At 42.6% G+C, this 72,089-nt stretch overlaps 1 protein-coding gene across 1 annotated transcript; it reads left to right on the top strand.

Annotated features, from left to right (window-relative positions):
- The first annotated feature begins 26,869 nt into the window (after positions 1-26,869).
- Positions 26,870-50,754, top strand: GRPR (gastrin releasing peptide receptor). Its single transcript, XM_032207515.1, has 3 exons — positions 26,870-27,288; positions 46,788-47,139; positions 50,362-50,754. The coding sequence occupies exons 1-3, from the start codon at positions 26,870-26,872 to the stop codon at positions 50,752-50,754; spliced, it is 1,164 nt and encodes a 387-aa protein (XP_032063406.1).
- The last annotated feature ends 21,335 nt before the right edge of the window (positions 50,755-72,089 follow it).

The following is a 72,089-nucleotide window of genomic DNA, read 5'->3' as shown; positions in this document are numbered from 1 at the left end:
ATGGGTCGCGTACACCTGACTTCATCTGGATCTTTGGATGTTTGTCAGAGGTCTGGATCCTCATAAATCACTTCCCGTACGGCTAATTCCCTCAGTTACTGGATTCCCTTCTCCATAGTGGTCCACTTGCCTGGCAGACATAAAAGTTCTTCCTTGAAGGGATACCTTTCCCTCACAGCTGAGAGGAGACGCCTCCAGAAGCTGTGAGATTGTGCTCCATCTGCAATTGCTTTGTCAATGCCTGCATCTCTAGCAAGGGATCCCAGTCGCTTGGCTTCCCTGCCATCTAATTCCACACAATTGGCTCCAGTGTCCCAGCATCGGAGCAGCCAGGTGACAAGCTGCTCACCTATACAGCGACCAAAATCTTTTCGCACATCTCGTAACTCACGCTCGTTTAGGCTTCGGGTAGTTACTGTTGATTTTTCGGCATCCTCATCTTCCTCCTCCTGAACCCTTGATGGCCCAGCGTCGTCGTCGTCTCCGTCGTCTCTATACCTAGATTTGGCAGAAGATTCTCTGCGTTCTAAACGACCTGAATCTCTATACCATTTTTTCACCTTCTCTACAGGGGCAGCTTGCACTGCTACTGCTCGTTTCTCTGACCTTGTTACAGGGTCTGCCACAGAGGTTGGAATACCCTCCGCAGGGTCAACTTGCACTGCTACAGCTCGTTTCTCTGACCCAGCTACAGGAACTGGAGTGGCTGCAGGAGCTGAAGCAGCTGCAGGAACCGGAGCTGGAGCAGCTGCAGGAGCTGGAACTGGTGCGGCTGCAGGAGCTTGAACTGGAGCAGCTGCAGGAACTGGAGCTGGAGTGGCTGCAGGAACTGGGACTGGGGCGGCTTCAGGAGCTGGGACTGGGGCAGCTTCAGGAGCTGGGACTGGAGCGGCTGCAGGAACTGGGACTGGAGCGGCTGCAGGAGCTGGGACTGGAGCAGCTTCAGGAGCTGGGACTGGAGCGGCTGCAGGAGCTGGGACTGGAGCGGCTGCAGGAGCTGGGACTGGAGCAGCTTCAGGAGCTGGGACTGGAGCGGCTGCAGGAACTGGGACTGGAGTGGCTGCAGGAGCTGGGATTGGAGCATCTGCAGAAGCTGGGACTGGAGCGGCTGCAGAGTCCACCGTAGGGGTCACAGTGGCCGTTGGATCTGTCACGGGACTTGGAGTGGCCGCAGGGTCTGTCACTAAGTTGATAGCAGTATCCATGGCAGCTCGATAGGCATGAGCCAGGCCCCAGCATGTTACAATGATTTGTGTTACTTTGGAACTGCCAGAATCATGACACCTTTTTCTCAAGCATTCTGCCAGTTTTTGAGGATTTTGCACTTGTTCAGGGGTGAATTTCCAAAACACTGGGGGTGCCAACTGGTCTAGATGCCTGCCCATATCCTCCCATACTCCCCGCCACCCACAACTATACTGCCTCCGGGCAGATCTCCAGATGAGCTTCCTAAGTAGTTGTTTAACTTTAAGCAGAACCTGAAGTGCATTCAGGAGGCAGAACAACAGGACTATGCTGGTCTGAGTATCCCAAGGATATTCAATATCTTGGAGAGCTATTGTAATAAACTCGGAGGATAAGAGGGTGGTGAAGGAGGAAGGGAGAGTGATCAAGGAGGGTACAGGGGTGGTGAAGGAGAAAGGGAGAGTGGTCAAGTAAGAAAAATTATCTTCCCCTTTCCCCTCCACAGATTGACTCCCTAATGAAAAAAGGCAACAGATACAATTGCTAATAGTTTCCAAAATACAGTTTCCAAAGTATAGAATCGAAGATGTTACTGAGTAGAAATACCAGGTTAGAGTCATGGCCAGATATTTCATCATCTCATAAGCCACTGATACAACACACAGTACCATAATGGTCTGAAACCAGGGCCCGGAGAGGATAAACAACATGACAGAGAGCACATACGGAAAATAACGTGCTATAATACTCAATTTGGAAAACAGGCGCAGCACAGTTGAGATTAAAGCAATCAGCATTATGACAAATGACTATTAAGCAGGTCTAATACTTATACCAATTTTAGTTTAACACACTCTGGTCAGATCTGCCGTTATCTCAACCTTTCGAGCCCCACGTTGGGCGCCAAAAAGACTGTCGTGGTTTAACCCTGCTGGCAGCTAAACACCACGCAGCCGTTCGCTCACCCTCCCCCCTCCCTCTCTGGGACGGGGGAGAGAAATGGAAAGTGAAGCCCGTGAGTTGAGATAAAGACAGTTTAATAAGACAGGAAAATAATAATAATAATAATAATAATAATACAATGATGATAATAGTACTACTACTAATAATATGTACAAACAAGTGATGCACAATGCAATTGCTCACCACCCGCTGACCGATGCCCAGCTTAACCCCGAGCAGTCCGGCCCCCTCCCCCCGGCTAGCCACCCCTATATATTGTTTAGCATGACATCAGATGGTATGGAATACCCCTTTGGCTAGTTCGGGTCACCTGTCCTGGGTCTGTCCCCTCCCAGCTCTTACTGCACCCCCCAGCCTGCCTGTTGGCAGGACAGAGCAAAAGTCTGAGGTGTCCTTGGCTTGGTATAAGCACTGCTCTGCAACAATTAAAACATCGGGGTGTTATCAGCACTCTTCTCATCCTAAGCCAAAACACAGCATTCCACCAGCTACTAGGAAGAAAATTAATTCTGTTCTAACTGAAACCAGGACAATGGTGCATGTAAAATCAATACCAGATAACTTAATTGTTGACTAATATCAGTTCACATGTTCCCAAGAAAAAATATACTAAAAAGCCTGCTGCGATCTTCATCATAAGAGTTTGGTTAACAAAAAAAAAAATAATAATAATAAAAGGAAAGGAAAGATTCCTTCCCCAAATCCCCTAGCTGATCTACAGGCTTTATAGCTTGTCCTCTGAAAACAGTATTCTGCAAAATTGAGGGAAGAAGAATTACACATCTGATAGAAAAGACACTTGTGTAAATCATAATTTGAACTCCCTTCATAAATATCTTAGCTTTCTAAAGATAGAAAAAAGATTTACCTCCACATGTAATCTAACTCCTAATCTCTGTCTGGTATTATAATCTCCACACTTGCCATCTGAACAAATTAAATTATTTAAATTATTTAAACTCAATAGGAACTACAAGACCATCACGTACAGGGAGCAGTATTTTGCATCATGAGTACTCTTATGGTTCTTACCTATGCAATAAGGTATTGGCCAGCCTCACTAAAGATGGTGCAGCCTGGTCCCAGGTGCAACGGTAGCCAGAGTAGAAAGAGCAATTGTCAACGTGTTATTGTGCCAGCATGAAAGGTCTTAGTGTTCCCAATCTAACCCGCTTTCGTCCTGAACATGCTTGTGTCACACACCTACTGTGGGATACACAGGCTATTTCAGAGTATCCATGGCTCAGTTATAAATCTTCATAAACAAGAACAACTGCCAGCATGGGCACAGGTGAGTTTGCCATTTCCAAGGTGAAATAATCATCTATTAAGAAGCATATTTCTTGTTTCACATGTTAACACAAATACAGTCTCATGTCATTCAGATCTACACCCTTTAAAACCTGCCCAGAGATAACATGACTGCACCTGGCATGTAAACAAGAACAGAATCTCTCAAGGAGCTGAAGTGAAGCCACTGAAACACACAGAGGAGAGATGGCATTGAGCATAAAACCCTGCAAAGAGACGGATGATGCAATATAACAACATGGAAACCTTGACAGAACAAGAATTGTGTTAATAGCTTAAAGTGTTTTGTTTTGTTTTGTTTGGTTTGGTTTGGTTTGGCTTGGTTTTTAAGGGGAATAAACTTTATTTCCAGAGTGGTTAAGAGTTTTATTTATGACTTTATAATTTTCTTCACATAATAGCGCTTCACGTATTTTTTTCTTGGAATCCCTCAGACAATAAGCACTGCTGTTCTGCACAAACATTTCTGCCAAAGATAGCATGCCAAAGATTGATAGTCATCTTGCACAGGGATGAGTTAGGTTTCAACCATCCTAATCCATCGTATTGTCTGCTTCTGTCTTCAGCAAAAGAAAAGTAAGTTGCCACGTACTTCACAGGGATTTGCTCCAATGGCCATGAAATTGCTGAATGATGACACTGATACAGACTTGCTTATCTGGTTGAGGCTGATATTTCTATGAAGTCTTAATAAATATCAACAATTCCAGAATTAAACCGTTCTCCTCCCTCCTTCATCTGATAAGAACTGCATTTTTAAGGGAAGATACTTAACTTTCAGTGCAAAACCTGTTATCAATCAGACATCTACCTCTATTTATAGCCTTTGACGCCTGACCTTAAAAGGAAGCATCAACCCATTTTAGGCCCCCAAAAATAAATTAGATAAGGGACATAAATCATACCCTGCACCTTTTCCCATAGTACAGGGGTGGAGTTTGTGGCCTTAATCTAAAAATCCAAACACCTTTTCACTATTTCTAATGAAAAATGAACTTGGGTGAGGTGAGAAGAGGAATGATTTTCTGAATCCTGATACCTAACACAGAAAAGGTGGTAGTACTTCATCCCTGACAGGTATCTGCAGAGAGTTTGCCAGCATGCCAATTCCTCTTGATTAGGGCCATTTGGGCCAACTCCAGTGAAAATGTCAATGGCTTTATTGAACCAACTACAGGAACGGTAAGACCAGAGAAATTATTATTGATGGGCTGGATGGAGCAATGACTGCTGCTCTAGGGAAAGGTGCTGAGCCAAAAGTGTTAACAGAGAGCGCAAGGCTCAGGAATGGGAAGAAAATGAAAAGTCAATGTAAGAAACATAAGGACATCCAAATGCCTCACTGTGTGGGTGCCCTGGTCCCTGGTCCTCAGAATGAAGTGGGAGCACATTTCCCACAAACAGGTGTTCCCTTGCCCATCTTCCCACTTGCTCAGTGACATGGATGTGCCATGGATGAAACAAAAATACAGAAACATCTCTATTTTCTGTAATCACACAGTGCTTTTCACTCACAACTGCTATCTTGCCTGTGCTGAAGTCAGTGTACATTTTCCTGTTGATTTCAGTAGGCCTGGGTTCTCACCAGCTATGTTTCTTCCAAACCTTGGTGATCATTGTTAATCATTTCCTGGAGGAGGCAGTGGAGAGATGCATATTTCAGAGGTGAAGAGATTAAAGATGAGTGTGAGAAAAATCTCAAATAATTTTCTTCAGACAGGATCTTCTGTGAAGCTATTTTATTTGCGATTGCAATGGTGGGCATCCTGTCAATTAGGAGTGCATTATAGTAAACAAATCCTAACCTTTTATTCCCTATTACCTGACACTTGATCACCTCCCCTGTTTCCTCATTGGCTGAGTACTACAGGTTCACAAGCTAGTTGATGCTCCTCTGTACCATATATGTACATTTTTTTTTACCCTTTAATTTCTCCCTTTTCCCTTTATTTCCCCTTTCTTATGTTTTGAGAAATTGTGATCATTGTTTTACTGTTCCAACACTGCTCATCCTGTTTTTCTCAAGCTTCCACTTTATTTTGGAACAGTGAGGTCTTCTACTGTCCACTTACCTACTTAGCATTTCTCCTTCTCATGACTACACAACTACCTTGGAATACAGAAAAGTAATTCTCCACTGCGAAAACACAACTTAGTTTCTCACATGAGAAAGTCTCCTGGAAGTACTGCACCACCATCACTGCTGAGTTTGGTGACATTTAGGGGTCCTGCAACTCCTGGTGGGACCAGCATCCCTTCTCAGAGTTCAGTTGGACTGATCTGGCCCCTTAAGAACAGGTGTGTACTGAAACACAGAGCAAATTTCATACACCTCTAAATAAAAGTCTTTGAACTCCACAGACAAGTTGTGAGATGTGATTTCTCAGAGTGGAAGACTTTTCCTCATAGCTTTGCATTGCAGATTTGATTATCCTCATATTACACTGGATTAAACACTGTTAATATCCATGCTGAATGAAAGAACAGCTTGGGCAGTGAGTTGAGGCTCCTGCTGTATTAGGTCAGATAAAAAAAAAAAAAAAGTGTTTCAAATTGCATTTACACACACAGACATCATTGTCAAAACAGATATTGTCATCTACCAGCTCCCTCACAGAGATTTCATAAGAATATTTTCTAGCTTTTCTGGTTCTTTACTATAAAATTAGAGTTACTTGGATAGGAAATGCATGTTATCTTTCAGTGTACAAGGAACTCACTACCTTTTAGTGTCCAGTTTAGGCAAGGTTTTCATGGTAGAGGGCTCTGATTAGACGTTGAGAGACTGCACGCATCACTCAGTCTTCTGACATTAACACAAATCCTCCATTTGTCTACTCTAAGTTTGAAAAAGTGCCACAAAGACCGTGCTGATTTTTCAGATGTAACTGAAGCTTTATGGATGAGTTAGGTGGGGTGTGTTTGAAAACTGCTTTGGATACCACCGTGGACATGGTCTCACTTTAACTGCATCATGTTTAACTCACTTGAAATGATCTGTTTGCATTAGGCATTGCAGAGAGCAGCCTGAACTAGTAATGCTGTAAAATGTCTTCTCAGTACTAGGGACTTTTCATCTAAAGAATTGAATAGTTTTTAGTTTTGGAAGGCAAAGTATTTTATTTTTTCTATTCTTTCTTTCCATAGCATTGCTCACATTAATGTGATATCTATGTTTTGGCAAACCCTGAAGATCAGACTGGATCAGATTAAAAGTTTAACCTCACAGAAGGTGAGTGAAGGATGCTTTTGTTCTCTGTGACTTCCTGAGTTCCTAGCAAGGATTTGTAGTGAAACAGCATCACTGGTGTTGTACAGATATTGACAGTTCAAGTTCCTCTGGAAACTTTTTCTCTGTGTCAACCACCCTAGCAGAGCTGTTATTTTTCTGAGAGTGGCTATTCTCCTTTGTGATTCTGAATTATTTTTCATGACATTTTCTTTAGAAAATAAATGTCTACTGAAGTTCTTATCTTTTCTGTATGATTTATTATGTGGAATCTGAAGATACAGATGTTCTCCACATAGTCCAAAAAATGTACATAGTGCGTAAGATTTTAACTTCTTTGCCTGAAAAGCAGGAAATAAATTAGCTCCCAATGCATATCACCATATCACAAGCACTTTGGATATGTGCCAGTCAAGGTTTTCTGATGTTGATTTAATTTTAACAAAAGACACATGCAGCCATTTGGGACAATCAGCATTTACAGATGCTAATATTCTCATGAGTGTGCAATGCTGTTTTGCTTTTCTGGAGTTATCTGCACTGCTAAATGTTCCTGGTCTGGGAAGTGATTTCTGACTGGCAGGGCTCACAGGGTCTCACACCTGCTGTTCAAGCCAGCCCTGTACAGATCAGCTGGTGCATCCACACTGTCCTCCTCTAGATCCCAACATATGACCCATGTACTTTGTCATGTGTTTTCTCAGTCCAGTGTCTGAAGGTCTTTACTGCAGCCCACCTGAGTTGTATTTTTACAGTGGTACACCAAGAATATGCATGGCATGTTTTGGGATAAAAACACTGGAGAATACCTAAGGGTATCAGACTCACAGAAATAGTATTGGATGACCTTTTGGGGTTAAAGGAGGGGAACATGATGAAGCCTTACTCAAACTGATTGTTGAGAGTAGTCCTTGGTGTTGTTTGTGAGGAAACTAGTTGGTTCAGCCTTAGGATTATGCTTTATGCAGTGTGGACCATCAGTGGGCCAAGATGTGAGAATGAATTTGGAAGCTCGGACTTTTGGCTATATATACATACTTCATATCTTTATTGTTCAGTCCGCTCACCTGTGACTTTTTCAGATGTGTATGCAGTGGTACAACATCTGTTTATGATGGAAAACCTCCTTGCCCTTTCATCCACTTTCACTGCAAGGGTCAGGAATAATCTGGGAGGGAATTCAGTTAGTAGGCAGACTGCCAATGATTATACTTTGGAATGTATGTGTTATATTTGACATTTGAGTAAAAAAATGCATATTCCCTACCACCTGGGAGGCCTATGTTGTGTTAGGATGTATTAACATTGTAGCTTCTGCCCTATTACTGCTGAAAGGTGAAGCTCTTCTAAAAGTGGCATGCAGCTACTGAGCAGATCAGTTTAATTCAGCTGGAAGCAATCTGTGAACACAAATTTACTGACAGCTATTAACAGCTCTTTTGCATTTTCTAGCACTGCATATTGTATCCAAATCAACAACACAGGCAAACTAGAAGTATACTAATATGTGGATTGTGTGGTGGATGAAAATCACTCCCAATGTAAATAAATACCCTGTTTGCACGTGTCTAAGTAAAGAGATCAAAGCACCATGTCACAGCTACTGCTCCTGTTAAATGACTGTATAGCATTGTCTCTTGGTAGCAGATCCTCAAAGCATTTGCTAGAAGCTTTTGTCCCTTCTTTTATTCTAAGTTTCACTGAAATTCCAGGGTGATACATATACTTAGTAGTTGAATTCCTGTCTCTTCTGGCATTGTGGTCTGGCAGATAACAGGATTATTTCCATTAAATGAAGAAAAAGCAATAGCTATGCTTGTTGCTGTGTTGTGTCGGAAGCCACTTATTTGGGATTTCTATGAATAGGATGCTTGCTGAAGACCAATTGCTATGCTGAGGAAATAACTCCAAGTCATTTATTCCCCACCCACTTATCTGTTTGCCCAGTAAACTATTAATTTGTTTATTCGGTTAAATAAGATGGGATACTAACTTGTCAAAATTTAGAAAAGAGTGTTCACAGAATCACAGAATCACAGAATTTCTAGGTTGGAAGAGACCTCAAGGTCATCGAGTCCAACCTCCAACCTAACGCTAACAGCCCTCCACTAAACCATATCCCTAAGCTCTACATCTAAACGTCTTTTGAAGACTTCCAGGGATGGTGACTCCACCACTTCCCTGGGCAGCCTGTTCCAGTGCCTCACAACCCTTTCAGTGAAGAAGTTCTTCCTAACATCTAGCCTAAAACTCCCCTGGCTCAACTTAAACCCATTCCCCCTCGTCCTGTCACCAGGCACGTGGGAGAACAGGCCAACCCCCACCTCGCTACAGCCTCCCTTGAGGTACCTATAAAGAGCGATAAGGTCGCCCCTGAGCCTCCTCTTCTCCAGGCTGAACAAGCCCAGCTCCCTCAGCCGCTCCTCGTAGGACTTGTTCTCCAGGCCCCTCACCAGCTTCGTCGCCCTTCTCTGCACCCGCTCAAGCACCTCGATGTCCTTCTTGTAGCGAGGGGCCCAAAACTGAACACAGTACTCGAGGTGCGGCCTCACCAGAGCCGAGTACAGGGGGACGATCACCTCCCTAGCCCTGCTGGTCACGCTGTTCCTGATACAAGCCAGGATGCCGTTGGCTTTCTTGGCCACCTGAGCACACTGCTGGCTCATATTCAGCCGACTGTCCACCATCACTCCCAGGTCCTTCTCTGCCTGGCAGCTTTCCAACCATTCCTCTCCCAGTCTGTAGCTCTGCTTGGGGTTATTGCGCCCCAGGTGTAGGACCCGGCACTTGGCCTTGTTGAACTTCATGCAGTTGACCTCAGCCCATCGGTGCAGCCTATCCAGATCCTCCTGCAGAGCTTTCCTACCCTCAAGCAGATCGACACACGCACCTAACTTGGTGTCATCTGCGAACTTACTGAGGGTGCACTCGATGCCCTCGTCCAGATCATTGATGAAGATATTAAAGAGGACCGGCCCCAGCACCGAGCCCTGGGGGACGCCACTAGTGACTGGCCTCCAGCTGGACTTGGCTCCATTCACCACGACTCTTTGGGCCCGGCTATCCAGCCAGTTTCTAACCCAACGAAGCGTGCGCCAGTCCAAGCCAAGAGCAGCCAGTTTCTTGAGGAGAATGCTGTGGGAGACGGTGTCAAAAGCCTTGCTGAAGTCAAGGTAGACCACATCCACAGCCTTTCCCTCATCCACCCAGCGCGTCACTCTGTCATAGAAGGAGATCAGGTTCGTCAGGCATGACCTGCCTTTCATAAAGCCATGCTGACTGGGCCTGATCGCCTGCTTCCCCTTCAAGTGCTGCATGATGACTCTCAGGAGGATCTGCTCCATGAGCTTCCCTGGCACTGAGGTCAAACTGACAGGCCTGTAGTTTCCTGGGTCTGCCCTCCGGCCCTTCTTGTAGATGGGCGTCACGTTTGCTAGCCGCCAGTCGATTGGGACCTCCCCCGATAGCCAGGACTGTTGATAAATGATGGACAGTGGCTTGGCCAGCTCCTCTGCGAGTTCCCTCAGTACCCTTGGGTGGACCCCATCCGGCCCCATCGACTTGTGCACATCTAAGTGCCGTAGCAGGTCACCAACCAGTTCTTCATGGATAATGAGGGCCACTTCCTGCTCCCCATCCCCTTCCACCAGCTCAGGGTACTGAGTATCCAGAGAACATCCGGTGTTGAGAGCTGTCAATACATACCTGCATGCAGATACTGTTTTAAGACGACGTTGAGCTGATTTTAGCTGAGGGTATATGCATCTTTCTCAAATATCTATCCATTTGGTACGGACAATGAGGCATTACAGCCACTGTTATAGCTGTAAACTCCAGGGATCTCCCGTCTCTCTTATTTCATGTAGATAACATCCAGTGTCAGAAGCAGTGGCCAAAGAAGAGCTACATTTTAGTGGAATGAAGTAACTGAACTGAGGCCTTTGCAAATCATATCCTCTGGCACAGTGTCTACAAATCTTTTGTAATCTGATTTCCCAATGAAGTTTAGGAACGTGTTTATGAATGGATTCTCCCTAAATGGAGTAGAGGTTGCACACTGTGCCTTTTTTATTCAACAAGTGTAGGGAGCTTTCTTCTGATTCAGGGCCAGATTTTCCAAGTGCACACATATTTCTGCATGTCAGTCTTGACTCTCTCTGCAGCTGCTATAAATGCATAATATGATTTGTTGTGCATTGTTATGTACATTTTTATGGTAAATCAGGACTGTAATCTGCAGAGTTCAGGGAAGTTATGCCATTAAAAAAACAGGATGAGATCAGAATTGGCTCTTTGTCTCATTGAAAGCAAAGCTGCGCTCCAAAGACAAAACATGACAAATTTCACACTTTCAGGTTCTTTTCTGATGCAGTATCTATTCTGGGGAACAAAAGCTCACCCTTGCAATTCTATTTCAAAGTCTTCACCTTCCATCTGCTTTCTTTGTAGCTAATCTAATTGCTTGTTGCAAATGATTCATTTTCCCATTTTCTCCTGTTATTAGTTCATCATAGTTTAGATGCTCAGAAATACCACAAGACTGCTCTGAATATCTTTCAACCCACGTACTTGCTGAAGTTTTTTATACAAAGCACTCCTCTGAATACACTTTCTTGGCCAATTAGCCCTGCTGTCCTGTAACAGAATCCATCCTTCAGCAGACACCACAGAACCTGAAGCAAGGATGTGATCCCATGTGGTGGGGCTGCAGCAGTGGTCCTGGGGTGAGGAGATCCCTCCCAGACCCAATCACCAGCTGCTTGCTCCCAACCCAACCCCACAAGGGTGCACACTGCCTCGCTGCCAGACTTTGTTTTCCTCATCCACCTTTCTCTTCCTTCTCAACACAACGATGGAAGAAGCGTACTCTGTGGGAAGATGCTGCCAGTGGAGAGGAGAGGGGAATTATTTAAGCCAGTGTTTTCCCCAAAACCCTGCATCAAGGACATACTGAATTGTGTCCTATTTCAGGGAGAGCATGCACAGACAGGTAAGATAAGATCATTTCAGCCACCACCAGTTGGCCACTCGTTGCCATGCTGTGACTACTGCACACTTTATTAAATTGACAGACTGATTCAGTAAAGGTGTGGAAGGCTTTGAATAATTTTCCAAATGGTTGTAACACCCAAATATTTGTTTCTTTTCTTTTTTTTTTCTTTTTTTTTTTTTAAACCTCTGCTTTCTGAAGTCCTTAAATTCCAGAAAATCCCCAAACCCATTGTAATTATTTTCTGTTACATTGTGATCTTTATTCATTTATGGAGCCCACTGAAACCAGAAGATCTTTAGCTGCAAATTTCTTTGACAGTTTTGCTGTCAGATGTACTCTTCTAAATTGCTATGGTTTGTGAAACTCATCAAATGCTTCCTTCAACTGTTCATAAAATGATAAAATGGTAGTTTGTTGCAGCATACGTTTAAATAAGTTATTCCAAAGCAATTCAAGAGTCTGTGCATTTTTTTTTTTATTAGTTGGTTTAGCTTTTTTTCTCAAGGGACAATATCTTAGCTTTATTTATTTGAGTCTGGATCTTATTTTCCTTCAAGAGCAGAACGATGACTGTGTAGTCTACAGCAGCGACAGAGAAAGCAGAATGTGCACAGCATGCTACAGGGGCTTTTTGTTTTTCATAAGGATGACAAACTGAAAATACAAAACCAAATTTCTCATCAAGAAACTCTAAATCAAGTTTTAAATTTTGGGTTGGTTCAGACTAGAACCTTCAATTTTCCTGAACAGATCACAAATGTCTCTTTCAGAAGCAACTATAAAAAAAATATATTAAATTACATTCCATATTAGTCTTCTGTTACATGCAGCCATAATTTCTGTTCCTATTTTCTTTTATGGAGTTAGATGTATTTTCCAGGGTGGAAATGCGTTTTTTCTTCTGCATCTATTCGCATCATGAAGGATACCATAAGATTTGGATTAAAGAAGAGAATTATGATGGTTGGCTCCCTGTATTATGCTTTAACACAGTAATGTCACAAAATGGGAAAAGCAATTATTTATTCATCTGAATTGAAAAATAAATAAATAAATCCAATTTGTTGAAAAAATTAAAATACAATGTTTTTGATAAATCCAAATAACAAATCTTCAGAATTTTGATTGCATAGTCCTTATTTGGGTTGAAAAAAGGACTGAGCTATCCCAATTTTTTATGGGAATTTGGTATTTCATTCAGCGGAGTTGAATGTGAGACTAAAAACATGGCTGCTATCACAGAAATCCATATTTGTCTTACATTTCAATCCCTTTTCATTGCCTTTCTGTCTAGCTAATTAGAATATCTGATAACAGTGATAACTGATACTGATTTTCAATTTTTTTTTTCTAGTATTCTGACTTTTTAAGCATATGGCACCTCTGGCAGTCAATGCAAACTCCACTTGATGAGCAGATCTCTGAGCTCTTTCAGGTGTCGCAAAGTGGTGATTACGTCAAGGATCATCTCTCTCCTCTGAGCCCAAAAATGAATATTGTCAGAACATAACCTTTATCTTAGGTTAGATTCTGATGATATTGGGGTATTCTTGACAGTGATGCATTGGTTAGCACATTGGCAGAGTACAGGGCTCATATCCTGCCTGTCTTCATAGACAAAATATGAGTTTCCATCAGAGAATGTAAGCCTTGGGTATGTCAATGTTAATTATCACAAGAATGTCAAGAGCATCCAAACATCATTATTTAAAATTTAATTCAGGTTTTATCAGCTTTTCAATCTATAGCTAATGAATAAGAAGACAGCTGTAGGTGATAGGCTTCACAAAGCATTTAGATACTTAACTCCCAGTGATCACAGTGGGATTTATATTCTTAAATGTTTTTGAGGATCGGGGCCAATTCTGCTTATATGTCTTTATGATCAGCCTTCAGATGATTTCTGGAGGTTTGGACAATAATCTCCAGGGTTTTGATCACACACAGCTCTGCATGGGGCAATGTAAATATTTACATTAGAAAACACTAAAAACTAAAGATTGCTAGCCAGTGCTTCATTAGCGGCCAATTTTCTGCTGTATTGCAAATAAGTATGTCCCAGAAACCTCAAACACTGTCATGTGATAACTGTTGGCAAGCGCAGATTAAGGCATTCCATGCCATGCGGAGCAGTTCCCACTCCTTAATGCAATTAGTGCTATCATTTGTAAGAGGCAGGAAACCCAGACAGGAAAATGAATGACTCATTCCCTACTTATTCCTTCATCGTTGCTTCCTTGTTGTTTGCCTGTAGGTCTGTGTGCATTGAGCTAATGTTTTCAGAGTATTAATCACAGTGATTTCAAGGTTGCTTTTCTTACTGGAAACAGGTTGGTTAGATCCCATCAAATATGGGTATAATTACTCAAAGTCATTTATTCCCATGAGTATTATATTGTCTTTCTTGTCATTTATTGTCCAGCCACACGACCCAAACACCATATTTTCTGTTAGTCTTAGCAATCAGTTTGCCTTGTTACTGCTTTGAAGAACTCAAGACCATCAACAGACTTTGGCTCCTTACATATCACTCCCTTTTCTGGAATATTTCTGAATATTTTGGGCCACGAAGAGAGCAGGAAAGCTTTCCAGAGTGCTCTGGATATCTTTCTTCTTGGAGAAGAGTGACTCATTTCTACACTTGTTTTCCTATTTTGTAGGTGTTATTGAACTATAACTTCCTGAAAGCTTTCACAGAGTCCAAGCTCACATGTACCATCTCTTTACCCTTAGATACAGCTTCCTTGCCTGTTAACTTAAACATTATTAGGTTCATGAATTATGACTTCCCCTTATGAATGCTAATGTTGAGCTTTTCCCAAGGCCTTACATTTCTCCACATCGCTACTGATTATTTTTTTGTATACTGACATCTAAAATGACATCATCAAAAGCAAAGTGTCTGTCCTGTGGCACCCCACTTCTCTCTGCACGTTCTGGATATCAGTATGACAACTGCATCATCTTTCTATATCAGGTTTACATGGCAAGGTTTTGGTAGCAGGGGGCTTCAGGGGTAGTTTCTGTGAGAAGAGCCCAGCAGCTGACCCATGTAAGAAAAGGGCCAGTTTCAGGTGGCTCCAAAGGGACCTGACACTGCCCTGACCTGAGCCAATGAGTGAAGTTTGCACCTCTGGGAGAGCAGATTTAAAAAAGGGGAAAAATAAACTGCTGCACAACAGCAGCTGGGAGAGTAAGGAGAGAGAAGCAGCCCTGCAGCCCCCAGGTCAGAGCAGCAGGAGGGCAGGAGGTGCTCCAGGCAGGCAGCAGCAGTTCCCCTGCAGCCTGTGCAGGGAGAGGCCCCTGGTGGAGCAGGCTGTCCCCCTGCAGCCCATGGGTCCCACATGGAGCAGATCTCCACGCTGCAGCCCCCCCATGGGTGGAGGAGCCCCCGGTGGAGCAGGTGGATGTGGCCTGGAGGAGGCTGCGGCCCATGGAGAGCCCCCGCAGGAGCAGGCCCCAGGCCGGAGCTGCAGCCCGTAGAGAGGAGCCCACGCAGGAGCAGGGGGTCTGGGGGGAGTTGCCGCCCACCTGTGGGGACCCGTGCTGGAGCAGTTTGCTCCTGGGGGATGGACCCCGTGGGACAGAGCCGTGTGGGAGCAGTGCTTAAAGAGCTGCTGCCTGTGGGCAGCCCCCGCAGGCTCAGTTTGTGTAGGACAGCATCCCGTGGGAGGGACCCCACGGGGAGCAGGGGCAGGAGTGGCAGAGATGAAGTGTCAGGGACTGACCGCAGCCCCCATTCCTTTTCCCCTGCACTGCTTGGAGGAAAGGAAGTAGAAGTGGATGGATGAGGGAGTGGAAGGTGTTTTTAGTTTTTCTTTGTTTTTCACTTCTCTAGATAGTTATTAATTGTTAATAAATGTCTTTAATCTCCCTAATCTGAGTCTGTTTTGCAGATTATAGTTGCTGAGTGATCTCCCTGTCCTTATCTCAACCCTTGATCCCTTTTCATCATATTTTCTCCCTCTTTCCTTTGAGGAGGGGGAATGAGAGAGTGGTTGTGATGGAGCTCAGCTGCCCAGCTGAGCAAAACCACCACACTTTCTTTCTGCTACCCCTTGTCAGGTTCAACATGGCGTATTCTACAGCACTAAAAATGCCATTACATAAAAAGAGTAAAGCCATTTCTTTGCACAAAAGCATGTGCTGCCATATTTGTAGGAGGTGTTTTAAGAGACTAGACTACGCTGGTAGGTGGTTTTGCTTCCCAGAAAACAAACAAACAAATAAAAAGCATTCTGCCTTTGTTCCTCAGGCACACTAACCTGTGCTTTCATATTTTAAGTTAGCTCAAGTTGAACAGTAACGATGGAGACTGTCAAACAGATGCTTTGTTGATATTCAAAGACATTAAGATGGATCCTGCAAATGGGTGGTGAGGAAAGGGAGCACAGACCACCAAATTAAACCCAGAGTTTAATTGAGACAAGAGGAGAAGGTCTGCCCTGCATCTGCCTCTTCCTCTCATTGCTGTAGGATTATCCCCCAAATAAGGGCAGCCATCAGCACAGCTCAGTGCAGCAGAGCACTTTGCTGGCAGATCATTTTTCCATTGCTTTTCATCCCCCAACAGAGTAGTGATTTCCCTTCAGTCATTTCTTTGTCCCTGGTGTGTTTTTGTTGTTGTTGTTGTTGTTGTTGTTGTTTGTTTGTTGGTTTGTTTTTCCCCTTGGTATGCTTCCCAAACACCTTCTAACACTGCCCAACCTTCTAACCTGGGTTTATTTGTGACCTTGTTGAAGACTTTCTGTGTCCTCTATGGTTTCTATCTGCTCCTTTCCAGATTCTGTCTCCTGCAGACACAATGATTGCAGGGAAGAGCTCTCTCTAATTACCCACTTGTGTGGTTTCTTGCTACCCAGGATCAGAAGACAGATATTAGGGTTGCTGCCTTATATCTGGAGGAAGTTAGCCCTGTGACTAACACCCAGCCCAGCTCTCCAGGTCCTTTTGCTTTGCAGAGAATACATATACCACTGGGAGTCATGCCATGAAGCAGAGAGAGCCACGTCCACGTGCTACCACCCTCTCACAAAGGGACGTGCCGGTGTACGTGCAGAAGACAGAAAACCACTCTACTGGGCTCTGGAGAAACAGCAGGAGCATGCCTGCCCCTCCACTTTGCAGTACTGCTCGTCCAGCACCGTGAAGTACCCATTTACCTGTGCCCCACTCCATCTCTAGAGTGAGCTGATTCATCATTTAGCTTAATGCAAAGCAAATAAGCAAGCCAGAGCACTTCTCAGCAAAATATGCATCTCACCCATGTCCTCTAGTGGCCATATTCTCAGACAAAACTCCTACTCTCAGCGTTTCTGTAAGGCTGTATGGGTTTGAGGTTTTTGTTTTGTTTTGTTTGTAGTGGTGGTGTTTCCCTTCTTTGTTTGTTTGTTTGTTTTTGTTTTCCTCTTCTCTATGGGAAGCTGCTGTGCCACACACCACGAAGTGGAGGTCTGACCCCAGAGGTACAAGGTGGATCCTGAGATTCATACAGGGCTCAACCCAGAGCATCTGGGGTGTCTGCTCCCTGCTGTCACAACTGCAGCTGTCCTCTGTTTTAACTTAGGAGGCAAATTAGAGCCTTTATCTGAAATCTCCTCTCCTTCTCATGAGAGAGAAGGTAATAGAAAGCAAATCAGATAGTAGATGTCGAGAAAAACAATTTGTTCAGAGTTATTGTTATCGAATGCCTCTGTGTTATGTGATTTGTTTTCTGAAACATCCCTCAGGTACAGTATGAAGATGGTAAATGGTAATATTACATTGCTGTGTGTCTCCAGTGCATTTCTTCATGATTTTTGCCAGCTAACTTTGAAATCCCTTTTTAAGAAAGAAAAAAAAATAAAGAAAAAAAAAAAAGTTTAAACAACCTTGTTGACAACAAATTTTACTTTACTTTTTTTTTTTTTCTCTCTTAAAATAAGTAATTGACACTGTGGTGTTTCATTTGTTCCCATCTTCCAGAGTATTACCTTTATTATTAATAATAACAATATTGCCATCTTTTTCTGTCTTTCTGTTAGCTGGGGAATTGTTCTCTCCCATGGCAACTAAAATTAATTTTTTTTAAAAAAGTGCATCTCCAGCACATCTTTCATTATAAAATGGAAAGAGTAGTATGCATTCAGCAATAATTTATTGCACCAGCTGCTTGTCAGTAACAGCACTGGAAGAGAAAATGGTAAAAATCCAAGAGCCCACAAGGGAGCACTAGGATGGGGCAGGGAAGGGGGTGAAACTTGGGTGAACTCATCAGCCCAGGGTAGGAGCTACAAGGGCTTGCAGTTCCTGAACACTGCTTCTGCATGCCAGGGGCCAGGAGAGACAAATGCCTGCAAGGTGATACAACTGGGGCAGATGTTCACAGTTCAGGTTTCACACAGATGTTAATGGCCTTTAGCATTCCTGTCCAGTCTTGCCAGTGTTAATATTTAAATAAATGCTCAGGCTGACTCTAACCAGATTTTGCCTTCCAAGTAAAGTCTATTAAGTCAGCACTGACATAACTTCCACCTGCCCCAGTGGAGTTCACGGCTCTCTAAAAAGAGAAGTTTTTCATCAGGTCCTGAAAAAATGTGCCTCTAAGGTGGGTTTGCAGCCCTGAAGTTGGTGTTACAGCCCTGGAGTTACCTGTTTTGCAGCACGCATTCTCTCCTGTGCTCTGCTCTACTTGGCTGTCCCTCCAGGGAGATGCCTCCACATCCCTGTTAAGTGCCTGCAGACTCAGCTGCTGGCTCTGCTGGTGACCAAGAGCAGGAGATCACAGAATCACAGAATCACAGAATTTTTAGGTTGGAAGAGACCTCAAGATCATCGAGTCCAACCTCTACCTAACACTAGCAGTGCCCACTAAACCATATCCCTAAGCTCTACATCTAAAGATCTTTTGAAGACTTCCAGGGATGGTGACTCCACCACTTCCCTGGGCAGCCTGTTCCAATGCCTAACAACCCTTTCAGTAAAGAAGTTCTTCCTAACATCTAACCTAAAACTCCCCTGGCTCAACTTAAGCCCATTCCCCCTCGTCCTGTCACCAGGCACGTGGGAGAACAGACCAACCCCCACCTTGCTACAGCCTCCTTTAAGGTATCTCTAGAGAGCAATAAGGTCGCCCCCGAGCCTCCTCTTCTCCAGGTTGAACAAGCCCAGCTCCCTCAGCCGCTCCTCATAGGACTTGTTCTCCAGGCCCCTCACCAGCTTCGTCGCCCTTCTCTGCACCTGCTCAAGCACCTCCATGTCCTTCTTGTAGCGAGGGGCCCAAAACTGAACACACTACTCGAGGTGCAGCCTCACCAGAGCCGAGTACAGGGGGACGATCACCTCCCTAGCCCTGCTGGTCACACTGTTCCTGATACAAGCCAGGATGCCGTTGGCCTTCTTGGCCACCTGAGCACACTGCTGGCTCATATTCAGCCGACTATCCACCATCACTCCCAGGTCCTTCTCTGCCTGGCAGCTCTCCAACCACTCATCTCCCAGCCTGTAGCTCTGCTTGGGGTTATTGCGCCCCAGGTGTAGGACCCGGCACTTGGCCTTGTTGAACTTCATGCAGTTGACCTCAGCCCATCGGTGCAGCCTATCCAGATCCTCCTGCAGAGCTTTCCTACCCTCAAGCAGATCGACACACGCACCTAACTTGGTGTCATCTGCAAACTTACTGAGGGTGCACTCGATGCCCTCGTCCAGATCATTGATGAAGATATTAAAGAGGACCGGCCCCAGCACCGAGCCCTGGGGGACGCCACTAGTGACTGGCCTCCAACTGGACTTGGCTCCATTCACCACGACTCTTTGGGCCCGGCTATCCAGCCAGTTTCTAACCCAATGAAGCGTGCGCCAGTCCAAGCCAAGAGCAGCCAGTTTCTTGAGGAAAATGCTATGGGAGACGGTGTCAAAAGATGTTTGCTTTCACCTTCCAGGAACTCCTGACCAAAGTGTCTGTCATGGAAATGCCCTCCAGAAATAAGAAGGGTACAGAGGACAAACATGGGGTATGTACCCTTTCTAAAGCTGCTGTCCTCATCCTTTCTAGGCCAAAAGTCTCTAACTCTTTCTTTTTTAGCCTGATGTAGCTTAAGTTGTATGCTATCCTTGGCCAATTAGCTATTTAGGATAATACGCTTCAACATACACTTAACCCAAAATCTTGGCCTTCCCTGATTTATTCAACTAACCTCTCTTCTCCTCCCTACTTTTACCCTTCTGAAGCATTTCTGATGGCTTTTTTTCATCTTGCTCAGATGTCTGTGGGGTTTCAGGGTACTCTTCCCTTGGTACTCTTCTTTTCCACTCTGAGCAGTCCATAACCACAAACTCATCTCTTCTCTTCCTGCAGGTGACTCTCAAATCTCTCCAACTTTGTCTTGGCTCCATCTGTCAGGACAGGAATCTTCCCCTGTGATGTTTCTTTGGTAGTGATCAGTTGCCAGCAGAAGCTCAGCATGCTTAGCAGAGATCTTTTTTTCTCTGCACCAAGGTCACTCTGCTGCCATCTTTCCTGATTGCTTATCAGTCAAGCCAGCTTTCTATCTGTTTGTTTCTCTGCATCTATCTCTTTTGAAGGGGGGAGGAGAGAGACTGTATATAGGATGAAGCTTTTTCTATCTCTTTTACAGCTAGGGTTTTGTATTGGGTTTACGTGCCAAGGTTTTGGTAGTGGTGGGCTTCATGTTTGGCCTCTGTGAGCAGAGGCCAACAGCTGCCCCTTGTCAGACCAGAGCAAGCTCCAAAAAGGACCCACTGCTGGTCAGAGCTGAGCCAGGGAGCAATGCTGGGAGGGCCTCTGGGAGAGCAGATTTAAGAAAATGGAAAAAAATTGCTGTGTGACAGCAGCTGGGAGAGTAAGCAGAGAGAAGCAGCCCTGCAGGCTCCCAGGTGAGTGCAGCAGGAGGGCAGGAGGTGCTCCAGGCAGACAGCAGCAGTTCCCCTGCGGCCTGTGGAGAGGCCCCTGGTGGAGCAGGTTGTCCCCCTGCAGCCCATGGGTCCCACATGGAGCAGATCTCCATGCTGTAGCCCATAGAGAGGAGCCCACGCAGGAGCAGGGGGTCTGGGGGGAGCTGCCGCCCACCCGTGGGGGACCTGTGCTGGAGCAGTTTGCTCCTGGGGGATGGACCCCGTGGCACAGAGCCATGTGGGAGCAGTGCTTGAAGAGCTGCTGCCTGTTGGCAGCCCCCACAGGCTCAGCTGGGGAAGGACGGCATCCCGTGGGAGGGACCCCATTGGGAGCAGGGGCAGGGAGGGACCTTGAAGGGGCAGCGGAGATGAAGTGTTAGGGACTGACCACAGCCCCCATTGCCCATTCCCCTGCACCTCTGGGGGGGGAGGGGGGAAAGAGAATAGACAATAAATTATATTATCTCTTTATTCTGAGTCTGTTTTGCCCATGACAGTAATTGCTGAGTGATTCCCTTGTCCTTATCTCAACCATGAGCCCTTTTTTATTGAGTTTTCTCCCCCTTTTCTTTTGAGAAGGGGGACTGAGAGAGTGGTTGTAATAGAGCTTAGCTAGTCATCTGTCTGAAACCACCACGGGTGTTCAATATCTCATATCTTCCCAGCTACAGCATTGTTTTCACTGATCTTAAAAAATGCGGTTGTGCTCTTCCAATATATGCAGAGGGCTGATGCCAAGGTCATTTCCCTTTCTCTTCACTCACATGACACTCTTCATGCACCTTTTCCTGTAGGTCCATCCTCAAGAGCATCTCATACATGTATTCTCCAGTCCCTCCTCATCCTACATTTGCAAAGCATGGTCTAGCTCCTTCCTCTTGCTGGTCCAACACACAGCCTCTGTCTCGCTTACCGCATTAGATGCCATGACGTTTTTGCTTTATCAAGCCTGGCAGGAGATTCCTGTAAATAAGTCTCCATGCTCTCTCCTTCAAATCCTTCCTTGTCTGTGTGCACATATCCTAGGTGCTATCCAGTTCAGACATCCCCTCCAGCCGTGTCTGTTTTTGATGACTTTGTGTCATGATGAGATGCTGGGAGTGAGTACAGGATTTATGAAGTTCAATAACAAACTGAAGGAGTTCTCTAATTTAGGATGAGTAAGCTGTTTTCAAAGGCACCGTAGGAGTGCCTCACATTCTGGGATTTGCATCTTCTGCTTGATCAAGGAGCAAACCTGACAATGCTTCATTTCCCTATTTACACATGCAAGAAATCAGCATGTAGTATACACTCAAGAGACTTCTGTACCATGGGTTATATTCAGTTTCCTATGACCTCCAGTTATGCAGGTATGAGCCCAGATCATTGTTCGAAAAATATACATTTCAATGTAATTATCTGGCTGTAAAGCTCTACTGTAAAACAGATCTCTGGAATGGACTTAGTTAGAAAATTAACCTTTTGTAAACTGTTACTGTTAACTTCAGTGACTAAAACAGAGAGGTGAACTGAGACATGGAGCATGATGTGAATGGGTCAGGGTAACAGCAGTAAAAATGAAGACCTTACTTGAACAGGTCATAGGAAGGATATTCTCCACCACTTTGTTCCCTCTAAGAGATAGTTTGCTGAAGGGAAATATTTTGGTAAATCAATGGATGAGCTCAGCAAGGAACAATCTCTTGTCACTGCTCCTAGCCCCAGTGATCCAGTTCTCAAGGATCACATAGAGCCCTAAGTCCAGAGACATCCTTTCTGACACTTCACTGTGGAAGGCAGTTTATCCTTCTTCTCCAAGGAGATGCTCAAGAGGCTGCTACAAAGGAAAGTATTACTAGTAGCAAAGTAATGAACATGACACCCTGAGCAAAGAGCCATGCTCTCCAGGGGATGACCCTCATCACCTCCTCCTCTGTGGTTTGGAGCATGTTGCTGGCTTGAGCCAGCCACAGGGTCTGTGGGGTGGCCACAGCATCATCCTTTGGCATCCATCACCAGAGCATCTCCTGTGGGACCTCACAGCATCTGAAGTCTGTGAGATTTCTTAGCTGTTTGGAAGGTGTCCCACATCTTAATTTCTCTGGGGGAATTTCCACTCATCTTAAAACCTTGAGACTAGTTTAGTGCTGTGCTTGTTGCACTAGATTTTCAAAAAAAAAAAAAAAAAAAAAAAAAAAAAAAAAAAAAAAAAGAAGCCAATTTAGATATGAAGAGTAAATGATCGGCATCTTTCAAAAGATCTCAGTACACTGGGTATTTGAGCTCTTTGATAATCTGCCTGTGGCTGTCACTGTGGCAGCTGCAGCTTGCTGAGTTCCTTTGAAAAACTGGTCCCCATGTACTTCTCTCAATGTGGATTGCATTTGTTTAAAAATTTGGCTCCATTTCTGGGTGGTGAGTTCATGAACAGTGTAGAAGCCTAAAATTCATTACTTTTCAAATAGGTTTAACTGCTTTTGAAAATTTTACTCAAAGACTTTTTTTACAAATTTTGTGCACAGTTAAGGAGAAAGAAGTTTGTCTCTTTGCAGCTATCATTTAGAGGCTGGATAAAGGTTGAGACCTCACAAAATCATTTATTGAAAGTATCTGTGGAATCTCTCATTGTCCAGCAGAAAAACATTACAATGCAGGACCAGGCTTGGGAGACCTGCATTATTCTATTCACAACTCTGCCAACAGCCTGTTAAGTAACATCGTGCCAGTCACTTTTTGTCTGCATGCGCCTGAAGGTTACCCACAGTGAAATATGGGTAATGATGTTTACCTTGCTTTGGAGAGAGGTCTGGGAGCTTGAAATGAACACTACAGCAGAGGTGCCTATGCTCATTTGAAGGCCCAAACGTTTTGTCTGCTCAGGGAAGATAAAGCTAGACAGCATTCATTTTATGATGAAAAAAAGTTTAATAATTAACAAAACTTCTCATATGCAAATTATGACAAGACAAAGTATCTCTAGGAAACACGTTCAACATTTCTAAGTTACATATGGGGAAGTAGGCTGGGCAAGAGTGAATAGAGCCTGTGTTGGTAGCATGAATAGAGCATGTTGGTAGCAGTCATGTAACCCAAAGCAGTCTATTAAGTCTGGCATAAACAATGAATGCTTTTGTAATCTAAACTAAGTTTCAGGCTTCACATAACTCGTTTTTTGTTTGTTTGTTTGTTGGTGGTGTTTGTTTGTTTTTCTATATGTATTTTCAATTTCTCATTCTCTATGATCAAAAGAGGCTGTCCTAAAACCTGAAGCCTGGTTTTATTAAACCCCCCAAACTAGAAATCTTTTACCTTAGACTCGAAATGTGTCCTGGAATGAAATAGCTACCCTGAAATGACAAAGGTGAAGTGGATCCTCTCAGAGAACATGAAAACCTCTTCCATCACATGTGAAAACACCTGGGACATGCTGCTCTGCCTACACTCATCTGAAAAGAACAGAAGAGTGACACAAATCAAAGTCTGGTGGAAGATAACAAGTGGTTCCAGCAGTGTTTTCCCTTTCCTGTCTTTGTTCACCCCACAAAGTTCACTATGTAACAGTATGAAAAATGTCAGCACATAGTAATTTAAACTGTGATGAATCATGACTTAGTGGCTCTACTAGTGGGTTTTTGGCAAATGAATCATATTGTTGTCCATCTGGAAGACTAAAGGCTCATGGTGAGAGCTGGAGCTGTTATGGCTCTCAGTTGTGGGTTTACAAATCCCAGAGATTCACAGAATTACAGAATGGTTTGGGTTGGAAGGGACATTAAAGTTCATTTAATTCCAGCTTCCCTGCCCTGGACAGGGACACCTCCCAGCAGACCAGGTTGCCCAAAGCCCCATCCAGCCTGGCCTTGAACACCTCCAGGGATGGGGCAGCCACAGCTTCTCTGGGCAGCCTGTGTCAGTGCCTCACCACCCTCTGAGTAAAGAATTTCTTCCTTATAGCTAATCTAAATCTACCCTCTTTTAGTTTAGAGCCACTATTACTTTTCCCATCACTATGCTTCCTGACAAGGAGTCCCTTCCCAGCTTCCCCAGTCCCCCTTTAGGCACTGGAAGGCCACTGTAGGGTCTGCCCTGAACCTTCTCTTCTCCAGGCTGAACAACCCCAACTCCCTCAGCCTGTCTTCCTAGGAGAGGAGCTCTAGTTCTTTAGTCATCCTCACGGAAGCACACATTTTTCTGTTGTGAAGCCCCTCTGACTGGACTCCCAACAAACCTGGGGGAACTCCTGGGAGAGGGGTCCCACCGCACACTGTGGACGGGCTGCTTTAGTAGCCCCATGGTGTCTCTCCATGCCTTCAACACGTGTTCTGTTGTACCAAACACCGTGCTGCTTCCAGCTGGGCTCTGCCCAACCTGGCAGCCTTGCACAGGGCTGGCCCCAACGCACTGAAGCACTTTCTCTAGTGCACACGGATCTGGCGCAGTAGCTCTGTGTCCTCTTTCATTTATTTATTTATTTATTTATTTATTAACATTGGCAACCTAAGGACTATTTTTAAAAGCAGATGAAAGGAATACCAGAAAATCTGGCTTGTTTTCCATTCCCTTGAGCTCTCAGCACAGCACTCTCTCGGGTGCTTGGTTTGAAAACATATAAGTAGCCCTACTTAAAGTTAAGGGTACACATAAGTCCTTTGTTGACTGAGAGTGAACAGCAGCAAAGCAGCTGAAAACACTGACCTGGGTCACAAGAATGAGGCAGAAAAACAGCTTCTGGAGCTTCCCTCTTATGATCCCATTCTGGGACATGGCTCCCAAGTGCCTGGATATTTTCCAGATCGTGTTTTGAAATATTTCCCTTCTCAGCAAATCAATTATCACACTTTTGTTGTCCAATGTCTGATTTGAATCACCATCTCCTTCACTTCCAAGTACTTCTAGCAGTTGATAAAGCATTCTTTTTGCCTGCAAAAAAATGAGCAGTTTCAAGGGGAAATGTAAATTACAGCTTCATTTAATTTTGCAGGCTGGATTCCAAATTAGCTGTATTTTTCTGCAGTCCAGAAAGTCCTTGTATATAATCATAAATAGCCTATCTGTTATAAAGCCATAAGGCATCAGTGTTGGTTCTGTCTTAATTAAGCTCTAAGAAAGAGCATTTTCAGACTTTTTATAATCTGAGTCAGTCTCTCTCTGCTGCATCTAAACGTGTGTTACCTGTAGATGCCATTATGATGGGTACCTCATAAATAGCAATGATCGCCTTGAACAGTAAACTTTGTCCCTTGCTATTGTTACCTCCAAATTAAAACATAAACAAAAAATGTGCAGAGTTCAGTCTTCCTTGGTTAACTGCAGGTGCATGGTGTTAATACGCATTTGCCTGCTTTAACTATGTTGCTGATTTTATCTTAATTGGCTTTATTCGGTTCATTTACCCTGGGGGATGAATCTGGCTCCATATCATTATACTCTTTCATTGGAACAATTGAATACTGGAGTGCAAACAAAGTAAGCGTGCTCTCATTTAAGAATGCCCAAGAGCTTTTCTGGTCACATTATTTGCAGTATAAAACAAACTTTTATTTTTATTTTTATTTTTGGCGAGGCAGTGAACCTCATCTCACGAGGTACTAACATCTAAAGAGTTAACGGAGATTTTTTTTCCCTCTTTTTTCTCCTACCCAGGCAGTGATGAGATTGTCCAGTAGGTGGCTGGCATTCCCCGGCACTAGCCGGCGGCTCCCACGGAATGACTGCGATCATTTAAAGCAATCCTGCTCTCATCATGGGAAGCCGGGGAAGAATTGACGTCCGGAAGATCCTGCCTATAGGATCCGAGCCGTCAGAGGAGCCGTGCTTTTCCCTCACTTTAAATCCAGCCGAGGAGTGCAGGTGCTGAAAGCCAGGAGATATGGGGAATGCAGCATGACGGCAACTACCAAAAGTTCTTGCTGGCTGCAATTCCCTTGTTTCAGACTCCGTTCTGCTCGGCAGACCTGGAGCTGGGAAATTAACTAGCCTTGATTTTGAAAATGCCTCCCACTGACTGGGCTTTGAATGTGAAAAATGGCCTTCCAGAGCTGGGGAGCAGCTAACAGCAAGACAAGACAATGAGAAAAAGACAAGTTCCAGGATTCAAACTCTGGTAAAAGATGTACTCCATTCAACTTATAGAAGCTGTACTGGTAAGCAATGTGCAGTGGCTTTTTTGTTTTATTTATTTTAAAAATGTTTCACAAAGTGAAATGACTTTTAAACTTTTCTGACTGTTTAAAGAGAGCAAACGGCAGCAAAATCAAAAGAAGAAATTTTATTCAAGGATTCTCAAAAAGTTGTCTTCTGAGAAAAGTAGGACAATGGCATCTGGAGAGTGCCTTCTGCTGGACCTGGAAACAGAAAACTTCATCCTCTACAACATTTCTGTCAACCAGAGTGCAAACCTCTCCATCCTCAGCGATGAGTGGTTCTACCCAGCCTTCCTCTATGCCATCCCCACCATTTACGGGGTCATCATTTTGATAGGCCTTATCGGCAACATCACTTTGATTAAGATCTTCTGTACTGTGAAATCCATGAGAAATGTCCCTAATTTGTTCATCTCCAGCTTGGCTTTGGGAGACCTGCTGCTCTTAGTGACTTGCGTGCCTGTGGATGCCAGTAGGTACCTTGCTGATGAGTGGCTCTTTGGCAGAATTGGATGTAAACTTATCCCCTTCATACAGCTCACTTCTGTAGGGGTGTCAGTCTTCACTCTCACTGCTCTCTCAGCTGACAGGTAAGCCTGCTGCCGTAGCTTTGAAAACTGCATATTTCCAGTTCTGTAAAATGCAAAATTATGGACATCTATTTTAAGGTCACAGATACATTGCTTGTATGTGGCATTTTTAACCTAACATTGGAAAAAGAAAGAAGTATCTTAAATTTCTGGTAGTTATGAGCACAAAACTTGAGGAAGAAACAAGCTGAATGCAGGTTACTTTTTCTGGGTTAAACTGTGCAGTTTAGCAACTAGTTAAACTTAGCTAAAAGAAAGCCAAGAACAGATCAAGCCCAGGGAGGAAAAATTCATGAAAGATGCTCTACTAAAAGACAGCATGTCCAGATTTGCAAAAAGATAATTGATCCATACTTCATGAAGTGTGAAGGCACTGGAACAGCAATTTAAAGTGCAGTTAGAATCAATTTTTTCTAGTGGCTTGCTTCCTTAGGGCTAACACCATATGAGGCAATATTTCATGAAATATGTTCAAAGTACTCAAATAAAGATGCCTGAAGTCAGGCATCTCAGTTCGCTGTAGTCAGTACATTTCCCTTGATTAAGTGGTTTGCCCCATAGCCAACCAAAATTGATCTGTGCTGCTGGTTTGGAAACTTTGTCTTCCAATAAAATTTGGTGAATATAACATGTAATAGCTATGCTACTTTAGACTTTATGAAAAAAAAAAAAAAAAAAAAAAAAAAAAAAGTTTTTCTACAGATGATAAGCTTCTAATGAGCCAGCTCTGTTTTGTATTTCTGTGAGGATTTGGAAAATTATCTCAGAGCATTCAGATTTAAAATCAAAAGACCTTGAAATCGAATGTTGTTTTGAAGAATGAAGCCTTCCTTTATGAAAAGATTTTAAGTATTTATTAGACTGTTGGCCTTCATAGAAACTCTTATGCACATCATAGACGCCAGGATATCTTGTTTCTAATTTTGATGCTTCAGAAAGAGACCAAGGAATACATTGTCACACAGGAAATTTCAAAGAAATAATATTTCATATGAGAAAAATCCTTATAATTTCTTCTGCTCAAAAGTAGGACCCAGAAACCATCTTTCTTGGTCACAAGGAAGTGGAAATAGCCTTGTTTTAGGTAGTGCCTTGCATGCCATGCTGTGTGTCTCTACTTTAAAATATCAGACTGTTTATGCTCAGTTTTCAGGGTTGTTCACGTGCACATTTCAATACACCTTGTGGGATTTCAATAAAAGCAGATCACTCCACTGTGTTTCAGAAACAGAGAATGGTCAATATGTTTTGTATCACAGCAGTTCAACTCCTCTGCGATAGTTATGTATAAAAATAGCACTGCCTGCCCCAGTAGCAGATAACAAACATGCCTATGTGCAGACAAAAGTCTTCAGAAAATTTACTGTAAAAGCACTGGGAAAATGGGAAAACTGCACAAACTCTTTTACTAAAGGATCACCTACACTTTCACCCTTGAGTTTCTTGTGACAGCTGGAACCCTGCTCTGGAGAAAATGTTAGGAAAATAAGTATTTCTCCAGGGAATTCATCTTTCCTAAGCTCTGGTCAAAGTTGTTTTTAAAAAGTGTCAGGAAAAGAAAAATGCATCATAAAGAAGATTATCTTAGAGAGATTTCTTGCCGTCTGATCATGTCACATAAAGTAAACAAGGCAAATGTTTTTACTGAACAGCACATCAATAGTATTTTTTTGCCTGAAGTAAGTCAACATAGCAGAAAACAGCATCAGTACCAAGCTTGGGTTTTAGTGACTTTAATTTCCCAACTTTGGCATTGTCTGAATCTGCTTAACCATCATGCTGCACTGGTAATCAAATTTTGTAACACTTTTCCAAGCCACTTAGCTATTAGGGAGATGGGCACGTGTGTGCGAGAAGACTTTATGTTCCTGTCTTCAAGGGACAATTTTGTTCTCTTTGAATGCACCTCTTGTTCAGTGTAGAAGGAGATAATAATAAAACATTTATCTTTATTAGATCTATGAATCTTAAATGCTGTGCACTGGACCACAATCAGGACTTAAATATTATGTTTACTAAAGTTTTCATTTTGGTATATTAGCAGCAGTGCTAGGATAATTTTCTTATGGAATAATATGGTAATATGGTCTACAGTTTGCCAACTCACAGATCATTGGTCTATCTATATTTTCTGAGAACTGTCACCCCAAACTCTAGTACACAGTATTAATCATGTCAGAATCATTAAGAAAATAAATTGTACAGGGAAAACTTCCAAGACATTCTTTGGCTGTGAGCAGCATGGTGATGCCTGCCCGAGTCCATGGAGGGACCATCAGCCCAGAACTCTGAGGTGGCCACTAGGACAAGGAAATGCTAACCCTGTAGCCTGGAGTGGTTCCATAGCAGACTGATTCCGAGGTCAGATGTGGCCTTGCAGGAATTGTAAGCATCAGCTCAGCCCTGCAGGGAGATGTCTGAGGGTGTTGTGGTCAGAGGAGGGTAGCAGGAGGACTCAGGAGTCTGGGGGGTGATGCTGCTCAGGCACAGCTCGTCTCCCTCAGCTTTTGCTATCTGAATGGAGGAACCACTCGTAGCAAGCAAGGGACACCTAGCCAGCAAAGTGTCCCATAGTCCAGGGAGAAAGGTACCTCCAGAGGAGATAAGATAAACCACCGTGTCAGGATACCTCACTCCCTCCTTGTGTACAGACAAAGTCTGGCTGTTTAACATGAAACCAACCTGAGACTCTCACATGAAACATGCAAATTTCCCTGTTCTCATGAATCAAAGCCAAGGACCTTCACAGAGAAAAACCTCCAAACCCATCTGATGTGAATAACACTTCATAGCACTGATTCCAAGGAAAGGGAGACTTGTCAGTGCACCACAGACTTTTGTCTATAATTCATTTTTCATTTTCTGGGAAAAAGAAAAGAAAAAAGAATGCTCAATTATAGTTGGCTTCTATTAACAAAAGCTAGTAGGAACAACTGTAGGCATTGCTGATGGTATTGTGGTAATGCCTAGAGACCTGATATCTCTGGGATCAGAAATCTGCTGTGCAAAGAAAAAGCAGTGTGATACAGTAGGGTTGTTCCTATAGAGGTGCCCATTGAAACACAGTATGAAAAGCAACAGGTGGATATGATGAGCAAATACACTGTGGCAGAGAGTGGTAAGGAAAGTCTGCTAGAAGTTACCACAATGCCACAAACCATCTCTGCTGCTTTACATCCCCTTCTAAAGACCAGGGGCCCAGTTTTAATATGTTGTGTTCAGCCCACGCCATGGATGCAGGCGTGTACCTTCCTGAGATACACTTTTATTCTCTCCATCTCCACTTCATCATGTGTTAGGCAGGGTTAATAACCTCGACTCTGTCATCTCCTGGTGACTGCAGATGCTGAGCTAAGTGCCAGCCTCCACCACAGAGCACTCAAAGTAGCTCCGTGGTTTGACCTGCCAAGACCCAGAGGTTATACGGAGGATTGGTTGCTCACTTGTAAACCTTTCTCAGAATAAAACAGAAGGACAAACTGCCAGTTTCATCTCTTCCTGCAGCAGGAGTCTCCCAGGCTGTGAAGTGCTCTGTGTGCACATGCACACGTGCAGGCTTGAACAGGTTTGGTTACATAGGACATAGCCATGGGGTCCCTAGGTGTTCAGCCTGGCTCTGTGTTCAATCATCAGATTGCATCAGGCTAAAGTTAAATTATTTGTGTGAGGTAGAGCGAAATAGATTTAACAATATTAGAAAAGTATTTTCTTCCAGACCACTCTGATGGCTGCATGGTGTCCTCATCTGTCTGGCCACATTTGCAGGAGCAGTGGGAGCTGCCTGTGAGACTTTTCCTTTGAGCCTGGCAGATTTACAGAGCAGCCAGGACAGGGTTAAGCCTGTGGTGTGCTACAGCCACCCTCCAGGAGCAATAAGGCACCAGGGCTGAGTATACAAGAGTAAGGAAACAATCAGTCGATGTGTATGTATGCGTGTTTATGTGTTTTAGAAGGGCTGCAGATGAGGCTGGCAGGGAAAGGACATCTGTCTGAGCTGCTCTTCTGCTCTGTCAGAACAGCAGATTTCTTCAGCTACTCTTCAGCTCATCCCTGCAAAGAGGGAGCTTGAGTTTGCTTGTCTGCCCTCCTCCTGCAAGGGACTCAAGGTACAGAGGCAGCCTGCACGAGCGATCACACCTGGGCTGAGAGCCCAGGCAGAAAAGCCAAAGCTGGCTCAGCAAGTGACAGAAAATTAAGGAAAATCTTTGCACAGTAAGAGGAAAAGCAGCCCATTTAATTGCCCTTGTCATGGGAGATGTCTTTATTTAATTGACTGTTTCTCCCATGACTGACAGGGTTTAGACATTTGCATTTAAATTAGGCAAGCTGTCAGGCACTGATCATACTTGCCCACTGTTTTGCTGAGACTGTAAAAAAATCAAAATGCCCTGGTGCTCATGCAGTGAAGCCTTCCTGAAGTAATGTTGCTTTTACAAGTACACAACAGAGCAAGTGTAAAGCGTAATTGGAGTTTGCAAGTGGAATCTTTACCTTAAGCACCTTGCATTATCCAGACTTTAGTGCTGGAAAACTGCAGGAATGCCTGACACCCTGAGCTGCTGCCAGCCAGTCATAGGAGGCAGTGACATTTATCGTAGAGAGACACATGGGGTGCCATTATGAATATGAGGTTAGGTGGCTTACCTTGGTGAGACCAGCTGCAGATGACAGGAATTGTAGTAACGCGGGAGCTCTGAGACCTGAAATAAGGGGATTAACAATGGCAACCACTCTTGCAAATGTTGAGCTCAGTGTTTGGATGCAAGCATGGATGCAGGGATACAGCAGTGCATCCAGCTGCCCTGGTCCCCTTGGAGTGGGTCACAGCCACAACCTTCTGATGTTGCTCTTAACTCACACATAAGTTTGTTTATGCAAGAAAGAGAGACCCACACAATCCTCTCTCTCCCCCACCCCTCCTACCCCCCAGTAAATAAATAAATAAATAAATAAAAATCAGTGGTGGAAGGAAAGAAGCTAACAGAATTTCTAGAAAGATGTCTCTGAATACACGAAAAATATTTGTTTGTTGGACTTATCCCTTTTGTGCTTTAGATGTTTCCTGCTCCCACTACTAATAATACATACAATAGCAGAGAAGGAGTAACATCTACCTGTCAGTTCATCTGTTTTATTTTACAATGCCAGATTATGTCTCCACAAGAGGATTAAGTGTGCCACCTTGAAATAAAACTATGAAAAGCCAAACTGATTTCCACAGAGTCGATTTACAGAATGATGCTTTTCTTTAATACATCATTTACAAAGTGTCAGGTCCACAATTACGAATTCATTCCAGGCAGTCCAGTTACAGCATTGATGAAATCCCCTCAGGTCATTAAGGCACTATTTGGGGACAATTTACTGTAAGTTAGTGTGCAGCCTCAGGAAGGTTTTGAAAGGGTGGCTGAGAAAGCCACTCTCTGAACTACCAAGACAACCTGAGTCTGGTCAATGAAAACTGGCAGAATGCTACCCTCACATGTTCATTCTGGATCCACCAACGTGTCTCAGTAAGAATATCAGTCTTTCCAAACCAGAGAAGAAGTCCTGAGGGGCTTCAAACGCCATCCCAAAGCCTTCCTGCCCACTGAAGCACTAGGCAGGCACTACCAGGTCTGAGCTGCTGGCATGGTGGCCCTGCCGCTGCTCTTCCTGTGCTGATGGCAGAAGGTGCACTCAGGAGATACAGGTATCTCTTTCAGCCCCTGCTCCGAGTTTTAGATACTGTGTCAATACACTGTGTCAATACAATATAAACACTCTTAACACCCTTGGTTTTAGCTCTCATTTCCTAAGCTCTTGCGTCCGTCTTTACCAAGAGAAACAGATCAACAGCACAAACTTTCAGAGTATCTTGATTAGCTGGAGCAGATGGCTAAAACATGATAGATGCAGTACTATAGCCAGGAGCATTAGAGCTCCCATTCATATCAGTGGGACCAGCGCACGAATCCGAGGCTAGAGTCAGTGCTAATGTGTTGGAGACTGTCAATATTTAAGCAATCAAAAGGAAGAAAAGTTGGATTACCTGTTGTTTACATTTCAGTAAAACCTGAAAACCCCAATCAGTTGTCATGGTCTCGTGGTATGAGGTGCTGTGTGCACCGTTAGCAAGGAGAGCAATTGACTGCGGAGAATTTGCCAGTCCCATCAGCTCAGGCATTTGTACGTGGCATTCAGATATGGGCAACAGCCTGGCCAAAAAGAGGAAAATGGATTTCAGCTGAAAAAGCTGGCCTGCATGTGCAGTGAAAAACCCTATACCTGCTCTGCTGGCAGGCAGCCTCTGCAAGAACCTGTTTTCTTTTTATTTTGAGAAGTGACTCAAGGGTTAGCCCTGCAGAGACCCCTCAGGTTGCCTCTCACCAATTCTGCACCCACGCACCCAGCTCACCCATGCCATGTGAGCAGCTGGGGACCATGGAGTCCTGCCCGAGCTCCTATCAGCAGGCTCTTTGGTTTGCCCCCACACCATCTGATCAAGTAGAGAAGGGAATTTTAGTGTTCAGACACCAGCCTGTGTCCTGGACACAAACCAAAGTGATGCTTGAGCCCATTCCAGTGGTGAGGCACCAAAAGGCATCCTAGCACCAGCCAAAATGTATGATGTAGAGAAAGGCAGAAAGCTGGATTCCCTTGCAGAAAACTGCCTTCCTGAACCCAGGCTAGTGATCAGTTTGACCAGAGTGCAGAAAACTGCCAAGAATCAAAGGGAAAAGCATTGCCAAAGCTCTGCCCACACTGTCCTCACCTGCCCTCTGGTTACAGTCTCTGTGGCTCCTTGGTAAGGCAGGATGAAAAATACTACAATGGCACTGTAAGAGTCAAAACTATTTCTTCATACCTGCAGACAGCTCTGAAGCATGAGATTTAGTGATGGCTGGTCTAGTGGCCTGGGAGAACCAGAGCTGCAGATGCTGGGCCAGAACCAATGGCTCCGGCCATTCAGTTCAGCTGCTTTTCTTGCCCGCCCCCCCACACACACAGAGGCTGCTGCGTATCTCATATCATTTGTATTAAAACAGATCATTTCAGTGACACTAGGCAACTTTAAAATATTCTAAGTAAAGGTGCCCTTTCCCTCTCATTGGTCTCCAATATTCTGCTATCCTCACTGCTTGGAAATTGTCATATTTCAATCTAAATTTGTCTGACCTCTGACCATTGCATCTGTCTATGCCTTTCTCAGCAGGATGGAAATATCCTTTACCTCTGCTTATCTACTCAATATGAAAATGCCTTCATAGAATCATAGAATCAGAATCATTAAGGTTGGAAGAGACCTTCAAGATCATCTGATCCAACTGTCACCAATGTCACCCACTAAACCTAAGTGCCATGTCCAACCGTTCCTTGAACACCCCCCGTGACACTTCCTTAGGCAATCAAGTCTCCTTAGAAGACATCATTCAACTACACTGGCTTAAAGCTGTATTCTCTGATCCCATCTCCTCTTTGCAGGCTGTTCTGAACTCTTCCTGGTATTTATTATTCTTCTTAAAAGCATATGGTACCACAGACAGATGATTCACCATGAACCTACAGTGCTGGAGGCACCACAGACACCATCACTTCCATGCTACTATTAATCGAATTAATAACAACAGTCAAGGATAGTGTTCAACTATTTTAGGCTATTTTTTATACTATTTTTTAGACTATTAGCCCCAAAATGGAGCTAAAAGTTGATATGGAGGTAATGGCCTTTTGGGAACCTGTCTTTGATGAAGCCAAAGAAAAGACATACACATCATATAAGCATCATATAACATAGCTGACAGCTTTATACTATGGTACTAGCTCAGGTACTGATTGCACTAAAGCCATGACACCATAAGAATGGCATGGGACATTTGATTGCCAGGTGTATAAGAGACACTCCGAAGTCTTGGTCTCCTTTCCTTGAAAGCTCCCCCCCCCCCCTTTTTTTTTTCTCCATAATCTGCTCGCTTGGGTCCTACATACACTGCACTCGTATGAGTTAAAATGGTTTCTGTTAGACTATGGGCATTTATCCCAATGACTCTGACATATTTTTTTGCAGTCTGCTCAGCCACTGTGCCATCTGCAGACTTTCCCAGCAGAAGCTTTATAGCTTGCCCAAGGCACCTGATAACCACAGTAAATAGTACTGCAGCTAGAGCAGGTTCCCAGGACCCAGCCTAGAAATGGTTCCACACACTGCTACAATTTTACCAGCATGTTTGGGGTTGCCATGGGGTTCGGGGTCCTCACCTGGCCCAGCTCCCCTTCTTGAGGCAGGAAATCTATTTTTAATCTATTTTTAACTCTTGTTCCACAGGAGAGGGGCAGGGATCACTTGGGCATGGATGGAGAAGGGAGGAGCATGCGTGTCTGGGCACACTCTTGGGCATGTCTACATCTAACAAGGTCACCCATGCCAGCATGCCCAAACAGGCTGCTAGCTTGTATGCCAGCAGGGCACACACCCTTCTTACATCACCTACAACCTTGTGACAACAGAGAAAAAAAGAAAAAAGAAAGAAAAAGAAAAAAAAAAAAAAAAAAAAAAAAAAAAAAAAAAAAAACAAAGACTAACCTTGCCATGCATTAAACAACATGAACTAATATTAATTGTCATCTGTTAGTACTATTAGCCTCTCCATTATCCTATCTACTACTGGTCTTAGGTATATATATATATATAATTCTTGCACTTTTCGCAGTCACAACTTCCACCTTTTTAAACTTCACAGTTTTGGAGCCAGTTCTCCAGTTCCTGGGAACTTCTCCAATTTTTCAAGATTTGTAAAAAAAATAAAAAAAAATAACACTAGTTATTCCCCAGCTGGTTCCTTTAATACTCTTAGGTGCAAATTATTCAGGCCTGCTGGTGTGAAAATATTTTGGGCTTGCAGATGTTGGCTCACATCCTCTTTAATACAGCTGGTGACTTTTCTGCTACATCTGGAGCACTACACACAAGCTATGGACACCTCCTCTGCATTTGGGCTTAAATATCTACTGATTGCCTTTCACCTTGTTTCCATCATTGTTTATATCTTCACTGTTTACGTGTATGCCTGACATAATGATTTTTTTTTGTTCCCGATGTATTTAAAAATGGACATTTGTCTGTCACACAGTGACCTTTGATATTTTGTTGGCTCCTCCAGCTTTCCTTATCAGACACCAACATTTTTAAACTCCAATATTTGCTGTCATTTACTTTTGCTTGTTTTCCCATCTGTTGCATATTGATTTTTTTTTTAATTACTTCTTTGAGGTTCTAGCACAACTCCTCATTTTCTCTCACTGAAGTTAGCTTTTTGCCCTGCATGTTTTTTTCAGGGCAAGGTGTGGCAAAGGAGGAAGCTGGTGGTCAGCTACTAATGTGTCATTAGCATTTCTCACTTTACATTTGCATTCCCAGTCCATTGTACTGGCAGCTGCTTTTAACTTCAAGAACCCTGTTTCTTTTAGGTTCCATATATATATATAGTGTTTTGTCCTTTTTCCACAAAACAAAGATAAGGTGCCATGTCTGTGCACTGTAGTGTAAGTGCTACAGTGTAAGGAACTGTTAAGCTGTAGGTCAGTGATGAGCTCTTCTTTCTCTGTCAGAGCAAAGCACAATATTGATTTATTGCACATCACAGGCAGGACTTCTGGGGCTGAGAAACTGCCATTTTTAGAAACTCCAATGAATTTTTATTGCAGGCACTGTAAGATATTCAGCAGTTACCTCATGTGTTTAGGTTAACCACTGTTGCTCCTTTTGTGCACTGAAGGCTGTGCTTTCCAGAGAAATCAGGCTGACTGTCTAGTGAGATGAAGGGTCTGCATCTGAGGTCCCAGCTTTAGTTTCCCTGTTAAAATTTTAATTCCATGCCCTCAGTTCTACACCACTGACAACCCTGGAGACTTGTCCTGTTACAGCAAATCCTTAGATGGAAAGCATCACCAGCAGCCCTGGCATGAGCAAACCATGCTGGTAGTGCCTGATCCCACACCATGCAGTGTGGGCACCAGCACATACCCTTTCCCATAGCGGGTGCCGAGCACTCAGAGACCTGTGCAGCAGTTAGCTGGCACCAAGGAGCTTCTCCAGCTGGAGCATTGGCTGCGTTAGGGAGCTCACCAGATTTGAAATCAAAGGATGTATTTCAGTGCACAGGTCCCATGCCTCCCTCAGACAGGAAGCAAATGACAAGGCTGACCCAACTGAAATCTTTGACTTGAGATCAGGGTTTCATTCACAGGCTTGAATGAAGGTCACCTGCAGAAAACACTCCAGATGCTAAGGGGTCTTTCTAATAAGAACAGCATTGCCCATGGGCCATCCACTGTTTACTCCAGTGACCTTTACATCTGTTGCTTCCCATATGTATAGTTAATTTTTGAAATATCTTGTGTTATGGGTAGTCATGACTAGGAATAACACAGTCATTACTAAATAGTTACTGTGTAAGCCTTCTTCCCCCCAGTGTGTATTCTCAGTGTCGACCCCAATCACTCCCGGGTTGAAATTCCCATTCATCCAGATTTCAGACCAATGTAGCAGTGTGCAGGTACATGGACTGAAATTGGAAAACATGCTTCAGAAATTTAGAACTACACCACTCCATTCATTGCATCCCGTTTCTTTCTGTTTGAATGTTAATTAATGGAAAGAGAGAGAAAGTAGGCAGTACCTGCCAATGTATGTAAGACTAGCCCGTCAGAGATGTCTTTGTGCCCATGTGCAATTTACTAAAGATTTTAATAAAAGATGTTCACCCAAGAGTCATGCATAATAACAATAATCTTATCTAAGTATGCAGAAAGCAGATAGACCCAAAATAGATTGTCGTAGGGTGCTGATGGCTTAGACAGTCTAACAATTTTGTGAATTTATTCAATTATTTATCTTCGGAGCTATAAATATTCATAACGTTCATGCTGGAAACAATGAGAAAGTTTTGGATGTCACATTTCTCATAAAGTTCTTCCAATATTTAGTAAGATTTTTTCATTGCTTTCAAATTCAGACTTCACACTCAACAAGGCTCCATGTGCTTCATTTATACAGTCTTTGCATAGCATCAACTTTTTCTCTGTTGCTTGAGGCTTTTTGCATAGTAATTGAGCCAGTCCTTCATATTATGTGGGCAAAAATGATAATGTGAACGTAATTACAAATTTTTAATGAGAAGATTTTCATTCAGTCTATTCACAGGCCAAGGCCGGATCAAGGTGCACATGTTAAACTTAAAAATGGGGCATTTTTTCTCCCTCTTTCAGTTACAGGTTGGAGCAGAAGAAATATGTGGACATCCTGACTTAGAGGCAGCTCTTCCATCATTACAATAGGAAGTGGTTGCAATTTCAGAAGCTTATTTAATAGATCTGGGAAGAACTCAGTGTTTTCATGTCACAGCAATTTAAATGACCATTTTTGTAAGGCTTCAGTCCATTCTAACAAATCCCTGCTTTTTATTTAAGTTTTGGGTTCACATTCACTCAACATTTCAAAAAAAAGCTCAGTTTAAACAGATAAAAAAGTTTGTAAGTGGATTTCTACCTTCAGAGAAAAAACGGAAAGTGGGTCTGAAATATGGAAAACTTTTCTGCCAGCCTGATTCAGTCTAAGCAGTGTGGTTGGTAATGAAGCAAAGGCAGGTCAGGTTCTGCAAATTTCATTTGTTCTTGGCCACAGCGGTACTATTATTACAGCAGACACAAGTTATTTTGTCTGAAATTAAGATCTACCAACCTTCTCCTTTAAAAAATACTGCAGGAGGTGGTATCTCTGAGCATAAAATAGCCTGTCTCTTCATTTGCATCCCATATCTACCAAGTATAAAATGAGGACTGTATGGAACATCTATATTACTTGTAATTACTGGCATAAGAGAAGAGAGGAAAGCATTAATACAAAGCAATCATAAAAGAGGAAAGCAAGCTAAAGCTGCCTACAGTGCAAGCTTTTCCACAAAGCATGAAGTTACCTCACAAAAAAAAAAAAAAAATAAAAAAAAAAAAGGAAAAAAAAAGAAGTGAGACATATGGAGCTAAATTAATTTAAAATCCAAGGGAAGCATCAGATTTTCTTCCTGTGCTTTTGTTGGTTTAATTTAATTTTTGTGGCTGATGTAACAGGCAGCAAGTAAGTAGATGAAGGTGGCAGGAAAAGAAACATGAAGGATGCACTGGAGATGCCATTTTAGGAATAAGCCCCTTTCTCCCCCATCGTGAGTGTGAAAGCAACCTTTCGGATCTCTATGCCTAGGAACATACAGGCAATATGACTCTGAGGGCAAAGTCCATTTATACTTCAGCTGATGTGCTTTTTCTTGTCTCAGCTGTGGAGCATAAAGATGGCTAGAATATTTTGCACCAGCACAGAAACTGCATCTAGGAAGCTGACATCCATTGGGGATCTTAACTGCCTTTTTCGTGATAAAGCTACTTCTGTGTTTATATTTGAAGTTGTGCCTTTGGGGCTAAGTGTACAGTATTAACCAATGTTTGCATAAAGTTTTAGAGTACGTTATGTGGTGTTATCGTTAGTAACATTATTATTAACACAAGGATAATGACACAGTTTCCCAGTTTCCCTGACTTATTAACCTCAGTGGGAAAAGTATTTACCACAGAAAAACCTTGTGTGGGTGTCACGCTTTGGTGGTTTATGGTCATTTCAGTAGTTTCAGTTGTGAGAAACAATTGCTCAATGAGCTCAATAGAGATCCTAAGAGACAGATGTAAGATATTTTCCAGAATTCAATGAGAAGTACACGCTTTGTCGACTCCTGACCATCTGTTCTTGCATATTTTTTTAGTTCTAACTGTTAAACTTACGTAAGTCACAAATTGAATCACTGGGATTAGGTTAAGAAGTGATTGTGCATTACTTGTTATTGAATTCTCGCATTGAAGATGCCATACCAGGTCCGGTTTCATTTCCAAAACATCTCTGGCCCAAAACCTTGCCAGCCCCAACTCCTAAGGTGGAGGAGTCACTTTGCAGTATGCAGGGAGAGATTTTCATGAGCCTTTTTCATGGTTTGGGTCACCATGCTGAAGCAATCCTCTGACCAGGCTCCTCTTGGTGGCCTGAAGACAGACATGGAGAAGAGGAACAGCACTGATTGCCTTGCATGTTGAGTCCTCACAGCATCTTGCAAAATGTTTTTATCTGCTAGAGCCTCACAAAGAGGTGCTTAATCTGGCCCAAACTCTGACCCACTATTTCTGGAAGACAACCCCATGTGTAATTTCTTTGTGCAGGTTCAGACCGAGACCCTGAGACACAGAGATGTGCTGGCATCCATCCTGGCCAGCAGGTCATTGGTATCTGCTGTGTGCGAGGCAGGCTGCTACCTAGCAAGCACAGTGAGAACAGAGAAGTTCAAAGACTGAGCAGTAGTAAAGGTCAGAGCCTCATTCATATTTCCTGTCAGATCAGCAACCCAGTCACTTTCATCTGGGCTGTTTGACAACTGGAGAGATTGGAGTTGACACGAATTCTTGACTGTGTCATTTTATTCAACTGAATCTTCAGAAGCATATTTTTCCTTTTAAGTTTTGGCCTTTGTTGTGAGGCATGAGTCATACCTTTGTTTTTTAATCTCTTTCAAGATTTTTTTTATTTATTTTTTTTTAAACCAGGCAGGGGAAAGACTACAACAGAAAAAGATCAGTATCATACAAAAATTAGAAAGAATGAATGTGAGAGCAAGCAGAGGTGATAAATCCATGACCATAACTGGATTTATTGCAGACAAACTGAGATTTGGATTGGATTACTCAAATGCTGGAGGTTAAATATGGGAAAGTATCTATCTATAACGAGCTATGAAACTCATGATCTCATTGCCAGAGCTCTGTCTACAGAAAGCAGAAAGAGGGGCAACTCTGGAGGACTTATCACCCCACTCCTTTCAGGCATCTATTTCTGGACTGGAGAAATTACCCCCTAATTCACCTCTTTCTCTCCATTGACACCAAGGATTATGCCCAGCCCTTGGGCAGCTGTAGTAGTAGAGATGTCTAATGCAGGCATGGAGAAGTGGATTTGATTCATTCAGCCTCAGTCAGCCCTCGGGTGGCCATTCACACCTCAGCTACTTACCTTCAGCCTGTGCTTTTCTCAGGAGATAAAAGAGAACATGATAAGGAGTTAAAAGGCATTTGTTGGAGATGTAAATGGTGTGGATTAGATATGTCCCAAAGGGGTAGCCTACCCTAGAAAACTGGATGTGTTCCAGAGTGTGTAAGTTGCTGTGATGCTGATCACAACTGACCTGACTGTGCAGAGCAGGAAAACAGCGCAGAGCACTTAACAGAGAACTTGGCCACCACCATGTCCAAGCAGTGCAAAATGAAAGGTAACAGCCACCAGCACCAAAGCTGTCCTTTTTCTGTTTTTCTTGTTGTTGCTGTTGTTTGAGAAGTGGGCATACAACTAATCTGAAGCTGGTAGGTGAAAGGGAAAAACTGTCTCACTATAAAAGAAATGTCAGTGGACAAAGCTGTGGAAAGCTCTGTAGAGTATTTGATGCATGAGCTGGAAATACACAATCTGAAAAATAGGACAAGGCGCTGCTCAAATCCAGTCTACCTTGTTGTACTCCTTAAGCAATGTCAACAATATGTTAAAATCCAAGGTTAACCCTACCATGTAAATTGTGTGAAAAAGTAAAGGAGCAAAGGAGTTTCTGAGCCCACCCCCAAAAACTAACCAGAAGGTGCAGCATTTTCACTCCCTGAGCACACATCACTGGAAGATCCATCATCCTCTCAACACCAGGCCAGCCCAGGAGGTCAATCTCAGATGCGTGCCCACCTTGTGCCCTTGGACACAGCAATCCTCTGCAGCCACTGTCCACAACCAAAGATCATGAGGGAAAGCGGAGCTGTGGAAATGCAAGCTAAGGGGACACATATCAACCCATCCATAAGGCAGATGGAAATGAAGACTCCCACCAGATCAATACTAAGCAATTAAACATTAATACTCAGGTTAACATAACTACTGGAGATTTATGCATAAGTTAGCCCACCATCAGAAAAGTCATGAAGATAGTCAGCTAAATAATTCTATATAATTGTTAGGTTCTTAAGAAAATATGCACCTGTGTTCCTGTGTGTAAGAACCTACATTTTCAAATCCTCTTTTTTCTACATTTTTCCTCTTGTTGTTGTTGTGTTGTTTTTTTTTTTTTCTTTCCATTTCTTTTCTGCTTTTGACCTCATGACCTCATGTTGGTACACTGAACCCACTGTGATCAAAAAGTCTCTCAGATCATCTTCTGTAACTGTTGTAGCAGGCTTTATAAAGTAAACTAAATGCCTAATAATCAGTGCCAGCATTCCTAGACATTTGCAATTACATTCTTTCAAAATTATATTGTCTGGAAATGCCATGTCTAATTAAAATGTACTAATAACCTTAAATGGATTAATTTTCTGACTCTCCTTAATCTATTAATATTAATAAAAATAAGTCAGACTCTATCTTTCTCTGTATACATTAATTCATTCATATTACTGGAAATTAATACTGGAAAATGTTCTCTCAGCTGGCTATATTATATCAAAGAAAATCCCTAAAGTAATTATGCTAACATGCCATGTTGATAAGCATACAATAAACACCTGCAGAAATAGCTTTGAATTAACTAAATTTATGAATACCTTGATATGTAATTCATTTCCTTTTCCATTAATATTCTTTAGGGTTTACTGAAGATGTTCATTTAGCTAGTGTTTAAGTAAATATCTGGTGAAACTGACTGTAAAATGAGCTTTTATAGATGCCTTTTTTTTTCAGCCTAGCTCTTCCATTTTTGTACTGTAGTATTTGTAACACCATATTTAGAATAATAGAATATAATATAATATTTTAAGAGCAATAGGATATCCTGAGTTGGGAGGGACCCACAAGGATCCAACTCCAACAACTTTGGTTGTTGATCCAACAACCAAAAAAAAATCAGACCCTATGTCTGAGAATGTTGTTCAAATGCTCCTTGAACTCTTGGAGTGCTGTGACCACCGCCCTGGGGAGCCTGTCCCAGTGCCCAACCACCTCTGGGTGCAGACCCTTTCCCTAACCCCCAGCCTGACCCTCCTGTCCCAGCTCCATGCTGTTCCCTTGGGTCCTGTCGCTGTCCCCAGAGAGCAGAGCTCAGCGCCTGCCCCTCCGCTCCCCTCATGAGCGGACATTGCCTGACCTATCTTCCAGTGTCCATACACTTTCTTTTTCCATCTAAACTCTAGAAGAAAATTCCTGCTTAGCCAAGCTGACCTTCTGGTCTGCTTGCTAGACTTCCAGTATCTTGGAATTGCCTGTTCCTGTGCTCTTAAGAGATGGTACTTAAAAATTGACCTGCAGTGATGAACTCCGATATCTTCAAAAACAGAACTTACTAATTAGTTCCCTGAGCAGCCTGAAGTCTGCTCTCCCTATATCCAGGTTTGAAGTCTTGGTGGCACTTTTCCTCCTATTACCAAAGGCTTTGAACTTGACTGCCTGATGGTGACTATTTCCAAGACAGCCACAGAACACCACTTCTATGAGACCCTTTCTGTTTACAAGCAACAAATCTAACAGGGCTTCTTGTCCAGTCAGCTCCCTTTGTACTTGTACAAGAAGTCATCATCAAGGTGTTTTAGGAATCTCCTGGACCTGTTTATGTGCCTGGTGACAGGACGAGGGGGAATGGGCTTAAGTTGAGCCAGGGGAGTTTTAGGTTAGATGTTAGGAAGAACTTCTTCACTGAAAGGGTTGTGAGGCATTGGAACAGGCTGCCCAGGGAAGTGGTGGAGTCACCATCCCTGGAAGTCTTCAAAAGACGTTTAGATGTAGAGCTTAGGGAAATGGTTTAGTGGGGACTGTTAGCGTTAGGTCAGAGGTTGGACTCGATGATCTTGAGGTCTCTTCCAACCTAGAAATTCTGTGATTCTGTGATTCTGTGATTCTGTGATTCTGTGATATCAGCTCTGTGTCACTCCAATTTATGGCTGGCAATTTGAAGTCCCCATAAGGACATGTGTGGCTGATCTAGAAGTAACTTTTAGTTCCTTAAAAATAGTTATTCTGTGCTGTCATCCTGTCTGGGTGAATTACCACAAGTAAGTAAATTACCACAACCAAATCTATTTTATTTGACTGTCCTTTAATCCTTACCCAGAGGCTCTCAACCTTGTCATCTCCAGCTGTAAGCTCTCTACAGCCCAGCTCTGCCATTACAAACAGCATCACCACCCCACCTCACCTGCCTTGCCCATCCCTTCTGAAAAGCCTGTAACCATCTACCATAACACACCAGTCACAGGCCTCTTCCCACCAGGTTTCACTTATGTCACTGATGTTATAGCTCTGAGACTGAGCCAAGGCATCTAGCTCCTCTTGCTTGTTCCTCATTCTGTGTGCACTGGAGTAGAAACTTTTCAAATGTGTTTCATTGTACCCAGCACCTCATGGAGCAGACTGGAGAATCTCACTAGCATGCAGTCCCTCAGATTTTGGCATACCATCCCATAGATTATAGCTGATAAGCCTACTTTTATCCCTTCCCCTTCAAATCTAGTTTAAAGATCTGCCGATCAGCCCTGCTATCTCCTCTGCAAAAATCCTTTTCCCTTTCTGAAAAAGGTACATCCCATTAGGTGCCAGCAGGCCTGGTGTTGTGTAGAACATCCCATGACTGAGAAACCCAAAATTCTGCAGGTGACACCATCCTCAGAGCTACATATTGATCAGCTGGGTCTGCCTATTTCTTTCAATATTGTTCTCTGCTACTGGAAGGATAGAAAAAAAACACTAACCATGTGCCTGATCCTTTAACCAATTGCCCCAAAGCTGTTTGACTGTCCTTGGACATCAACTACTTGGACATCAACTACTCCTCTAGAAAGCACGTTCCAGTGTTTGACCACCCACAATTTAAATATAAGCATGTTTAATATAAGCATTTATGTGTGCATGTATGTTCTTATTTGTGTTTGTAGGTACATGTACATGCATAGCGTATGTACAGAAATATGTGTGTACAATATAAAATACACATACACTGTTGTAGACATACACACATAGAGGAAAATGATAGGTATGTTGAACAGGGTATTGCTTATAACTAGAAACTGAACACATTTATCCCATAAATAATGCACTTAACTAGTTAAAACAGCACAGTCTGCGCAACCCCAGAGCGTTGTACTTGCTATCTCTGCTCCTGCCATGGTGCCTGATTCAGCTGTTTGAAAGAGACAAAACCCTGGAAGGAGATTATGTAAGAACTCCGGAGCACCTACATAGGGATGTACTCTGGCATGCCAAAAGTAGGCTAGGGCTGCTGAGGACACGGGCTCTCATCAATCCGCAGAGAGCTGACAGTGACCAAGGGGCCAGAAGTATCATGTGCAGTGTGAGGTGGATCCTGGAAAAAATGTTCAGCAGACTGTAATTGCTATGATAATGAGTTTAAATAATAATTTGTGAAATGTGTAGGTTTGGAAATTTTTCTCAATTAATTTTTTCCTTCCATTGTAGTCTTACTTGGTGAGTACAGTCCTGCCAGACCAGGGCTCTAGCAGATATGAAACTCTTCTGTTCTCTTGTCCTCTCATTCCACACATTGGATTCAAATAACTTTGCTTCTTCCATTTTCTTGGATTCTAAACTGCAGTATTCCAAAGGGCTGAAATCATGAAAGACAAAATTGCAAAACAAAAAATATTTTCTACATGCCTAGCATAGCAAGCAATAGTGGTGGGTTTTGTTTGTTGTTTTTGTTTTCTTCTGTTTATGTTTATGTTTTTTTTGTGTGTGTGTGTTTTTGTTTGTTTGTTTGTTTTGTTTTGTTTTTGTTTTTGTTTTGTTGTTGCTGTTTGTTTGCTTCTTTCTTTCTTTCTTTAAGAAAGCCAGTTAGCATCTCTGGCTAATTAGCCTGGGAGCATTTAGATGGACTATTGCCATCTACAGCACCAAGCAGCAATTTAAATGGGCAACACTCTTTGTAGATTTAGAAAGCATCAGATTTTGCTTCCAGAAGGTAAGCACACTCACAGCTCAAAAGGGAAATGTGCTACAAAATCTACAAATTCAGTAATCCACTCAGTTTCTTTCAACAGTATTTTGCAATGGGGTGTAAACTTCTGTATGCCTTTGAAGAGAAGTCTGTGACTGTGCTTCCTATCTTAATGCTATTTGGACACATACATATTAATGTCAGGCAGCACTGTGCTTCTTTGGGTCAGTTACAAATTAAATTAACTCAGAATCAATACACATGAAACTGAATGGATTCATAACAGGAATCTCTGGTTTAAAATGAGAAATCTTTTGAAAATGGTAAAATTTAAAATAGCAGGAAAAAAATTCAATCTTGAGTAAAATAGGATATTTTGTTTGTTTGTTTTTAAATGGAAGGGGTCTGTAAAAAATAAGCAATAATATGGTTCCTGAATTTTATAGATGACCAGTGCTGTGGTCAATAAATGATTTCTTTTTTCTTTCTTACTTTATTTATTTATTTTTTCTTTAGATATAAAGCTATAGTAAGACCAATGGAGATACAAGCGTCCCATGCGCTGATGAAGATCTGTGTGAGAGCTGCTATCATCTGGATTGTCTCCATGCTGCTTGCCATCCCTGAAGCGGTGTTTTCAGATTTGCACCCTTTCCATGACAAAGGGACTAACAAAACCTTCATCAGCTGTGCTCCTTACCCACATTCTGATGGGCTGCATCCAAAAATCCACTCAATGGCATCATTTCTGATCTTTTATATCATTCCTCTATCTGTCATATCAGTATATTATTATTTCATTGCTAAGAATTTGATCCGGAGTGCTTACAACATTCCCGTGGAAGGAAACTTACACGTGAGAAAACAGGTACAGAATTGGCTTTCTTCAAAAATCCACATTCCTGATGAATCTAATAGCAAAGAGGGCTCATACAGGGAAAATGACGTGATGGCAGACTGCATCTGTTGTGCTAATTTTATTAGACTGTGGGCTAAAAAGATTGCAATGGTTGACACAAGCTGTGGCACAACGTTAAAGACATCTCATGTTTCTAACTCTAGAGACTCTGACAGGGTGATTACCACAACAAACACGGCAGGAAACTCAGGCCAGAGCCTGGGAAGGTATTGACTAGGATGCAGGAGATGGGGCAGAGATGAGCATGGTGTTGTGAGATCAAAGCTGAGGGGTGGCATGGCAAAAAATCAAAACTTATCAATGTTCCTTTATCAGAGAGAACCTTGGATAAAGTCTTGCCTCACAAAGCAGTCCCTCTTCATGCAAAAGGAAAAAAACAACTCTAATTCAGTCCTCAGCATGGAGACATGAAAATAGGATGTCATCTGCTGGTGCTGTGCCATGCAGAGAAACCAGTACAGGCTGGAGAGAGACAAGGGGAGTGGAGACAGGAGGATAACAGTGCTGTGCACAGGGTCCCCGGGAAGGAGGACAGAGCAGGACAGTGAGGCCTCCTAACAGATGCACTGAAGTTATATATCTTGTGGATGGTGTAATCTTTGCAGTGGTGCCATCCAAGCTGAAGTCTTAGGAGAAAAGGAGAGACCTGTCTTCTTTCCCTGAAACCTTTCGTTTATTCTCCATCTATCAGTGCCTCTTTTTCTACAGTCTGCAGAGGGGAATGGTGTTGCACAAAACAGCCTGCCCACTTATCTGCCCTCTAGTAGACCAGATTGGTCAATCTTCTTCTGGTCCAATAGGTCATACCCTCAAGTTTCACCTTAAGACTGATTTGATTTAAATATGTAGGACATTTACTCTGGACCAATGCAGACTCTTAACCTCCCCTTTGGATCCTCAAAAGCAGAGATACCTCTGTTACTATCACTCATGTGTATATAAAATAAAATTCCCTGAGCTGTGCTACCACAGAATTCACAGCCAGGCTGGCTCAATTGGGACATATTGCAATTGAGTCTTATGCTCTGGTTGGAAATGTGTGGCTGAAAATGTGCAGGCCATGCACCTAGCTGGGGGCTTTAATCAGGATTTGTCCAACCTAATTCCAGGCTTTCAACTGCAGACTGTTCACTCTTGGCTGCTCTTTTTGTAAGCCACTAGGGAGAAAAAGTTATCTCCAGGGGTAAGTCCAAATCCTTCATGTGCAGCTGAGTGTTTCTGGTCACTGCTTAAATTGGGATGCATCTAAGGCTTGGGCTTGTCTCAGTAAGAAAGCAACAGCAAGGTAACTTCTTCCTAAACAACTTATTTCCCTTGACATATCCCCTTCCTTTCAACTGAGAGGTTCTTCAACCTAAGCTAAACTGACACAAGCCATTCTTCAGCTGAACAAGCGTCCGTATAATTGCAACAAGTTGACATCTCCACCTTAGGTTGACATAACACAATCATCTCTTGTAGCCTTCTGGTACTAAGTTAAAACAACTGGGATGGAAAGTTATGTTTTCCACCCATTAAGTGATGTGCTGTCCCTGAAATCTTTACGATTCTTCTCTTCTGAATATGTATAAATCTTTCTCCACTGCAAGCCATTTTTTTTTGCAGATTCAGTGACTGTTTTTGATTAGCGGCAATAAAGTGAGTTGTAAAAGCAGTCCTTTCCCCCTTTGGTTTTGGGGATAGAGCTCTAAAGGAAAAAAAAGTCCAGGCTACAGTCTAGCACCATCAGTCCATCATTCCTGTCCTGCTGTGCATTCAGGAGCTATAGGTCTCCATCTGAGATAACTGGTATTGATTTCTTTATTGCGTTGCTTCCTTTCTTTATAGTGCAGATGTGGCCTCAATAGCCCTGTATCAAATTAAGGATACATTTAAAAAGAATATATGGTTTAGCCATGGAGAGCCCTTTCTCGAAGGATTTAATTTTCAGACCGCTCCCTGGAGACATTATCATCTGGTACATGTCAGTTCTTTCTAAGCTCAATAGCTAGTTTTCAGTTGGTGCCTTTAACGGGGCACCAAATAAAGTCCAAATGTGCACATCAGGTCTCTCCTGCATACTCCCTCCTCTCAGCTGCCCTAAGGAAAAAACAGCCCGTGTCAGCTGCTCAGTTTCTAATCTAGCTCAGAAGTTTCTGTGTAGCTCAGAAAGTGAGGATGAGGAAGTGGCTGAAAGCCTGGCCAGGCACTGCTGCAGCACCAGCACTGGAACAAGGGCAGTGTAGCCAGGGATGGGGAAAGTTTCAGGCTATTCAGGTCATTCTCAGATACAGGGAGCAAGCAGGTGGCAGAATACACTCTAGAAGTGTCTGGGAAGAGGTGCAGAAATTACCAGGAGAATATTATGATCCCTCAAAAAGCAGCAATGTTATACCTGCTGTGCAGTATAACCCAGGGAGCAGAGCATTTCAGCAGGTCTTTCTGGGCAACTCCATTCCTCCTCAGTTTTGTGTGACTTCCGTCATGGATCTTGTCTTCATTAGGAAGAAACACGTGTTTTTCAGTGGCATTATCTTAGTGCGCAGCATTGGTGGACATAAGATAAGGTATGGGTTACCTCAGTTCCCCTCAGTTTAGCAATACTTTGGTTTGACTCCAAGCGTGTACATGTAAGGAAAACAAAAGTGTGGCTTGTTTGCATGAAGGTTATACCGCGAGCTAGCTGACATCATAGTACCTTCCCCTTGGGTAGATACAGCTGTGCTGAGAGGTGTTTGGTCATCCACCTGGTCACCCCCTACAGCCACCTGCTCCTTGTGACCCCAGCTCTTTCAGCTGAAGGGTCCACCGTGCTGCTGCCTTGGTGTTTCTGTAGGCACAAAATCTCCTCTCTTGACTTCTCCAGCTCCTTCAGTCTCTGAGCACTGTGTTTGGTCTCCAAGGGCTGTAAACTCTTGGCAGCATATTTGTGTACATATACCACATGGCCCCAAGGCAGAAAGTCCTGCCTCTGAGCTCTGTGAAATATCCCAGACCTTTACTCCATAATTAATATTAATATTTATTAATATTGTGTTGTTTTTTTCTATGTATTACATAGCATTGTATGTTACATATGGGTAACTACTGCAGGTGTCATGTGCACCCTAAGGTGCAGCACTGGGAAAAACAGTTAGCTGTAGGTCCAAGCTAGGGATATCTGCTAACCTGCATTTCTCTTTCTTCTTCCAGATTGAATCCCGTAAGCGCCTGGCCAGGACAGTACTGGTCTTTGTGTGCCTCTTTGCCTTCTGCTGGCTCCCCACTCACATCATCTATTTATACCGGTCCTACCACTACTCAGAGGTGGACACCTCAGTGCTGCACTTCATTGCCAGCATCTGTGCTCGGATCCTGGCATTCACTAACTCTTGCGTCAACCCATTTGCTCTCTACCTGCTCAGCAAGAGCTTTCGGAAACAGTTCAACAACCAGCTGTTCTGCTGCAGAGCTCGCCTCCTCATCCGGTCCCAGAGCATGGCCAGGAGCACCACCCGAATGACCTCCCTAAAGAGCACCAACCACTCCCTGGCCACCTTCAGCCTTATCAATGGCAACCACATCTGCCATGAAGGCTATGTCTAAAACAAGCAGCTGAGGACCACTGCACTATGTACCTAGTGCAGCTGCTTGGATCTGCTCTGTGGGGATGCTGAGTAGCACACATGCATGCACACGTGTGTGTGAGAAAGTCTGATGCGCTCTGAGAATGAACTCAGAGGAGCTGGAAGCATCCAACATTTCATCCCAGACTGCGGCATGTCTGGATCAGCAGGTCATTTAGCACCTGCCCGCAGGAGTTCCCTGGGGTGGCCTGCATTGCTTCAAGACCCACTGCTTTTGACGAGCATGAAGTGAGCATTTTAAGATCAAGTCTAGTTTGGCTCCACCAGTTCTTCATCACTTTCTGCTCAATCCCAAACTCAGACAGACTTACAACAATGATAAAGACTACACCAAGTGCACAAAATTCATTAGAACAGTTGCATCCAGCAGTTCATGGCTAATGTTTTTGACACCAAAATAAATCCATTTAAATAAGGTAAATACTTTTACAAAGGAGTTCAGTGTAGGTCATTTATAGACTTTTCAAGTATTTATTAAAGTTCAGAGTACAGTATTAATTCATGGTATAAAAAAATTATCAAGAGTTTACTGGGGTATGTTGGTGGCCCCATCTGAAATAAATGAGCAGTATCTTGCACTACGTCAATGTGAAAGCAGTAATGTAAATAAATGTGAGTTGGAATATGTTTACAGTTTTCAAATGTGTGAGCTTTTGCCATATTATGGAGGAGACAGAAGGGCATTTTCCAAACATTACTACTTTGCTCTTCCTGTCTTCAAGGTGGGAGATAGTGAATGTGTTTCGTCACCTGCAGAGTACCACAGAAGTTTAGTTGGGTCTGGCTAGGGGTAGATTATCTAACAGAAAATGAAGAGCAGCCACTTTTCACGCTGTAGTGCTTTGTGAAAGTTATGCAGTCACCAGTTATGCAGTAGAAGCCATCAGCAATGCAAGATCCAGTCTCTGGCCTACAGTTTTTTCCTTCTATCTTCACAGAAATCTGTGGAGACTGAGTGACAAGGCTGGCTGGCAGCCTGGTGAGGCAGGCCCCCTGTAATGTTCACTCCAGAGCAGATCTTGTGCCAGGCACCAGCTGTCCTGGAAACAGGAGCACCATGTCCTGCAGATAACAAGCTCTCGAAGCATGTGGACGTATAGGACAGGCAATGAGGCTGCACACCTGATAAAGCAAGCTGCTACAAATGAGGCCATAAACCAATCCCTGCAGTGGAATATTGAGTTTTTAATGGCCCTTGTCCTCTGTGAGCATGATCCTGTTTCTTAGCATGGCAAAAGAAAAATTAAAGCTAGTAAAACTGTGTTAGGCTTGCTGGGTGAATGTTAAAAAGGTGTGCAGCATAATCACACTCAGCCTGGCATCCATAGGTGCCCAGGGGTGTTGGCAGGACCTACTGTCTGCAGGGGCTGCAGGCTCAGAGAGTAGTGCCCCCCAGGTGAGGATCTCCTTGCCTGAAAAATTAACACAGCGGGGTCATTTTCCAGCTGAGTCCACTCTCTTTCTTGTCCAACTGTGTGGCAGTGGTGGTAATTGCAATTCACTGGGCTGTCTGAGGCCTCAGTTGCTGCCATTTTCAGCAGGATGGTGCTTTCCCTGAGCTGTAACATGAAGCTCCTGTCGACCAGCCTGGTCTGTGATCATTTCAGAAAGTTTGTTTGGGTTTTGAGCTGTTCATGGTATTTCAAAATGAGAAGAATATATCTTGCTTGAGACTTTTTTACACTAAATATTTTCTTCAGCCATGTAAGTATCTCATGGAAAGCAAGCAGGAATTGCACATTTCACCCACAGCCGCAGTGACTGTGCTGCCTTGTATGTCCTGACTGGTAATGAACAACAGATCACTGTTGCTCTACAAGAGAATTCAATAATTTCTGAATTCATGTTTCTGAGGGAAAGGGGAAAACACAGCACTGATGTGAACAAATTGTAAACATGGGGAAAAGAGCACTGGCTGTAGCTCCCTCAGGGCTGCACTGAATACGGCTACGCTGTTTTGAGCACAGCAGAATTATGAAGATGCGGCACCATGGAATTAAACAAGTGCTGTGGGTTTCACCCTTTTCTTCTTAACAAAGTTAGTGACCCCCCTGAGGACAGGAAAGAGGGGGTTTTGGCTCTCATTTGGAAAGTGCTTTCCAACAATGCAGCTGCAGGTGTTCGCATGTGTCACAACCACACCATTGCTTCATTTCCTCACTATTCCTTTTTTTTTTTTCTCCATTTATTTTCAGAGCTCATAGGAAAATCTTCAGAGGCAGCTCCATGTAAAATGTAAAACTTCCATTGAAACCTAAAATGCCTTCAACTTCTTTGAGTTTTCAGCAATATGGGGCAAGTCTTTTCAGTGGAAAACTAGAGTAAATATTTTCAATGAAATTCTTCATTTTATTCAAATCCCACCCCAGTCCCAATTTAATATCTTTAAGAAAAATTGGTGCTTTTGTGAAAAGAAAAAAAAAAAAAAAAGTGAAAAAAAGTTCATGGTTAAAAAAAAAAATAGTTTTTTTGAATGTATTTCACAAACTTGCATTTGTTTCTTAATACCTCAGAAAGAGCAAATCTGAGCCTGGAATTATTCCTATTTCATCCCTGTGTTAAGATAATTAAAACACTCGATGCAGCAGTTGAGGTCAGGGAAAAGAGAACCCAAGAAAGTTTTCAGAAATATCCTAGCACATCACTGCATTAGTTGTAGCTGTAATTAGTTTTCTGCCTCTTGCTTCTTGTCTCATTACCTTGGTTTCAAAAACATGATGTACTTTATACTGGTGCAACAGTCCAACTCCTTATCTAGAGCTATTTCAACGTTTGCTGGCACACCTGCAGCGCCAATTCTTTGAACCTGGAGCGTTGTCTGCAGCATTGCTTGCGCTCAATAAATTTTCAAAGAGCACAAAGATAAAGTCCCTGCCTGGCAAGCGACTGCAGAGACATGCACTCAGATGCTGCCCGCTCTTTGGAAATGCTCTGGTTTAGGATAGGGAAAACCCTGGGGACCACATTGGTTAGGAAACGCTGCGTTAAAAGGCTCTGAATACACGTTTTCCCAAAATTCTGCAGCATGTGGGTGGGGGACAAGTGGCCCCTGGGTCAGGCTGCTACATGTCACACAGTGGGGAGTGCTACTTTCTCCTATGAGGATGCGGTGCTTTCATCCTGGGTCAGAAGTGCCTCGGGGTTATTAAATACATGTAGCTGCCATTAGATGAATCAGTGTGAAATATGAAACTAATGTTTAACAGGGACATCTTGAGTTCTGTCCCTGCTTTCTCAGGACAGATTAAATAGGGCAAAAGGACAAAACATTGTTCTTCATTAGGAAATTGAATTTTCTGAAATTCCTGAATTCCCTTTGCTCCCACTGAAGGTAGTGGGAGATGAAAGCAGTGAATAAATCACAGCTTTCAGCTGTTCCTGCTTTAGGATTATTAAGCACTGTTTTGGTTAAAAATGTTTTCTCATCAGTTTTGAAAATCACTGCAAAGAATCAAAGAGATTAGAATCAAAGAATGAAAAAGAACAGAAATTTTCTAAGACTGACACCAAGTAAAGGTTTCAGAGTCCTTCAGCTCTGCCTACAAAAGAGTATTTGTGTTGCTGTGTTTCAACATATTGCCTTTTAGGAAATGTTTAAGTATGAAAAACCAAATGCATGTGATTCTGCTGCATGGTAACAGTAGTTGTAAGAAGAAAAATGATGGAAAAGAAGGGTTGTATTGTTGAACACAAATATTTATTTCAGGTCGAAAAAAGACACCAAATGTTGTATAAGATAATGAATATTTCTTTGTGTTAAACAAACAAAAAATAACTTGAAAATCCTCTATTTACCTAACAAGAAAACATATGTGTGATCCTGATTCCCCTAATTACTTTGATTTGTATGGAATGAACGTTTTAGTTGCAAAACAGAAAGATTGCATTTTTATGCATGATCTGACAGAAATAATATACCTTCTTACTCATTTTTCTGTCAAAATACATTTTTTTTTTCTTACAGCAGAAAACCATCTGTGTGTATTCAGTTGGGGAACAAAAACAGTCTTTCAGCCTTCTTTAAAGGCGAGAAGTTCAGTGCAGCTTATCTGAGCAGTAAGCAATCCCCTGAATGTTAACTGTGCAGCTCATTGTTAGTGCTAGGCACCACAATGATAAGAGGGCAGCTTACCCTCTCCATCCTGGGAAATCACAGCAGTTGATGGGCCTGTATCATTCCTCAATAAATCGGTAGAGATCTCATATATCACCATATCTCCATTTCCAAGAGAAAGAAGGCAGGAGGCAAAGGAATATTTAGATGACTTTATTCAAACCTGATAGCTTTCTGCATGTTTACTGAAATATTTGTGCTATCTTTAGCCCCCCCCCCCCCCTTTTTTTTTCTATGACAGCAGGTTTATACATGCTGCTATCTTTTAAAAGCACGCATGTAAAGAAACAACTGATTTGGGCCATCTATAAATTGATATTTATTTAAGATCATAGAATAGGCATTAGGGCTGTAAAATGCATTTTAGCTTGGGTAGCTACAGCCACAAGAGAGCTCAGCCATCCTGCAGGCAGCTCTCTGTTCTTGCAGCAGCCCTCCCTCATACACAGCATTTCTTGCACAAGGGCTGTACAGCTCACAAGCACAGATCTGAAAAAAACTGTTGCCCCTAAGCCAGTGGCCCTGCACCATCTGGGTTCCCATACATCTATTCTGGGAAGACCTCTTTGTTTCCCAGACCCTTTCTCTTCCCAAAGGAACTGGCAGGGTTTCACCCCTGGTCATCTGCCTGTAAGCAGCTACACGGGAGAAGCACGGGGCTGTGGGCACAGCATCCTGCAGAACCACAGAAAAGAGAGGCTCATCTCCAAATCAAACTTCAGGCATCCCAAGTGCTGTTGGCTTGGGTCAAAAACCCTAATAACTTATTCCTTCTCTCTAACAGTTTCCCTAGAAAACATGAATTTTATTTGTATGGGTCACCTTGAAAGGCTCAACACCTTGAAAGCAGTGGACTTTGATATGGGTTCACACTTAACCCAAGAGTTCTCACCCAGTTATGGCATCTGTGTAGGTCATGCCACAGAGGGGGTGAAAGTGTCACCTTTGGAAAGAGCATCCCCCCTTGGGATGTCCACCTCTGCTGTCTGGCTGGCTGGTATTTATGTCCCTACCTTGCACTTCATCATAATCCATCACTGCAATAGTAAAATCTGTTAAGAATAGAGACTAAATACCACCCCACTTTCTGCTAAGATTATCAATGAAGACTACATCTAATTTTATATTAAAATCGCATCCAAAACTCATTTTAAAAGTGCCTAATTGCTTGTTTCTGGAAATAGCTACTTCAGACAATTTCTGTGATTAGTTTGATTATTTCACCATAAGTAGATATGAATTAAAGAGAACTGATCATAGAATTCTTTTGAAATAAAGGATTTAATCTGTTTTAATGTAAATTAATTACACTTCATGGCAAAATGCCTGCCTTATGCTGAACATCTTTTAGTAAGTGCTACTGCGTGTTTTCAAGAAAAGTCAGTCCCTTACATCCTTCCAATATGATGCTTTGAAACAGATGAACCTGGGCTTTGTGCCAGCACTTCTAGCTGAAGAGTCAGACAGTGTATTATTGCTGTTCACACCACCATTCCTCTGCAGCCTCCTGTTAGTGGGAGGTGGATATGACACCAGTCCCTGCACTATGAGGCAGAGAGCAGTGATTAAAACACCTGCCTGCTGGACAAGACTTCTCATCCAAAGGGTCCAAAACATTTTTTTTTTTTTTTGGGGGGGGGGGGGGGAATGGAAGAAGGAAGACGAAGGAAAAAATAAGGACATTTCTCCCTTTGTTTTATGAATAGCCTAAAACCAAGCCAAAGCAGGCTCTGACCTACTGGCCCTGAAGGTTAACAACAGAGTTGAGCACGGTCACTAGTGTGGGATGCCTCTCCTCCTTGTTGCCCTGAAAAATCTGGCTCCCAGCCCCAGTGAGCAACCATCTCCTCTCCACCATTCCTGAAGGTGGACAGGCAAATCATCCCTCTTGTTTTGGACACAACCCTTTTCATGAGACATGGTGCCCCATCTCTCACCTTTACCACCCACACCAGCTCTAGTTGATCAACATAGACTATCTACCTAATTTTTTAATGGCTGATGTCTGTCCCGATGAATCCTTCTGCACATCTCCTGTGGCAGTCAGCCCAGGTTGGCCTGTCCTGCCTCCATGCTGACCAGCAGAAGGACACACATTATTTTCATTCTTCTGTTCTCACCTTGCAGCCTTCTGTTCTTGCTTGCAGCCCTGTCACCACCACCTGATGCCACATTAAACGGGCCATTAAGATGGCCTTTTCCTCCTCATCATCAGTCACCTGAATGAGGCACGTACAAGACCCCTCCAGAAGGTGGTTCACAGCCCTTTGCTCATTTGCTCTAGGGTTGTGCAGCTCCTTGCTGGCATGATAGAGTAAAGCTGCTGTGAATACACCCTTAATGCCACAGTCATCCTTTGTGTGACCTTAGACCCTGGCGCAAATTTTGTTAGACCATAATAATAGCAGTGGCCTGTCTTCCCTCTGCCATGTAGTTACTTGCGTATTGGACTGAACAGGAGGAAAACTAAGAAGAATACCTTTATTCCCATAGGCTCATTCAGGAGATGATAATAGCAAACTGAGAAAAAGTATCTGGCCAATCTCATGCCTACAGCACTTACACTTTTGTTATCTATGCCACAGGTTGAAGGTGAAGAGCAAGAGACATGGATAATCATGACCATCAGTCTAATACACACTAATGTGATATTTACCATGAAAGAGGCAAACTGTAAACAATGTAATTTATTGATGTCCAAAAGGAAATGTGGTGCTCTTTGGAAAAATCAAGTATATTTCTCCCTGTCAGTGCTGTATTGCATTTAAGGGAAGAGGTGAGCTGTGCTGTACAATTTGAGGAATAGAGTGTAGGTTGGAAAAAAGCATACAAACAAACAAACACCACCAACAACAATAAATTACACTACTGTAAAACACTTCTCTCATTCAGTGATTAGGAGCATCAGAGGGGAACCCACCTTTGTTCCAAGAAGCAGATCCCTATGAATAGCAGGTGGACTCCAGGCAAGCATTTCTAGTTCATTTGGTTCCTCCTGGAGGAAAAATCAGTGTGTGCTTCTAATTGTTCTGGATGTGCATTCAGGGCCAGTTGCTGGCGGTTTAGAACAAGCCAAGAATCACTTCAGGAAGCATGGTGATCCATTACCATGTTATGCACTTTAAAAAATATCTTTAAGAGACCACACAGTATTTGCTTTTTGTAAAATCTATGACACAGAGAACCAGTTGCATATTATAGACCAGCTTTATCAGCAGTTCACTCTGAAGGCAGCTGAGGACAGAACCCACTTCACATCATTTTCCTAGTGCATGTGTGGAAAAGCTTGGTTATGAACTACAAGGCTGTACATATTTTATAAAGTGTAATTTTGATATCTCCTCTCAATATTACTTATTTCTTTGTAAAGTAATGTTTGTGTGCATTCAGCCATCTGTCTACAATACAAATGTCTTGAATTGCTGTGTACAGAGGCAATGCAGTTTATTTTACTAGAAACATGCTTTGCTTTCTCTTTTCCAGATGCTGTATAATCTGGTACGAAAAAAAAAAAAAAAATCTTTATCAAATGAAAATTTGCATAAAAGCTAATGTTTCAGCTCCCTTGAAGTAACATTTAGAAGGGGATTTATAAGAAAGAAATCAAACTGTGAAAGCATGTGTTCTAATTTGATTGTTTTTTTTTTGCCTTTGGATATATTTTTTAATTTTGTACACCATGCTTTCAAAAATGTGCATGAGTGACCTCTATTGAAATATGGACTCAAACTGAACACTCTATCAAAAGGTAAATATTGAATTACACAAAACTTCTAGCTAATAAAGCATGATAGATTAAATAAGAAGGCTTTTGTTGCTTTCTAGTTAGAAATCATCTCAAGCTTCGTAAGCATGTTTATTCACTTGCTTTTTTGTCAATTTACAAACACTAGAAAGAGTTATCTTCCAGCAGCCAAACAGACAAAGACAGAGGTGGTATCACAAAAGAAAACAGGCATTCTCTTTACCCACTGGGCATCCTCATCCCAGGTCCAGTTTTCTCCTTCAGGCAATGCTGCACAGACAACAGATTTGCAGACACTAGGGACTTGGCAGAGGTTTTCAAAATCTTCAGTGTTCCCATTTCTGCTGCCACAGATGTGTGAGGGGCTGTGGATGGAGCACGGCTTGCAGAAGGCCACTGCCAGTGAAACACTGAAGAAAGCACTGCCTATGAAAACAAAAGGCTCAGAGCAATTGCATTGCAATTACTGAATGTGCCTAACAGCATTGGGCTTTGAAACTCAGCTGCTCTGGGTTGATTAATTAAAGAAAATATACAGAGGCAAGTTATGGAAGCTGACTGGTGCTACATTGACATCAGTGGCCTTTGCATCTGTCTCATTAGAAAGAAAAAGTGAGTGGTCTTTGCTTTCATACCACTTTGCACATTTGTTACACAACATCTTTGGCCCTCCAAGAATCAATTGCAGCTCTCAGCTTGAAGGAGACTGTGCTCTTGTTGGGCTTTATTGCGTTTTAGGCATCAATCTGTTCTACCAAGCCTTTAACATCCTCCCCATCTTTACTGCAAACACCGTGAGCTGGACACAGGCTTTAGGTGTATGTTTGCTGCAGGAGGAAGAAAACAGAACAGAAGAGAACAAAACAGAGCAGAACAGAACAGAATGGTTCAGTTGGAAGAGACCTTCAAAGACCATCTGTTCGAACTGCCCTAGCACTTCAGGGCTGACCAGCAGCTAGGGCACATCACTGAGGGCATTGCCCAAATGCCCCTTAGGCACTGATGGGCACGGGGCAGCACCCAACTCCCCAGGAAGCCTGTTGCAGTGTGTGACCACCCTCACAGCAAAGAAATGTTTCCTGATGTCCAGCCTGAACTCCCCAGCACAGCTCTGTGGTGTTCCCTTACGTCCTGTCATTATCATCATCTCTGTATCACCAAGGAGAAGAGACGAGTGCTTCCCTCTCCTTCATACTTCAGTTTCTTCTCCTTGGCATTTTTTGATTCATAATTATATTGGTGCTCATGTTGTATTCCATATTTGACAGAATATTAATAATATTACATAAAGCTTAAACTGTTTTCCTGTTGCATGGTGTCCACTGCTAACATTAATTACCAGTTCATGGTATTTCTGTCAGTGTGGGAGGTCTTATGGGCTCTCTACTGATAAAACTTATTTTTTGTATGTTAAAATGTTTTCTGCCACAGATTTCAGTATTTACTGATATATTAATTAATAATAATAATAATAATAATAATAAAATATCTTGAAATCTCTACCTTGTAGCTCCTCAGATTATTGATTTTTATTAAGTTTTCTGCCACAGGTTTAAAGGAGTCTCTTACCAGGCAGTGGAGCTAATGAAGCCTATTTTCCCATACATTTATATTAGTAGGATTAGCTGCACTCTCATTCAGAGCTGTTCAAATGTGGCTAGGATATTTTTACTGAGAGTTATTTTAGGATCCTTCAGGCTACTTAATCAATTGAGTTTAATTAATATGATTTAGAAGTGATCCTTATGCTTTCCCCTTAATGTAAGGCACAGTCCTGCGAAGTATTATGCAACCTCAGCTGCTTTCTAATCCTGTTAGAGCAGAAATTATTGTGATTTAGATAGACCGTGATTTAGATAGATTGCTATTTTCTTTATTATCAGTTTGAATTTATTAGTAGGAACTGTTCTAAATACTTTAAAATTCCAGGAAAGTTGGGAGCGCAGCTTTTACCTAAGAAGGGAATGGATAAGAAATGACTATACAGTCACACACACAAATAAATCTTTGAAAACGCTAAAAAGTTCAAATTAAGGGGGAGTATCTACAAATACATCCTCTTGCACAGAAGAAGGAAATATAGCATATTGTGTTGGTAGAAGGAAATAAATATTTACTTTAAAAAAAAAAAAAAAAAAGTGTTTCCACTGCTGTTTCTTGAGCCCAGTATGGCATTCCAGGTTGGCATTCTCCAAAGCCTTGCCAATACACAGAACATTTACAGAACCAAAACAAGTTTCTGCAGGAATGACTAAGTGAAGCTTTGTTACAGCTGAGTTGTGGTGTGTCAGCAACTAAGAAATTTCAGCTGAAACATTTCCATTGTTGGAGATAAAGTATTCACTATGAGAAGGAAACATTTCCTATTTGTTCAATCTAATCTTGTTTATTATATCTTATTAACAAGCCTCTCTGAGTCTGTAATGACAGAATAATCTTAAAAAGACTCCTGAATCAATGATCAATGCACTTAAGACTTTTTTCAGCTCCACATAAATGAGTGTAGGGGCAACTCATTAAAAGCATAGGTCCACCTGCACAAACCTGTGCCACTTTGCTGCTCACACAGCTAACAGGGAGAGCTGAACCAACACGCGCTCTTGTTGTGAGACCCTATAATGCACCATTATTCATTAAATGTGGTATCTTCTGCTTGCTTTCTGGAGCAGGGCCTGGCTGCTTTATGCTTAGTGTGTGTGTATGGGCAGATATGGATCCAAGCATTACAATGGGTGAGCTACCTATGCATCAGCAATCAGGAAGGAAGATCAGAGGACAGGCTGTGAGCACTCTGGGTGTAGCACACAAAGGTGATGGAAAGTTCCAGTATAATACCCCCTTGTCAGCTCTTTCCCAAAGCACTGACTGCTTAGCATATTTCTGCTAGAGGCCATGTGAAAATAAGGCTTCAAAGAAAACTGCATAGAAGGACAGGTTGAATCTTTTCAAGCAATGTGAGATGTTTTATTGAGAAAAGCAGGCCAAGTTACTGTCCTTGGGGAAATGGGCAGGGAGACAACTATTTAAAAAAAAAAAAAAAAAAAAAAGTGATAGAGAAATTCAGGAGGAAGGCTGAAGTTTGCAAAAGCCAGCATTATTCTTAGTGAAAAAGCCAGGGTTACCCCGGCTCTCTTTTTCAGAGTCAAAACCCTGACTCTCTTTTTCCGAGTCAAAACATCTGATATTCCTCCTCAGGATGCTTCTCAAAGCAGAGCAACCCCCACCATTACCTCCAATGGGGACACCATGGTGAGCTAAAGCTGTGCCTTACCTAGCCTTGGCTGAACCTTGCTCACTGAACAGAGGGAGTCACACTGATTTCATTCCCACCAGACATTTAAATCCTTCTGATTACACTGTTTGAATGTGCATAATTGCTATGCTGACTTCCTCTATGAGGACAGGACCAGATTCTCAGCAGAACACATCTGTTGGCAGTATATGGAGGATGTTAAGGTGGGTCTAAAGATCATTTCCAAAGAAAAGCAAAGACACGTGACTAAAGATAAAAATACAGTTCTTTGTTTTTAGAGTTTGCTTTTCATTGCACTGAATTTGATTATTTACAAGATAGATAAAATGCATATATCAGGAAAACAATGTTTCTGTGTTTTCAGAATAACAGTTATTATAAGATCTGTCTCCCCGGATATCAGAGAAGGCTTGGCTTTCTACCAAGATGAAAACAAAAAGCTAATGCCAATGTTTCTAATGTTCATGTTTCTAAATTATGAGCTGTAGGAAACCTTGACAACTCCTTATAAATTAGTCTTTTTGATTAAGCATGTGCCAGTCTTGTCAGTCAGTCTAAGCTACAGTGCTAGTGTTCATCTTCTCCCTGTGTGCTACAGTGATTATAAGCTGGACACATCACAGAGCACAGCATCATCTCTAACTCGCTTTTGGGATGGATTCTATGTCAGCTTCAAGGATACCATGCGAATCCATTAGATTCTTCTTACAGAAAGATACAGGGAATCAGATATTGTCTCAAACTGAATATAGCCTTCAGCACTTTCCAAAGCAACATGAGCCTCCTAAACCCTTAAATGGCGCCTTCTCCTAGATGAGTCTGTATGGCCCTTGTCTACCAATAGTTGATCTCATATTTGTCTGGCACTGTTTGAAGTGCGGAGATACAGCATTCAAAATCTGCAGATCTGTTTGCATTTAGCTCCTTCAGATCCCTTTACTTCCCAAAGTTGTCCCTGCAGGATCCTGTCAGGACACTTTTCCACAAAAGGTGAAGGGCCGATGGGAAAGCTAGCCAGGGTGGTGTGGGTTTAGAGATGTTAAAAAGAAAAGGTTCACAGAATCACAGGATTGCAGCAAGGCTGAGGCTGCCAGGGCCCTCTGGCCTCACCTGCCCCAAGCGCTGCCCAAGCAGGGACACCCAGAGAAGGCTGCACAGGGCCAGGCCCAGGCAGCTTTTGAAGATCTCCAAGGAGGAGACCCCACAGCCTCTCTGAGCAGCTTGTGCCAGGGCTCTGTCAACTGCACAGCACAGAAATGCTGCCTGGAGCCTTCTGTGCTCCAGTTTGTGCCTCTTGTCCTGGCACTCACATCTAACTATGGAGACAGAGGAGGTATATGCTCTACTCTGTCAGAGCTCTGAAAACTCAGTCCAAGTTACCTTCCAGTAACTTGCTTGCATGAAAAGAAAACAGTAAATACCAGTCACACAGAGACTTCAAGGGCACTTTTCAATGGGGATATGCTTGCATTTAAGATTCATAGTACCCTGCATAAAAACATGACTTATTGCTTATACCATGGAAATTTCAGTTCCCATCATAATCCAATCTTCAAACCTTGTTAAGGGATGCTTTATTATACTCCTTCAAGTGGACCACAATGCTTGAAATTCCCATTAGATTAATTAAGCTACACTTTGAAGGTACACTTCTAACACACTTTGTGAGAGCCCAAGATGAGAAATAAATTTAATTATGACACCTGCTCTGGTACCACCTTCCAAAATGCCAAGCCTTTCAGGGTGACTCATCACTCAAGTGCCATGAGTGAAACATTATAATATATTCCACATCTGCCCTTCATGTCTTTTCAGCATATTTATTGAATCTCTCTAAGCACAATTTCTGTTAATATTTCTATTTTATTTCAGAACTTCTTAACATTTTGGATTTTTCAGCAATTGTGTAAACTTCTGTGTTGTTTGAAATATTAGTTGTGCTATAGATATATATAAAAAAAAAATAATGTGTGCTTTAATAGGGAATTATTATTATCAGCAGGATATGAGGATGTCATCCAGTATAATATTCAGGAAACTAGGATATGAGAAACAGCAGTGAACAGAATCCTCATATAACTGTGAGAGAAATATTTGGTGTATGTATTGCTTGTTATCACGGTTATTTGCCGTGGTGGTATCTCTGAAGGTGCTGGAAAGAAGTGAGAGAAAAATCTATTCTGCCATGGTTTTGTCTGCCAACTCCTGCTGTCATTCAAAGTGACCCGCAGCAGATGGAAGGGTATGCTCAACTTCCCACTATTGTGATGTACTGCCAAGCCAGAAATACATATTACTTCTGTCCCCCTAGTGGATGTTTGTATTTGTGGAATCAGAGGACTTCTCAAATGGTCAAGGATGGTGAGGCAGAGCTTAATTCTTTTATATGTGTCAGATCAACAAGATCAGACACTGTAAAAAGCTTCTAGGGCTTTCAACTTGGGAGGTGCAATTTCTTTTCCCCAAAAGCTGGAAGAAAGAATAAAAACTTTTTTTTTTTTTTTTTTTTAAGTTTGGCTTTTTATATTTGGACAGCTTCCCTTTGGACAGTTTATGAATCATTTGGTGTTACCTCTCTGTCTTGGAAATGTTTCCCAGAAAAAAAAAAAAAAAAAAAAAAAAAGCAAGCTGGCAATATGTGACCCCAGTTTCTGTAGCTGTGCACACCCCACTCATGCCCTGCTCCAGCCCTCCCTCAGGTCAGCTGTACTCATAGCCCTCTCCAAAGGGAATTGGTTGTGACTGCTGCATCCAAAGATAGAACAAGAACAGAATAGTTCAGTTGTAAGGGACCACCAAAGACCATCGAGTCCAACTGCCCTAGCACTTCAGGGCTGAACAATAGTTAGGGCACATTACTGAGGGCATTGCCTAAATGCCCCTTGAGCACTCATGGGCACGGGGCAGCACCCAGCTCCCCAGGAAGCCTGTTGCTGTGCTGTGGAGCCCAGAACTGCACATAGTGCTCAGGGTGAGGCCTCATCAACACTAAATACAGCAGGAGAAGCACTACTTTTGATCAGCTGGCTGTGCTGTGTGTAATGCACCCCAAAAAGTGGTTTGCCCTCTGTCTACCAGGGCATAGTTTTCAGGGTTGGTGCTGAGCCTGCTGCTGACCAGCACCCTCAGGGCTCTTTCTGTCGAGCTGTTCCCCAGCCACCTGGCTTCCAGCCTGTGCCTGTGTCCGGCTTTACTCTGTCCCAGGGGCAGAACCCAGCATTTACCTTTGTTGAACTTCTTGCCTTTGCTGATTGACCAATTTACTAATGTATCTAAGTCCCTCAGCAAAGAGAGATTTTGCAGCTAATGAAAAAAAAAAAGGGAGGGGGAAGGGGAGAGGGATCTTGGTGACCCATAGTTATAGTTCATGCTCTGATTCCTTGCAAGGTCTAGTAACAAGTTTTGCAACTTCACACAATGATGTGCAGTGAGTAGTGTTCTCAGAGCTAAGTCAGATTTTCATTAAAATTTCATTATTCTGGTTCACCAGGTCAAAAGACTCAGGAAAAGAGACTTTTAGGGGGCAGTGACAGAAAGCTGTGAATGGGCAGGAAATGAAAAGGGCTTCTTCCCTGCAGCAGTTCCCACAGCATTGACTCACAAAGACAGCTGAGAAGGGACTCAAATTGTTCTGATGTCTCGATTACCCGGGAGAGATATGGTTTCTCCACTGCAGCACCTCATCTAGGAAGCACAGCCAGAGCCCTCAGGACTGTGTGGTCAAAGGAAATAAAGTATGTCAAGAAGTCTTAACACACTGGCATGACCACTCATATAGACATGATCAACATGTGTCTGCTGCTCTTCCTTCCTGTTCTGGGTATTTTACTTCTCCTTTCTTCTCCTACAGTCCTGGTTACAAGAAAATGCTACCATCAGAAAGTATTAAGTTTTTGGTGATATTTATGCAAGCTGTACTGGAGTTGTACATACTACATTGTAAAAAAATAAATGATGTTCAGTTGTCTTGTGCACATTTTAAAGGTATATAAACCTTCTATGCTACATTTTGGTTGCCTGATTATTCCAGCAGTTTAAAGATGTTTTCTGACCCAAATATATCAGAGACGGACAAAGATGGTGAGGCAGAGCTTAGCTCATTCCCTATATCTGTGTCAGATGAACAAGAATGGACACTGTAAAAAGCTCTCTAGTGCTCTCTTGACCTAGAAGATGTAATTTCTTTCCCCAAAGAACTAGAATGAAGTATAAAAGTCTTTTTTTTTTTTTTTTTTAACTTTGCTTTTTATATTTTTGGCATCTCTTTGGACAGTTTATGAATCATTCGATATTACCTCCCTTCCTTGGAAATATTTCCCATCTAAAAACCAGCCAGCTGGCAATGCATGACACCAGTTTCTGTAGCTGTGCACACCCCATTCATAAAAGTACATGGAGAATGGAGACAGCGCTTTGCTGCACTTGACTGCAGGTGAGAGCAAGGAAGACAGCAAACCTGCCTAACGGGGTACAGAACCTCATAGTCTTAAATAAGCTGCAAACTGTGAAGCAGAGGTGAGCAGGGGAGACGGAGCATGGGGATGTTTCAAGGGGTAAAGTCCTACGCAAGGAGTTTGCTGGCTGCAGATAGTGGTTTGGCTCAGTGATAGTGTTTAGGAGTAGTAAATGAAGCTTCCTCACTTTCATTTTGCCTGTGTAGCATTTACTCCCTTCTCTCTAAGTAGGCAAAAACACCAAATAAATTACTTTAGCTACTTTTTAATTTTCCTACTAGTCAAGAGGACCCACAGGTTTCAAGTATCACAGCTTTGCTGGGGCAGTCCCACACATATGGGGCAAACATGCAGTAGATTTTGGTTGTTCATGCAGTAACCATGCTACATGTCACATTAACTATTATTAAAGATTTTCAGCTGCTGTCACAGTCACTGGCTCAACTAAGTATAGAAACCAGGATAAACTTCAGAGAAATGTGTTAAGGGGTCTAAGTAGCTTCTCCTCTACCACAGGCATGAATCAGTGCAGTGCTTCCAGACACGGCTAAATAGAGATTTTGCCAGACCTCTTCCTGAAATGCTCTTTTGTTTCTGGCAGTAAATATCACCTTGTGATTTACTTCTCAGGTAGTTTCACTCAGTGAATGGTTTCTGTTCAATCCACACTTCAATCTATTCTACTTTACAACACCATCCTACTCCTATTCTGGAAGAGAGAGAGAGGCGGCTGTGTGTTCAGAAATACAGCTCATCACACAGCTCCAAACACAATGAATACCAGTTCTCTCCCTGAATCCATTTGGGACCCTCACATCATCTTTGGTTTGTCAGGGAAGAAGGCTCCATCCCATATGAGTGCCTTCAACAGATTTCTTATCCCAAGAACACACCACAAATCAGCTCAGCTCCCTTCCTCCTTTTCCCTTCCAAGCTTAACACCTTCAGTTTAATACCTTGCTTCTTGACCTGAGCCCATATCTCCTCTGTGGTAAGCAGATGGAGTATACTCCATCTTCTGAGTGATGCAAGTGCTGAATTTAAAGAGTTTGGTGGGTAATTAATGATGATAAATAATACAAATTCCCAAAGTTTCACAGAGGGAATTAAAAGGAGCACAGGACTGACACAGGGCAGTGCCGATGCAAGGACTCAGTCAATTGTGTGCAGACTCTGGAGGCCACATAGTGACCCTCATTTTCTCCAGTGTCCTCTTTTCTCATTGTGTCCCCAGGAGGCATCAGCATGCTGCTACGTAGGGTCCTAGCTGCCCCGATGTGTGCCCAGGCACCATTGTAGCTGGAGAGCAGTAATGAGGACAGGGTACAGACCATGCTGCATCCTATAGCCAGATTCCTGGCTCTAATGAAGTTTTGTTCCCGCACCATTTAATGGGATAGGGAAAATCCTGCAGGCAAGGATCTTCATAAGAATACAGTCATTCTTAATCTGTAAATACCAGAAGAATGGTAACAGAGGAGGAATGAAACCATGTATATCTTCCTCCAGACCCTCCAAGGAGAATGAAAAACGAGTGCTCTTGTGGCTAGGAGTTCCCACTGAGTGCATCCTCTTCTCTGCGTTGTGAGGGTCTTAGAGGTCTAATGAGGCACGTCACTTCTTGACGGTGCAGCTGGGGCCATGTCTGGGAAATGGCATCATGTCTGGGAAAAAATGTAATTGCTGAGGTCTGGACCCAAATGTTGGTGAAAAGAAAGGAACAGCATATGGGTAAGTCTCAAAGCAGATATTATAACTGAGATATGGTTGATAGCACACCAGATCCCTTGATTAAACATAAAGATACTGTGCACAATGTAAGAAGCTTGGGAAAGGGAAAAAACTTCTGACTACTAATTAGCTGTAAAAAAAAGCTATCAACAGGTTCTTTCTGAAAAAAATGTTTATTATTCAGCCCTTTTCTGTATTTAGAAGAAAGGTCTGACTTGCATCCTGGGCAGTGGTGGGGATGGAGAAATTCTCATCTGTGCTATAGCTGATCTAATGGAGCAAACAGAAGACATGATGTGAAAGCACAACTGATTTTGCAATGCTCTTTTGAAACACACTATGGGAAGGCATGACTTAAAGACTTCTCATTCTGTGATAATTACAAGTGGAGAGTATAGGATGAATAGCAAAAATAATTGTCTAAGGATCAGATGATGAGAAAGCCTGAGGATGATATGGCATGAAAGACCAGAAGTTCCCCATTGAGTGGTAAACAAGATCTTGCTTTGATACAGAGCAGAGCAGATTATTATGCAAAAATAGCAGCTATGCAGCAGTCATTAAAGTAAAAGGCATTTAGAACATTAGAAGTATTCAGTGTTTCTCTGCAGATATTCTTCCATCTGAGTCTCCTGAGGACAAGTAAAAAATAATAAAAAAAATAAAAATTAAAAAATATACAATCACAAGGAAAAGAACAGAGACCATCTACTGTTTGCTTATTAAGAATTTTCTTTTCCTCATTGCATATTTTAAATCATTAAGTTAATAGATAGCCTTTGCACTTTGTAGCTCTTTGAAAGTATCCATGCTAGAACTCATGTTATCCCACATGTTCATAAGTCTTATGGAAAAATGAGGTAATGAAATTTGTTGATGATGCTCTATTATTTCAGGCAATAAAATAGAATTCAACTGTGAAGAGTTGCAGATGGCTCACAATACTGAGTGACTGGGCAAAAAATAGCAGATGAGATGCTGATAAATATTGCACACGGGTAAAACCGTTCTTAACCATGTATAACAGTGATGGGCTCTAAATGAGCTATCAGCATGCAGAAAAAGCAATGTTTGAGTTACTGTTGACAGTTCCATTAAAATCTCAATGCCATGTTCAGGGTCCATCAAAAAGGTAAATAAAGCATTAGGAATTCTGAAGAAAGGAACGGAGAACAAGCAGAATAATAATCCTCTGCCAATCCTTTTACCAGCTCATAAAGTATGTTTGTGTTGTGAATATTATGTGCTGTCCTGACTCTTTCATCCTCCAAGGGGTTAGAAGAAGAAAATATACAAAGAAAGGCAAGAGCAAATGAAGGTATGGAATTACTTTTATATAAGGAAAGGTTAAAGAGCTCAAAATATTTTCATTGCTGTGAAAGGGCTAAGAGAAGATATGATGTGTACAGTTGTGAATGATGTGTAGAAACAAACAGGAACTCACATTCACTATTTCTTGCAACAAAATATTTGAAGGTCCACTGATGAAATTCTCAGGTAGTATGATTAAAACTTTAAAGATGGGCATGGAGGTAAGAGACGTAAAGTGAATAATTAAACATGGATTAATCACCACAGGATCTCATGGCTGCCTGAAGTTTAGATTGATTCAGAAACTGATTAGATGAGTTTGTGAGGAGAAGGCCCATGCAAGACTACTAAGTAAGCTTTATTTTATCTCTGGCTCAGGAAATATATCTTCATATGTTCACTATTTTTATAAATCTTCCAGATACAGAATTAGATGGGACTTTTTTAGACTGAATGTGGGCTCTATGGTGTTGATTTTTAAAAAGTGTGTTTAAAAAATATATATATTAAAAAAAAAAAAAAAGCAGACTGGGCTTCTTTCTCTTTTTGAAGGCACTGTGGTCAAATCCTCCCAGCATTTCTTGTTAGACCAGTTCTTGGTTTAACTTAACTTGGGCTAGTTAGTACTCTCCTGCAGAACTGTAAGGCATACCTGATAAGTCAGCGCAGGCCAACAAACTCTCTGCCAACAGCCAGTTTTACAGGGTAAAGGAGTTCAGCAGTATGGACACACTCATTCTTCTTTTGACACTCTTCAGTTGGCCTCCATTTTCCTTGACATACAGTGCCCAAAGCTGGACAAGGGATTCTTTCTGAGGACTTACTGATGCATTAGGTGTTTTGCCAACTCCAACAGTACACGTTATGTTCTGCGGGCAATAAAGTGCAATCCCACAGATCCTTTTCTGAAGAGCAACCCAACTAGCTAGTACCTATACAACTGAAAAATCTTTTCTTCAGCCATTCCCTTGCAGTTGTCCTCGCTGATTTTTTTTCATGCCTTTTCTCTAATTTGTCAAGACAACTTTGAAACCTAAACCTGTTTCTCAACCCTGCCCTGGCTCATCTCTAAATCATAAAATCACAGAATGGTTTGGGTTGGAAGGGACCATAAAGACCACCTAGTTCCAAACCTCCTGCCATGGGCAGGGACACCTCCCACTACACCAGGCTGTTCAAAGCCCCATTCCACCTGGTCTTGAACACTTCCAGGGATGGATCATTCACAGCTTCTCTGGGTAACCTGTCCCAGTGCCTCGCCACCTTCTTAGTAAATAATTTCTTCTGAATATCTAATCTAAATATCCCCTTTTTTATTTAAAAGCCATTACTCCTTGTCCTATCCCTACAGTCCCAGACAAAGTGTCCCTCTCCAGCTTTCTTGTAGGCCCCCTTTAGGTACTGCAAAACTGGTATAAGGTTTCCCTGGAGCCTTCTCTTTTCCAATGTGAAAGAAACAACTCTCTCATTCTGTCTTTGTAGGAAAGGTGTTCCAGTCCTTCAGTCATCCTCATGGCTCTCCTCTGGACTTGCTGTAATAGGTCCATGTCCTTCATATATTGGGAGCCCCAGAGATGAATGCAGTACTCCAGTTGGGGCCTCACAGGAGTAGAGCTTGGGAGAATCACCTCCCTTGACTTGTTGCTCATGCTTCTTTTGATGCACATTGCAAGCACACATTGCCAGTTCACGTTGAGTTTCTCATCAACCAACACTCCCAAGTCCTTCTCCTTAGATCTGCCCTCAATCTGTTTTCCACTGAGCCTGTATTTGTACTTGGGATTTCCCTGACTCAGGTGCAGAACCTTGCACTTGGTCTTGTTGAACTTCATGAGGTTCTCACAATCTCACTGCTCAAGCCTGCCCAGGTCCCTCTGGATGACATTCCTTCCCTTCAGCCTATCAGCCCCACCACATAGCTTGGTATTGTCTGCAGACTTGCTGAGGGTTCACTCCCACTGTCCATATCACCAACAAAGATGTTAAACAGCACCAGTTGCAATCCCAGCTCCTGAGAAACATAACTCATCACTGACCTCCACTTGGACATTGAGCAATTCTTTGAGTGCAGTCATCCAGACAATAAATTATGAGCAGCTTCACTGATGCAAACACTGAGCCGAGTCAGAGCAGAAGGAACTCTGTAAGATCCCTTACTACCTTTTTATATTTTGACAATAAGCTAATTCTTAATATAGATACAGACCTTGTTGTATACACACTGTCCAGTAATTTCATCCCGACTGTATTTCTTCTGCTGGTTTATAAGAATATCATGTACGATCAAATCAAAAGAGTTCCTAATATGAAGTTCTATGGATTAGTTCCACATCTCCTTTTTTACCACAGAGGAAAATTAGATTATTTTTATACAATTTGTTCTTTATGAAATCCTACAGCCTGCTTCTCAACTATTTCTTTATCTCACAGGTGCATTCTAAATAGTTCATTATTTGATCTGAATTATTTCTCAGAGCTCAGGTTAAGCTCACTGATGATACGTTCTCCATATCCTCTTCTTTTCACACGGAGAGACACTACCACTGACCTACAAAAATGAGAAGGCTCTTCCTTTAAGAAGTAGAGGGAAAGAAAATGATTGCTATGGAGAGCATAAGCTAGGCCAATTGACCAGGTGTAGTGTAAGTGCTGAAAACACCCACTGTTCATGGTGGATAGACAAGAT

The sequence above is a fragment of the Aythya fuligula genome, chromosome 1 (assembly GCF_009819795.1).
Source record: "Aythya fuligula isolate bAytFul2 chromosome 1, bAytFul2.pri, whole genome shotgun sequence".
Lineage (NCBI taxonomy): Eukaryota > Metazoa > Chordata > Aves > Anseriformes > Anatidae > Aythya > Aythya fuligula.
This window is presented reverse-complemented; position numbering and strand designations above follow the sequence as displayed.

Bases quoted from the DNA above. Each gene is read 5' to 3' on its own strand.
- GRPR (XM_032207515.1), top strand. From the start codon at position 26,870: ATGGCATCTGGAGAGTGCCTTCTGCTGGACCTGGAAACAGAAAACTTC. The intron at 27,289-46,787 runs GTAAGCCTGCTG...TTTTTTCTTTAG, and splicing joins ACTGCTCTCTCAGCTGACAG to ATATAAAGCTATAGTAAGAC. The intron at 47,140-50,361 runs GTACAGAATTGG...TTCTTCTTCCAG, and splicing joins ACTTACACGTGAGAAAACAG to ATTGAATCCCGTAAGCGCCT.